General features: G+C 41.1%; 1 protein-coding gene and 1 pseudogene across 1 annotated transcript; both read left to right on the top strand.

The window, feature by feature from the left end:
- The first annotated feature begins 6,547 nt into the window (after positions 1 to 6,547).
- LOC118833223 lies at positions 6,548 to 24,032 on the top strand (annotated as a pseudogene).
- A 10,477-nt stretch (positions 24,033 to 34,509) lies between these two features.
- LOC118833224 (DEP domain-containing protein 7-like) lies at positions 34,510 to 51,856 on the top strand. Its single transcript, XM_036740591.1, is given in 10 exon segments — positions 34,510 to 34,519; positions 37,213 to 37,603; positions 38,346 to 38,476; positions 39,312 to 39,501; positions 44,148 to 44,359; positions 48,864 to 49,006; positions 49,145 to 49,270; positions 49,360 to 49,438; positions 51,641 to 51,714; positions 51,716 to 51,856. Coding segments are annotated over 10 exon segments (1,497 nt in total).
- The last annotated feature ends 20,233 nt before the right edge of the window (positions 51,857 to 72,089 follow it).

Below are 72,089 nucleotides of genomic sequence, written 5' to 3' on the forward strand. Positions count from 1 at the left end.
TGCTAATATTTTATTTAAATTTTTGCATAAATATTCATTAGGGAAATTGGTCTATAATTTACTTTCTCTGTTTTGACCCTTCCTGGTCAGGTATTAGTACCATATCTGTGTCATAAAAAGAATTTGGTAGGACTCCTGTTTCACCTATTTTTCCAAATAGTCTATAAAGTATGGAATTAATTGTTCTTTAAATGTTTGATAAAATTCACATGTAAAACCATCTGGTCCTGGAGATTTTTTTTCTAGGCAGTTCATTGATGGCTTGCTCAATTTCTTTTTCTGAGATGGGGTTATTTAGAAATTTTACTTCCTGTTCGGTTAACCTGGGCAATTTATGTTTTCGTAGTTATTCATCCACATCCCTAAGGTTGTCAAATTTATGGGCATACAGTTGGGCAAAATAATTCTTAATTATTGTTTTGATTTCCTCTTCATTAGAGGTGAATTCACACTTTTCATTTTGGATACTGGTAATTTGATTTTCTTCTTTCTTTTTTTGTAACCAAATTGACCAAAGGTTTATCAATTTTATTGGTTTTTTCATAAAACCAGCTCTTTCTTTTATTTATTAATTCAATAGTATTTTTGGTTTCAATTTTATTAATCTCTCCTTTGGTTTTCAGTATTTCTAATTTGGTATTTAATTGGGGATTTTCAATTTGTTCTTTTTCTAGGTTTTTCAGTTGCATGCCCAGTTCATTGATCTCTTTTTTCTCTGTTTTATTCATGTAAGCATTTAGAGATATAAAACTTCCCCTAAGAACTGCTTTTGCTGCATCCCATAAGTTTTGGTATGTTGTCCCATTATTGTCATTCTCTTGAATGAAGTTATTAATTGTTTCTCTGATTTGCTCTTTGACCCACTCATTCTTTAGAATTAGATTACTTAGTTACGAATTAATTTTTGGCTTATTTTTCCATGGTTCTTTATTACAAATAATTTTTATTGCATTGTGATCTGAAAAGTATGTTTTGACTACTTCTGCCTTTCTGCACTGGATTGTAAGGTTCTTGTGCACTAGTACATGGTCAGTTTTTGAGTATGTGCCATGTACTGATGAGAAGAATGTATATTCCTTTTTATTCCCATTCAGATTTCTCCAGAGGTCTATCATATCTGCCTTTTCTAAAATTCTGTTCACCTCCTTAACTTCTTTCTTATTTATTTTGAGGTTAGATTTATCACATTCAGAGACGGGAAGGGGGAGGTCTACCATTATTATAGTTTTGCTGTCTATTTCTTCCTGTAAATCCCTTAACCTCTCCTCTAAGAATATGCATGCCATACCACTTGGTACATATATGTTAAACAATGATATTGCTTCATTGTTTATGGTGCCTTTTAGCAGGATGTAGTGCCCTTCCTTATCTCTTTTAATTAAATCTATCTTTACTTTTGCCTTGTCTGAGATTAGGATTGCTACACCTGCTTTTTTTTTTACTTTAGCTGAAGCGCAATATATTTTACTCCAGCCTTTTACATTTACCCGGTGTGTATCCCCCTGTTTCAAATGTGTTTCTTGTAAATGGCACATTGTAGGATTATGGTTTGTAATCCATTCTGGTATCTGCTTCCGTTTTATGGGAGAGTTCATCCCATTCACAATCAGTTATGATTTCTATCTGTGTCTTTTTCTCCATCCTATTTCCTCCCTGTTTATGCTTTTATTTCTCCCTTTAACCTTCCACTCCTCAACAAAGTTTTGCTTTTGATCACTGCCCTCCTTAGTTTACCCTCCCTCTTGATTCCCCTCCCTTATCTTACCATTTTCCACTTGCTACTTCTTCACTCCTTTCTGACCACCCCCTCCCTTTTTTCCCCTTTCCCCTCCTACTGCCTGTAGGACAAGTTAGATTCATCAGGGTATGTTATTATCTTCTTGAACCAGATCCAATGACAGTAAAGCTCAAATACTACTCTTCTCCCTCCCTTCTTTCCCTCTACTATGATGTGTTTTTGTGCCTCTTCACTTGATGTAATTTACCCTTTTCTACTACCTCCTTACCTCTTCTCCCATAACCCTCCCTTTACATCTTCTTAATTACGTTTTAATTCTTATATCAGTTATTTTATACAGACATCCCCAGTCTATGTGTATCCCTTTCAATTTTCATAATAGCTATACTATTCTCAAGATTGACATATATATATATATATATATATATATCATACATAAGATGACATAATCCTATATAAAAATGTAAATAATTTGCCCTTATTGATTAATAAGGTTTGTGGAGGTTTTCCCCCTGTTTGCCTTTTTATATCTCTCTTGAGTTTTGTATTTGAAGATCAAATTTTCCATTGAGTTCTGGCCTTCTTATCAGGAAGGTCTGGAATTTACTTATTTTGTTGAATGTCCATCTCATTGCCTGAAAAATTATGCTTAATTTTGCGGGGTAGTTGATCCTTGGTTGTAGTCCCAGCTCCTTTCCCCTTCGGAATATCATATTCCAATTTCTCCTGTCATTTCATGTAGAAGCTGAAAGATCTTGCATGATCCTTACTATAGTTCCATGATATTTGAATTGTTTGTTTTTGGCTGCTTGCAATATTTTCATCTTGACTTTGTAATTCTGAAATTTGATATATTTCTTGGAGTTTCCAATTTGGGATCTCTTTAATAGGGTGATTGGTGGATTCACTCAATGACTATTTTACCCTTTGGTTCTAGGACCTCTGGGCAGTTCTCTTGGATAATTTCTTCGAAGATACCGTCAAGGCTCTTTTTTTCATTGTGTATTTCTGGTAGACCAATAATTCTTAAACTGTCTCTCCTGGATGTATTTTGCAAGTCAGTTATTTTTCCAATCAGATATTTCACATTTTTTTCTACTTTTCCATTCTTTACATTTTCTTGTACTACTTCTTGATGCCTCATAGAGTCATTAGCTTCCACTTGGTCAATTCTAATTTTTATTGACTTGCTGTCTTCATTTTGCTTTTGAGTCTCCTTTTCCAATTGGTTTATTTTACTTCTCAGGATATCATTTTCTCTATTTAGATTCTGAATCTCTGTAGCCATTTTGCGATCTTATTTTTTTTTAAATCAGGACTTAATTTATTGTCTTGTTGATTGTCTAGACTTTTATTAATTGCTTTATTTAATATTTTTAGTTTTCAGCATTGATTTTCACAAGAATTTAAATTGCAAATATTCTCCACTTTTCTAACCTCCCCCCCACTCCAAGATGGCATATATTCTGATTGCCCCGTTCCCCAGTCAGCCCTGCCTTCTGTCACCCCACTCCCCCCTCCCCATTCCCTTTTCCCTTACTTTCTTGTAGGGCAAGACTGATTTCTATGCCCCATTGCTTGTATATCTTATTTCCTGGTTGCATGCAAAAAGTTTTTTTGAATATCTGCTTTTAAAATTTAGAGTTCCAAATTCTCTCCCCTCTTCTCTTCCCACCCACGCTCCCTAAGAAGGCAAGCAATTCAACATAGATCACACATGTATCATTATGCAGAACACTTCCACAAAGCTCATGTTGTGAAAGACTAATTATATTTTGCTCCTTCATATCATATCCCTCTTTGTTCAATTTTCTCCCTTGACCCTGTTCCTTTTTGAAAGTGTTTGCTTTTGATTACCTCCTCCCCCTATCTGCCCTCCCTTCTGTCATCACCCCTTTTTGATCCCCTTCTTCCTTCTTTCCTGTTGGGTAAGATACCCAATTGAGGGCGGATGTTATTCCCTCCTCAGGTAAAATCTGATGAGAGAAAGATTCACTCATTCCCCCTCACCTGCACCCTCTTCCCTTTGTACAGAACTGCTTTTTCTTGCCACTTTTATGTGAGATAATTTACCCCATTCTATCTCTCCCTTTCTCCCTCTCTCAATATATTCCTCTCTCATCCCTTAGTTTGATTTTATTTTTTTAGATATAATCCCTTAATATTCAACTCAACCTGTGCCCTCTGTCTATAAATATGTGTGTGTGTGTATGTATATTTCCTTCAGCTACCCTAATATTGAGGTCTCATGAATCATACACATCATCTTTCCATGTAGGAATGTAAACAAAACAGTTCAACTTTAGTAAGTCCCTTGTAATTTCTCTTCTTTGTTTACCTTTTCATGCTTCTCTTGATTCTTGTGTTGGAAAGTCAAATTTTCTATTCAGCTCTGGTCTATTCAAGGAGAAAGCTTGAAAGTCCTCTATTTTATTGAGAATCCATATTTTTCCTTGGAGTATTATACTCAGTTTTGCTGGGTAGGTGATTCTTCATTTTAATCCTAGCTCCATTGACCTCTGGAATATCACATTCCAAGCCCTTCGATCGCTTAATGTCCTGATTGTGTTTCCACAGTACTCAGATTGTTTCTTTCTGGCTGCTTGCAGTATTTTCTCCTTGATATGGGAGCTCTGGAATTTGGCAACAATGTTCCTAGGAGTCTTCTTTTTGGGATCTTTTTCAGGAGGCAATTGGGGGATTCTTTCCTCTGGCTCTAGAATATCAGGGCAGTAGTCCTTGATAATTTCTTGAAAGATGATATCTAGGCTCTTTTTTTATCATCCCTTTCAGGTAGTCCAATATTTTTTAAAGTATCTCTCCTGGATCTATTTTCCAGGTCAGTGGTTTTTCCAATGAGCTATTTCACATTGTCTTCCATTTTTAGATTCCTTTGGTTCTGTTTTATAATATCTTGATATCTCATAAAGTCACTAGCTTCCACTTGCTTCAATATAATTTTGCGGCTCAAGGCTCTCTGTCCCAGGTTTCTTGTTCTGGGGATTGTGAGTCTAGTTATTGGCTTTGTGTATTGTAGCCTTCAGTTTCCTGAGGTGTGGGGAAGGGATCTGGCTGCCTGAAGCTTCCTCTTCCCCTGGGGCTGCTCTCCAGCACTGTTGCTCTTCAGCAATAGTCTCAGCTGATTGTTGTTTGTGCTGGTGTCTGCCACTTCCCCTGGGGGTGCAAGGGTATGTCTGGGCCCCTGGTGTTGACCCACGCTGGGACTCAGGAACTCCCACTGCTCAGCCACTGAAGCCCCACTTTTGTCTCCTCTATTCCAGCGTTTTTTCCTGAGGAATTCTCTGAGTTAAGGGGGTAGGGATTAGAGCCATTTACCTGGCCGTTATGTCACCCAGAAGTTCAAAAAGATGCGTTTCATACCTTTGGGCTACAAGCCTCAGGAGTTGATGTCTCATGACATTGTGCTGCTGCCTCTCATTGCTTCCACAGACTCCCCTCCTGTATTGAGAGGCCTGAGGATCTCTGCCACTTTCTGGTGCCCAGCTTTCTCCCAGCCTGTCTTGCTGGTTGGTTTCGGCAGCTGCTTCCACTTTGGTGCTGTCTGGAGGAGCTCTGCACGCCAAGCGCTCTTCCAGCCTACAGATCCTTCCTGTCCACCCTTTGGACTCTCCTGGCTTGGAAATTTGCCCCACTCAGACTGCTAGTGGTTTCTAGCTCTCCAAAATCTGCTCAGATTCGCTTTTTTATAGGTATCTGACAGAGCTTGTGAGAGAGCTCCGGTAAGACACTGTTTTCATGAGGCCATCTTTGCTCCCTAGTTCAACCTGTGTACATTCTAAGGTACTGAAAGTACTGGCGGGTAAGATTACTGAAACACTGTTATTATATTTGAAAGAAGGTGAAAATGGTAGAGATAGCCAATGACTAGAGAAGGGAATAGGTCTTGACTTTGAAAAGCAAGAGAGTATGGTCTTCAAATTATAGGCCAATGAGCTTGACTTTGATTCCTGATACAACTCTCTAACGTGTCATTAGAAGGAAGTTAGTGAGGATCTAGAAAAGGAAGTAGTGATCACAAGCATCCACTATGGCTTTATCAACAATAGGTCATGTCAAATCAACTTCATTTCCTTTTTGTTAGAATTACTATAGTGGAGCATCGGATATGTTTTACCCCCATCCTGGTGCTGTCATACTCGTTGAGGGGGTTCCTTTCACATGTAGATTGAACTAGATGGCTGTTGAGGTCCTTTCCAACAGTTATGTCATGGAATTTCCATAGGATGACAAATTTAGAGTTGGGAGGACCTATCAAGGTCATTTTACAAATGAGGAAACCAAGGACCAAGAAGTTGCCCTTCTTCACACTAGCAGTAAATGGCAAACCTGGGGCTTTCAATCCAATCCTGACAAAGTTCAATGTTAATCCTCATGTAATACAGTATTCAAAGGAAGAATGTAATTTTAGACTCTGTGGAGAGTATTAATTTCCAGGACTGTGATTTGTGGGAGAGGCAGTGTGATATTATGGAAAGAACCCTGGATTTAGGATCAGAGGAGCTGAGTTCAGATGTCAGCTATGCCACACTCACTACCTGTAGTATACCTTTGGGCAAGTCCCTTCATCTCTGTGTGCCTCAATTTCCTCATCTGTAAAATGAGCAAGCTGTCCTACATGGTCATAAGGTCCTTCCAGCTCTAAATTTATGAGCCTGTGAGGAAGGTGATAGTCTTGCTGTAGTTTGCTTTGTTTTGACTTCAGTTAGAAAGTATTGTCACCGGTTCTGGGTACCACATATTAGAAATGACGTTAATGAAACTAATGTGCATCCAGAGGGAGGCAGTAGGATGACGAATAGCCTGGAAGTTAGGCCATATAAGAACGAGTTTATGGAGTTAGGGATGTTTAGCCTGGAGAAAAGAAGGCTGTCTTCAGGTACTTTAGGTCTGTCATGTGGAAAAGTGATTAGGTTTATTCTACACCATCGGTGTAGAGGTGGAAGAATTGTCAAGAGTTCATCTAGTCTAACTACCTCATTTTAAAGATGAAGAAAGTGAGGCTTAAAGAGGCTAAATGATTTGCCTTGTGTTATGTAGGTAGTGATACATGGAAGAAATGAGATTTGTACCCTGGTTCCTTGATTCCAAAATTCCACTATCTGTAGTAGGGCCATGCTGGCTAATCAGAGTTATACAAATGAAGATTTAGGTTTGATATAATGAAAAAAATTTCTAATAATTTTTTTAATTGTTCAGGTATGTGTTGGATTAGAATGGTCTCTGTGGTCCCTTCTAACATTGAGATTTGTTGACTGAGTTAAACCTGTCCTTGGGTTTAATGGGCTCCGCCTAGAATCAGTGAGTTCTATTTTCATTAAGCATCTTTGAATAGAGGTCAAGTGAACACTTACCACACTCATGGCTGAGGGGATTCTTGTTCTAGCAGAGATTTCAGGGAAAATGTGCCTTGAGAATATGTAGACCTGGGGTAGCTAGGTGGCACAGTGAGTAGAGCACTGGCCCTGAAGTCAGAAGGACCTGAGTTCAAAGCCAGCCTCAGACACTTGACACATGTGTGTCTAGCTGTGTGACCTTGGGCAAGTCACTTAACCCCAATTGCCCCATCCAAAAAAAAATAAAAATACAGAGAATATGTAGATTATTAATAACATAAAAACCAGAGAACACAGAATTTCTTATAGGCAGCATTCGAAGGTTTGTTGCATATAACTTAAAAGCTTCCATATTTTTGGCAGTGATGAGGTGTAACAAGTTTAAAATTATATAGGTTTTTATATTTGTGTACATGTGTATATATGTATGTGAGTGTATATCTGATTTATATGAATATATACATACATATGTGTTTGATTCTAGCTTCTTTCCCCCTTTAGGAGGAACAGCAATTTTCTAAGTAGAAAAGACTTGATCTAATTTATTTTTTTTACTTGTTGGCTTTGTGAGTAGCATAGCAAAAGTTATAGAAGATTAATTTTTTTATGTTATACAAAATACTTCCCAAAATACAAAACAATCATTTTATTAAGCAAAGCCATCACAAGATGCTATTCTAAAAATGAGTTCATTTCAGATTTACGATTTGTGTTAGGTTTTTTCCCTCCTGTTTTATCTCATTTTTCTTAATATTTCTAAAATTATGGAGTATCTTTAAGGCTTTTTAAACCTGGCACCTAGATTATGAATGAGAAATTCTTAAAATAAAAATAACAGTGTAAATATTGTCAAGTGATGAATAAAAGAAATGTAGCCAAGTTCCTTGAATAAAATATCTGAACTACAATATCTCATCATCTCATTAAAGTAATACCGTAGAAAAGTGTTTTTCCTCTCCTAACAGATTTAAATTCAGGCTGTCAATCTGTAAAAATATTAGTTTGAAGCTTGTTATTCAGGCTTTAAGAAGAATTACACTTTGTTTTTGAGGGAAATAAGCTCTGCTTCAATTGGGTTTGGGTGTGTGTGTGTGTGTGTGTGTGTGTGTTTAAAAGGAACCGAAGACTTTTTCCACTTATTTCAAATGATAATTGATACTTTCTTTGTAAATATCTGTATTTTGAATTCAGGTTCTAGGCCTTTGAATCCCACAGTATAGGCAGAGTGAGATTTTTTTCACAGTTATCCTATCTACCAGTGCCCAATCAGAGTAATTTTAATAGATTTTTCGAAGCAGTAAACAGAATGGACATGTTTTCTACAATTCCTCATTGTAAAATAAAAGTGACTTTGGAGATGGAAAGAGGGAACAATACTTCACAATATCTTAGTGCCTCATTATGACCATGTATTATACAAATATCGACACTTTTCTTTTCACTAATATTTGCTGGAGCCCCCAGAAATTTATCTAGATTCATCTTTGAAATTCATTTGATTTAAAAAAGCCATGGTGCAGAAATAGGAAGAGGTGTATGGTACATAATTGCATAATATTGTTAATAACCATATAGGCCCTGAAGTGCCTTAGAAAGACATCTGCCCGAGAAACCTTGAAAGACAGCGCTCTGATAATATCCAAAATCAAAAAGAACACTTCAAAGTTTCCCAAACTCTTTCCTTGCTATAACCCTGTGAAAGAACTACATATATTGAGGTTTAAACCCAGGTCTTTCCTGGCTCTCCAAATGCTTAGTATTGTAGGGCAGAGGTAAGTACTATCTCCAGTTGAGCGTGTCAGAGGCTACGTTGGGGCCATGAACATCAAGCACAAACATTTACCACCTTTTCTATGCTGAGATGAACTAGTTGGCCTTTAAAACTCCCTTTACATACATCTGTACTAATTCATTTCGTGGGTGAGAGCTGAAGTATGGAACCAAGAAGGATTACCGATGGTATCATGAGACCCCAGCTCTTCCCTAATCTTCTCAGTTATCTTTAAAAGTCAGCTGTCCACACCATATAGCACATACCTGTGGAGAGCAATGTGGAGAGCCAGCTATATCCTGTTTAAGCCTCTTAGGCCTCTGCAAGGCAAGGCCAGTTGAGGATAGGTCTACGCAAGTCAAGGCCATCAAAGGATAAGAGGATGTGACAAGGAGCTGCCCTTGCAACTGCTACCTGCATGGGAAAGAACAGAAATGTTTCAATATGGTTAGCCTCGAGGTAACAATTATTCCATACCCAGGAACAAGGAGATAAAAAATAGTGCTATGTTGATGCATTACAGCATTGTAGTTTTATGAGAAGTCAGAACGACTCAGCAATTAACCTGTATGAAATGCTGTCAGTGTCCCCATTAAAGTCATTCTATAGCCAGACTATATGACTCACCTAGCCCCACATGTGTGTGTGTGTGTGTGTATGTGTTAATTACTTCATCCTACATCATGTACCACTGCTCGCACATACCTATTAGGTCACTGCTGCCATTATTTTTGGTAAAGTTGGCGACTGGTATTAAATCTGGCTGGGGGATTAAATTTGAGCAGAGAGGGCGGTGGTGAATGGCTATTGTAGGAATGGGGAAAGAACAAATCACAGATTTTAAAATCTCCTATTAAAGTCTACAGGTTTGCTGTATACCACTCCCCTTTTTTCTCACACCTCTCTGCATATCTATACAGCACATCTATCTAGGGAAAATGCAAAAGAATAGATAAAAATCTTCTGACATAGAGATCTCCTGTTGTAAGGATTCCCTCCACTATCACATATCTGTCTTGTTTTACTAGATAATCTCTGGGGAGTTGCCTATAGTGCTTAAAGTTTAAGGGAAGTGCCCAGGTGTTAAAAAAAGGATATGAACTCTAGTATTCTGACTCCAAAGCCCAGCATTCTCTTCACTATGCCACGTTGCTTTGGTTTTAGGGCATTCTGTTATTAATGACAATATATTGATATGGTAAGACAGAATCACATAAGTACAATTTTTAATTAATTTAGGTTTCCTATGTAGCCTGTTTATACAGCTATCTTAATAATTAAAAACTAATTGTTAGAGTATGTAGCCATAATGGCTTTTGTTTTCTTTGAATGGCTCAGCTTGCCTCATTGAGCCTCTGGACACTGTGGCTTGCTCTTCCGGGGCAGGAGGCCCGGGGAGCATGCCGGGAGGCAGACGGCTTCCTGTGTGGGGAGTCATGGGGCTGGCTGAGGGGAGGTGTTAGCTCCAGAACCTGGTCTACCCTAGGGGGAGGAGCCAACTCAGGAACCAATCGGCCCTGGTCATTTGGGCGGAGCTTGATGATGTCAGAAACCCTATAAGAGGGGAGAGGACAGCTTGAAGATTCTTCCTCTCTTTCCTTTTCCGGTTGGAGCCAGAGGCAGTTACAACGACCGTTACAGAGGCAGTTACGACCGTTACATCGTCAGTTTCAGTTGCAGCTTCAGTTTCAGAAACAGACACAGCTGAGGCAGGAGCTGCCAGCAGCAGAGCTGATCTACGGGAGGAAGCTGAACAAAGACTTCAGTCCAGTGGGTAATCTTATTACCATCAAGGGGGAAACATGATTTTGCTTTACGCAATCATGTTTCTCTGTAGCCTCCTGGTTACTCTTTCAAGGCGTACCTATTGGGCCTGGAAGATTATGACCAACATATCAAAATGGGGCTTCTGGTTCATGGGTTGGTTACTGTGGAGCCTAAATAAATGTTTTGATTCTTCTGCCTTCTACTTTGAGAGTTTCTTCTATCCGGCGATTCCGAACCTTTCAGACATGTTTATGATCCTCTTTGAGATTATAAACTCTGCCCTCTTATTACATTTGGCGTCACGAACAGGATCGCTAGGTATAAGATCTCTATTTAGAAGCAGAACAATTCCAGAGGAAGAGATAAATATCCCAGGATGGGAGGATCCATTTTATTCCTCCCTAGCAAAAGAATTGGCTAAAAAAGCTGGACCCTGTGAAAACTGGGAACCAAGGCTACGGAAAGGAGATCCTAGGGATTTAGAAAAGTGTTTACGAGAAGTTGGGATTCAGTCAGGGGCATCACTATCTAGGCAAAGCTGGATAGTGTTATCAGCCTACCGGCTAGTATACGAAAGATTGAGATTAAGTGAAAGACATGGGGGCACTCCTACCCCACAGGAAGAAGAGGAATCTCAGATAGCAGGAGACCAAACTGACTCAAATGAGAACTTTTCTATTAATGTGGCTAAGAGCAACAGGAGACCAAAAAAGCCCAGAGTGCATTTCAACCCAGCCCAGAAAGAGCCGGCTGAGGCACAAAACACTACTGGGGTTCAGGATGTGCCTCACACAGAGAATAGGAGATGGTTAAATGATCAGACAAGGGCTCGACCCATACAAAGGAGGAAGACAGAAACCCGAGGTGAAGATTCAGTTACAAGGGAAATTCAGGAAGATTTCTCACCGCAAGAGGTCACAGATATTTTGAGTAGATTCAGCCAAAGAATAGGAGAACCATTGATATCTTGGATGGTAAGACTCAGTGATCAAGGGGCCGGTGGAATATCAGTAGATGGGACAGACTGCATGAGATTCATAGGTATCAGCCATGATCCTCTAGTTCAACAAGCTTTTAGGGAACATCATCAGCAAGGAGATGGTGATAGCAAGACTACTCTGTTGGCATTAGCCGCTGTGGGATGCAATAAGAGATATGATACTGATTCTATGTGGCCCACTGAGCACAGACCCTGGTATTCACTTAGAGATTGTATCATGAGACTAAAGGAGGAGGTAATGAAGACTGCCATTATGATAGGAACTGCAGACAAATATTACAATGATCCAATGGGACTGCCTCATAGGAATTTAATAATTAGGACAGCTCCCCCTGCTTATAAACAACTAATTTTGAATTTATTACTTGGAGAAGTAGGGAGCCGTCTTACAACAGTGATAAATAAGATTTTACAGTTATATGACTTAGGTGACTGGGGAGGGGATAGATCTCCTCGAGAGAGAAGGGTGAATAACCAGCAAACTTGGCACCAAAGGAGAGTAACAAGGAAAGAAATGTTTACTGCTTTATTGAGAGCAGGGGTAGGTTTTGAAATGATAGATGGAATTCCAACCAATGAATTATACAGAATGTATAGAGGACTTGATAACACGAGAGATAGGGAAATCAGAACTGCTCCTGCAAGCCTACAAGCCACTCAGAGTGAAGGTGACCTTGTGTGATTAACGGATGAAAACTTGTACATTTGGGGAAAGGCTGGGAGGACAATCTTAGTCTATATCTAGGGTGGGATCCTCTTGGCTTCCTCATTATGTTCCTTTTGAAAAGAAACATTTCCCACCTGAGTTTGGCTCTGATGTTGGATCTTTGCATAACTAAAATCTCAACCAAACTTGAGATGATTTTATTTGAAGAATTATAGTCCATACTTGTCTATTCTTTTTGTCCTTTGTTTTGGCTAACCTTGTTGCTAGTTTTGTTTCCTTCAGGCTTAAGCACCCTGCACTTTCCGGTGACTGCCTAAGCATGTAGCATTCTTGGAATTCCTGCCAGCTTGTTAAAGAAATGACCTCTGGAATGGGACTTTTTGGGGGCAGGGCCATCTCTACATCCAATTTCAGCATGAAGAAGCTATGGAAAATGAGACCTTCACCCCTCACCCCAAGATTTTGAGCCCCAATCGTTCAAGGGGGGTGGAAATGATGATAGTGTTCTGTTTACTTATTTTGTGTTATCCTTGCTGTGTTGTTTTATTGTTATGATATTATTGATCCTATGTAATGGATACAAGGATTTAGGGGTGGACATTTGAATTATTAATAATTATTTTGGGGATGATTGATTGAAGAGATTATCTTGCTGGGACCTAGGGGTGGATCGCATTTGAATCGTTAAACCAATGTTTAGGAATGTCACCAAATGATATGTTTTGCTTTATAATGAATGATATGTTTTAGTTTCCTTTGTAATTGAATCACAATGTATGTTCTAGGATACATGGCTGATTAGATTATGTATCCTATAACAAGGGGTGGAATGTAGCCATAATGGCTTTTGTTTTCTTTGAATGGCTCAGCTTGCCTCATTGAGCCTCTGGACACTGTGGCTTGCTCTTCCGGGGCAGGAGGCCCGGGGAGCATGCCGGGAGGCAGACGGCTTCCTGTGTGGGGAGTCATGGGGCTGGCTGAGGGGAGGTGTTAGCTCCAGAACCTGGTCTACCCTAGGGGGAGGAGCCAACTCAGGAACCAATCGGCCCTGGTCATTTGGGCGGAGCTTGATGATGTCAGAAACCCTATAAGAGGGGAGAGGACAGCTTGAAGATTCTTCCTCTCTTTCCTTTTCCGGTTGGAGCCAGAGGCAGTTACAACGACCGTTACAGAGGCAGTTACGACCGTTACATCGTCAGTTTCAGTTGCAGCTTCAGTTTCAGAAACAGACACAGCTGAGGCAGGAGCTGCCAGCAGCAGAGCTGATCTACGGGAGGAAGCTGAACAAAGACTTCAGTCCAGTGGGTAATCTTATTACCATCAAGGGGGAAACATGATTTTGCTTTACGCAATCATGTTTCTCTGTAGCCTCCTGGTTACTCTTTCAAGGCGTACCTATTGGGCCTGGAAGATTATGACCAACATATCAAAATGGGGCTTCTGGTTCATGGGTTGGTTACTGTGGAGCCTAAATAAATGTTTTGATTCTTCTGCCTTCTACTTTGAGAGTTTCTTCTATCCGGCGATTCCGAACCTTTCAGACATGTTTATGATCCTCTTTGAGATTATAAACTCTGCCCTCCTGATACAGAGTACCTGCTCTTGCTAGTGCTGTGCTAGACATTTTCTCATCTTTGTAAGAAGGAAGCACTTTTTGACATTTAAGAGAGGAAGGGGAATTGAAATAGAAGTAGAATCTACATATCAGGACCAGGGAATATTTCCAAAGCATATGCTTTTAATATTTCCTCACATTTTTATAAGTCATGCATCTCTTGTAATATTTTTTGCTAAGTAATTTCAAATTTAAAATGTAAGAAAAACATGCATGTTTTGACAACAGAAAACTTTTAGTATTTTAAGCTTAATATTTGAAATGCATTTGTCACTTAGACTGTGGGCAGCTTAATGTTAATTTTTAAGTATTATAATTTTTGTGCTCATTTTAGTAAACTTTCTAACTTTTTTGGCTAGATTCTTTTTGAAGATGAAAATGTGTACCAATATAATGTGTGCTCGCCTTTATAATGTTTTAATTACCCTGTTGTAAAAATAGGTGAATTCCAATTAGATACACATTCATGTGAAATTTAAATTGCATATATGATTTTTGGATTTAATAAAACTTTGTTAAGTACTTTTGGATAGTGAATTTTAAAGTTCATCAATTGTCAAGAGTTATTCCTATCAGTATTTTTTTTCCTCATAGGCAAGGAGGTGAGGTATATGTGAGATTTTTTCATTTCTATCAAATCTGTAATACATATTTGTTTGTACTACCTCTTTATAAATACTGGTTGTGTTTTTTTTTCTCCTCATAGATACACATTCCTCAACAGCTGAGCTGTTCGTTACTGGACCTTTGCCAACCACTAGAACGTTTCCATCAACATCAGCTCTTTCCACTTACCAGCATCCCAACACCTTCAGCAATAGAAACTTTGCTACCACCCCACCTCTGACACTTCAAGATTAAACTTTCCATAATACTTCAAATGGTATTTGAAATCTCGTGACCCTTTGCTACAAATCAAGAATTCACAGGCTACTATTCCAAGCACTTTGGCATTTGAACACCTGGGCAGTTCTGTGTTAAGTACCAGTATATTGCCTCAGTCTTCTACATATTATTCAGCTCAAGAGTCTGCACCCCACCTCTTACAACCTCAGTTTAGCTTCTTGTCTTCACCCCTTGGAGGAGCCCAGCAAGCTTCTCAAGCCTATAGCTCATCAGTTTTTACTGGTCCTACTACATCCAATGAAAGAGCTCTTCAAAAATGTAGTATTATTAAACACCACCAGCGGCCTTCAAATAGTCTATTCAGACACAACTGACTGGTTCACAGCATTCCTTTCCTAGTTATTTTTCAAGTGCAAGTGTAGCTGATTTTCAGGATACAACCAGGCAGCCATCTTTATCTTGTAACTCAATTGGAGATTCCACTCAGGTGAGCAATGGAGGAGCACAACAGAAGACCTCCCACGTTTCAGTGGGACTGGCTCAGTCTTACCCATCGACAATTCCATCATCCAGCTGTCTTCCTACTTCAAAAGTAAAAAACTGTTCTACAAAGCAACCACCAAGGTCAACTGAGACCCCCAAACCCCAAAGTGTGATGCCTCCTCTGCTAAAACAAAGCTATTCCAAATCTTTACACAACCAGAGTTCTGTGATATCAGGCCAAGCAAAAATTTATTCCATAGCTCAACTATCCAGACTTTTATCAGTTAGTCAGTCCCAAAATTATGCTTCCACACAGTCACACAATGTGCCATCTATTATTCATTCACAGGTTTACACACACAATAAAGCTGAGAAGTTGCCTCCCTTCTATAAAACACTGACATTTTCTGGGCAATCTCAAACAGTAACTTCTGAAAGTCAGACAATTAGTTGCTCCCCTGATCAGCAACAGGTTTTATCTTCAATTACAAATAAGAACTACTCTACTCAAACGAGAGATATTTCTTCAGTTATGTAGTCTCAGAGCTATTCATCTGGTCACTCTCAGGGTTTATCTACTGTCAGTCAATCACAGGTTAGTTTCTCATCTCAATCTCAAGTTTTGTCAGCTGGTAGCTGTTCAGAAAACTATACTTCAGGTCAGTCTCTAACATTAACATCATCTGCTCTTCCATTTTCTTCTTCACCTTAAGTCCAGAATTTGACAGCTTCTAGTTCAACCCAGAATTATATTTCTATGCATTCTTATCAAAGTGCTCAGACCCAAGGATCATCATCACCACAGTTGCATGAATTTTTGCCACCTGCCCAGTCACCTTTTGCATCACCTGTTCATTCACAAACCTTAAAAAATAATAGACTTTCCTCTGATGCAAAATCTTACACTAAAAGGAAACCTGATTCTACTATGTATACATCCTCAAAACAAGGAGATGATTTTCCAGTGCAAGATTTACAAGTGTTACAGCAGCCAGAATCTCTCGAAGCACCAACCCAAAGGCTGCCTGATGGAGAATTTAATGCTCAAGATCCAGCTTACAGAATTTCAAAGGCAGATGATAGATATCCTCAGAGTGTAATTAGAAGTAATTCTTGCCTTGAAGATCAAGTTGTTGATGTTAGTCTAAAAGAGCAAGAGAAGGAGGAAAGAATGGTCAGCTCTATGAAACACCTTACCCAATTGATTGGGCCAATGCCTAATGTGTCAAGCAATGATATTAAGAAAGTATTGAGGGGGCGGAGCCAAGATGGTGGCTGGAGAGCAAGGACTAGTGTGAGCTCCCCGTGGAGTCCCTCCAAAAACCTATAAAAAATGGCTCTGAACCAATTCTAGAACTGCAGAACCCACAAAACAGCAGAGGGAAGCAGGGCTCCAGCCCAGGACAGCCTGGATGGTCTCTGGGTGAGGTCTATCCCGCATGGAGCTGGGAGCAGAGCAGAGCGGAGCAGAGCCCAGCGTGAGCGGCACAGACCAACCAGACCAGGAGCCAGGCAGAGCGTGCCCTAGCGCCCTGAATCAGTGAGCTGCGGCAGTTACCAGACTTCTCAACCCACAAACACCAAAGACAGCGGAGAAGGTTAGTGGGAAAAGCTGTGGGAGTGGAAGGAGTTCGCGGTTCAGCCACTACCCCGGGAGCAGAGGAGGTGGGGCAGCTACAGAAGTACAGCTGCAGTTGCTTCCGGCCCCAGGCCCACCTGGTGGGAGGAATTAAGTGGTGGATCAAAGCAGGAATGAAGAGCCTGCTGAAGATCTAAGTCCAGTCCGGGTTGGGGGTTCTTGGGGAAGGAGGAGTGCTGGTGTGGCAGAGCTGGCGCATCCCCCCAGGCGTGGAACATAGTTCTCTAAACTCTACAAGTAGTCATACCCCACTGAAAAACTCAAGGGTCAAGTTAGTTGGCTGGGAATATGGCCAGGCAGCAAAAACGCCCCCAGATTCAGTCTCAGACTTTGGATTCTTTCTTTGGTGACAAAGAAGACAAAAAGATACAGATAGAAGAAGTTAACAAAGTCAAAGAGCCTACAACAAAAGCCTCCAAGAAAAACATGAACTGGTCCCAGGCCATGGAAGAGCTAAAAAGGATTTGGAAAAGCAAGTTAGAGAAGTAGAGGAAAAATTGGGAAGAAAAATGAGAAGGATAAGAGAAAACCATGAAAAACAAGTCAATGACTTCCTAAAGGAGACCCAAAAAAATAGTGAAAAATACACTGAAGAAAACAACACCTTAAAAAATAGACTAACTCAAACGGCAAAAGAACTCCAAAAAGCCAATGAAGAGAAGAATGCCTTGAAAGGCAGAATTAGCCAAATGGAAAAGGAGGTCCAAAAGACCACTGAAGAAAATACTACCTTAAAAATTAGATTGGAGCAAAGGGAAGCTAGTGACTTGATGAGAAATCAAGATATTATAAAACAGAACCAAAGGAATGAAAAAATGGAAGACAATGTGAAACATCTCATTGGAAAAACAACTGACCTGGAAAATAGATCCAGGAGAGAGAATTTAAAAATTACTGGACTACCTGAAAGCCATGATCAAAAAAAGAGCCTAGATATCATCTCTCAAGAAATTATCAAGGAGAACTGCCCTGATATTCTAGAGCCACAGGGCAAAGTAGAAATTGAAAGAATCCATCGATCACGTCCTCAAATAGATCCCAAAAAGAAATCTCCTAGGAATATTGTCGCCAAATTCCAGAGCTCCCAGATCAAGGAGAAAATACTGCAAGCAGCCAGAAAGAAACAATTTGAGTATTGTGGAAACCCAATCAGAATAATCCCAGATCTGGCACCTTCTACATTAAGAGATCGAAGGGCTTGGAATACGATATTCCGGAGGTCAATGGAGCTCGGATTAAAACCAAGAATCACCTACCCAGAAAAACTGAGTATCATGCTCCAAGGCAAAATATGGATTTTCAATAAAATAGAGGACTTTCAAGCTTTCTCAGTGAAAAGACCAGAGCTGAATAGAAAATTTGACTTTCAAACACAAGAATCAAGAGAAGCATGAAAAGGTAATCAAGAAACAGAAATTGCAAGGGACTTACTAAAGTTGAACTGTTTTGTTTACATTCCTACATGGAAAGATGACGTGTATGATTCATGAGACCTCAGTATTAGGGTAGCTGAAGGGAATATGCATATATATATATATATACACATATACATATATATGTATATACACACATATAATATATATGTTTACGTATATATAAAAGTGAATGTGTATGCATGTATATATGTATGTGTGTATATATGATATATATGTTTACGTATACATATAAGTGAACGTGTATGTATGTATATGTGTGTGTGTGTGTGTGTGTATATATAAATATATATATATATATATATATATAGAGAGAGAGAGAGAGAGAGAGAGAGAGAGAGCGGGCACAGGGTGAGTTGAAGATGAAGGGAAGATATCTAAAAGAAAATCAAATTAAGGGATGAGAGAGGAATATATTGATAGAAGGAGATAGGGAGAGATAGAATGGGGTGGATTATCTCGCATAAAGGTGGCAAGAGGAAGCAGTCCTGTGGGAGGAGGGGAGAGGGCAGGTGAGGGGGGAATGAGTGAATCTTCCTCTCATCAGATTTGGCCTGTAGAGGGAATACCATACATACTCAATTGGGTATCTTACCCCACAGGAAAGAAGATGGAAGAAGATTAAAAAAAATGGGGGGGATGATGGAGGGGAGGGCAGATGGGGGTGCAGGTAATCAAAAACAAACACTTTTGAAAGGCTACAGGGTCAAGGGAGAAAATTCAATAAAGGGGGATGGGTTGGGAAGGAGCAAAATACAGTGAGTCTTTCACAGCATGAGTATTGTGGAAGGGTTATACATAATGACACACATGTGGCCTATGTGTAATTGCTTGACTTCTTAGGGAGGGTGGGTGGGAAGGGAAGAGGGGAATCAATTTGGAACTCAAAGTTTTAAAAACAGATGTTCAAAAATGAAAAAAAAAAGTTTTTGCATGCAACTAGAAAATAAGATACACAGGCAATGGGGTGTAGAAATTTATCTTGCCCTACAAGAAAGGAAGGGAAAAGGGGATGGGGGCGGACTGGGGTGACAGAAGGGAGGGCTGACTGTGGAATGGGGCAACCAGAATATACGCCATCTTGGAGTGGGGGGAGGGTAGAAATGGGGAGAAAATTTGTAATTCAAACTTTTGTGAAAATCAATGCTGAAAACTAAATATATTAAATAAATAAATAAAATTTAAAAAAAGGAAAAAAAAAGAAAGCATCGAATTTAATGCAGACTTCACAAGTAAACACAAATACAAAAGAATTAAACCAGCAACATCCTCTTCTGCCTAAGGTTCATGAAGTACAGGTCCAAGAACAACATAGTCAGGCAATCCACCCTTCACCACAGATTCAAATTCAGACTAATGCTTTAAGACAAGTCCATCAACTATCCTTGCCTAATTCACAGGTACTTCTAGATTCTGCTTTGGACTTGCAGATTTTTCAGCAATCAATTTTACAGGCAGGCTTAGGCCAAGCAAAGGTATCAACACAGATACAGCCTCTTCACAGTTCTCAGCAAATAGTACATCCATTCCTTCAAATGGATAGCCCTATTATTCAAAGCAACAGTGGACATTCTCAGAAGCAGCTTCATCCTCAAAATTCTGAAGTTATTACAATGGATCTCTCAGAATCTTCTAGACCACTATGACAACATCTGGCAACAAAAGGCATTTTTAATCAACCAAATCAATGTGATTCAAAGAATCAGTTTGTTTCCCTTGGTTCCTTGTGTTTTCCAGAGTCAATACTTCTCAGGGATGAGAGAAACATTTTATCAAAGATGATATTTTAGAAATTACTGCTGTTGCTTGTGGTGTTACACCATCTGATTTTGCCAGATCAACTGAAAGTGAAACACTTCTAACGGTGGAGAATGGTGATGATCCCAAATCCCATTTTCAGTAATAAGCAGATATTAGGCGTGTGACTCCAGATTTCAACTCCCTGACAGCCATGGTTGGAAAATCAGAACATCTCAATAATATTTCCTTAAATGGAGGCCAAATTACTATAAACGTTTCATCTATACCTATAAGTCATTCAAAGAATATGAACCTTGATCAAAAGCATCTTGAAACTCCTGATCAAAATATCACCCACTCAGCAATTGAGGAGCAGCAGCAATGCTCTGATATAGTGAATAAAGCCTCTCAATGAATCTGAAGAAGACAATGAAGTCCCCACTGATGGCCTGTTAAATAATAGAGACCAAGAGTTTGTTACTAGTAGCAAAAGTCTAAGTGGAAAAAGTGCTGTTTCAGAGAATGAATTTCATATGGCTAGTGACAGTAGTGCTACAGAGTTCCAGAATAAAGTCTCACTTCCTCTAATAGCTATGGCACAACCTGGGGATATGATCAGTGTCAAGACTGAAGAAAATGACCAAGATATAATACAATTCAACCTTCAGAAAAAAAGACTTACAAGAAAAGGGCTAAGGAAGGAGGATGATAATAATAGTAACCAGAAACAGGTAAAATGGCCCCCACAGAATAACTGTCAGAATTCCAGGGGCACAGATACATGCTTGCCATTTTCTTCTTCCAGTTCGGAATGTTGTCATGGTGGTTATTGGTATCAAGCAAAGATGAGACAGAAGATCAGAGAAGTTGAAGAGAAGCAGCCAGAAGTGAAAATAGGATTTATTGCCTCTTTTTTAGACTTTCTGAAATCTGGACCCAACCAGCAGTTTTCAGGCCCTGCTGTACAAATGCCAAATCAGACTCCATGGCCAGGGACCCAGGTTGTTCGTGCACCTTGCCACACCCAACTCCCAAAGACTTCATCTACTTCACCTGCGGTATCTGAAGCTGGGGGGCTTTAGTCCTTCTAAAAAAATTGATGAACTCAAGAAAATCTTTGAAGCTTAACCTTCATTTTCTTCTGATGATGAAGATTCTGGAGGATGCAGTAATGATCTTCAAAAGAGCATCTCCACTGTTTTATCTACTTTGGATGATACTTCTGACAAAAGAATAAATCAGGTAAAATTTTACATTGGTAGTCAGAATTGTAATTTAGCACTAGCATAACAATTTCTAGTAGGATTATAAGTTTTAAGCTTTTTAAAAAATTAAAGTAGGTACAGAGATGGGAATGGGATAGAAAATGCTGGTCTGTAGGTGACGTGTATCTTAATTTCAAATGTTTTTTTTTTCAGGAGGAAGTGGTTACTCTGCTGGAGTGGATGCTACATTGCTATTATCTTCCTTGAGATAATATTCACTTCCTTGAGTGAAAGCTCCAACTAAATCTTCTTATAAGAACATACAGCAGTTGCTGCCTCTTTTCTTAAAGCAGCTCAAGCATTTCCTTAGTCAGGCTTTGCCCCTAAAGTCCTTTAACTTTAAAGGATCCCAATCTTGTGGTAACGTTTCATAAAGCAAGCTCTCATTATCTACTTAGTCATCCTACCTATTCCATTCCTGTGATATGAGCAAATAAATAAATAAATAAAATCTAGAGCTGTTGTACTGACAGGGAAGGTTAAGGACACAAACTCAGAAGAGAATGCCTCCAACACATCTTAAAGCAAAGCCTCAGAGAAAAACACAACTTGTTTACAAACTAAACTGTAATTTCTAGAAGAAATTAAGCAAGAGTTTTTACCAACAAAGATAAATGTTTTTATAAATGAGATGAGGAGAGCAGCTGGTACCTCATCTTTCATCTGAACTGGTCAAAGGAAGGAATACAACTGAGATAATTTTCTAAAGTGCCTGCTGGCACTTGGTAGATGTTATATAAATGTTAGTAATTATCCTTTTTATTGCCCCACTTTGTGTCTTGTATAACTGTATATATGCACCTGTTGTTTCCCCCCTAGAACCGGAAGCTCCCTGAGGGGGAGCACTCCCAGAGCACAGCACAGTCCCTGGCACTCTGGAGGTGCTGTATCATCTCCCACCCCCTACACAGGCATTAGTCCTCATCCTCTGTGTTCTCTGTGACTTCCGTGTACATTAGAAATTAAGATGGGCTTTTAGCACTTATTCAATCAAGTGCCCTTGAAGAGTTTGGCCTTTGTTTCCTTGATTAAATTAGGAGTCCTGGATGACCTCCTTGCCTCAAGGGAAAGCCTAGTTTACACGCATTTGAGTGAGATGTTTGTGACATCAGAGACTTTTAGACCATGTGGAGTTAAGTTGAATTTTTGTAGGTCACATGGGTGAGTCCCATGTGTGACTCGCCTTTGACCCTGAACAAGATATATATACCCAGAGCTTGCTGTTCTCCCTGGGGGCTCTCATTCTTGGAGGTGTGTTGATATGTAGACTCTGAGCAGCTGGAGTTAAGTGCCCTCCAGCTTGTAAACCCAGATGTTTGGGCTTTGTTAAACTGTGGTAACTATGCATTGAGATTTGAAGCAAACAAGGTCTGTCTGTTGACATTTGTAATTTGTTTGTGTTTGCTCTGGAGTTCAGGGTGCTGGCTTTTTCCCCTGAACTAAGTGGATGATGTTTGTACGTTCGATTAAATTGAGATTGTTAACCCCTTAATGTAGTAAAGCAGATCAAATAACCTGTGTTGGCAGCTTTCTGTGTGCTGGTTATTGGTGGGTCTTACACCCCTACAGCAGCTGCTAGTAGATTGTTGCAACACTGTGTCATCTAGGGAGTGCCGGATGCTGTTAGCGCTTTCCCCAGACTCCTCTGCTTGAGCTGTCACAAGCCACAGACTAAAAATGAATGGTTTTAAATTAAAAAGATAGTAGAAAGATATCACCCTTCATTACTATTTTAGGCCCATTGCTATGCCTCGTATTTATTTAACAGCAGCATAACATTGCTCAATATAAAAGCAGTTTACATGTGGCTCATTACAGTCACCTTGGTGCTTTTGTGTTTTTTCTCTCCAAAGCTATCATAGAGGAGGATTTTCTTAAGCATAAAGTTCAATCCTTGTCGCTTCAAGCTCCATTGTTCCCTGATGCCTTCTTCAGTGACTTTAGATTCTAATCTTGGAGTCAGAAAATTTTACCTTTGAAGGAACCATAGAGAGAATCTCACCTGCTTTCTTCATTTTAGACAATAGCGCATTGAGATTCCCAGCAGTTCAGTGCCTTGGCCAGGATTCCAGACTATAAATCCAGCATTCTTGATGCTACCCTCTCAGATCCACCACATTAAGCTTGGCTACTACAGCATTGTCTTACCGACCAGACCTCTCCCTCCTATCCTACCACCTTTTTTCCAGGTCTGTGATAAGCTCCTGACCCCTCCATACCAGGGGTTTATCTCTGGGTTACTCATCTAGCTAGACCTGCATTTCTGTGAGTCTCTGTCAACAAGAATAACTCACTGTAAATGAAGAGCACTTGGCCTCGCACACGTAAGGGATTTGAGGCTGAGGACTGATTGTGTGTCTATACTTTGTTTAGTTCCAGAAGCTGTTAAGGCTACTACTGGTACAATACCAACTCCTCCTCCTGCTACTGCTGCTGCTGCTGCCACCACTCCCAATGCTGCTGTGAAACAAGAGTCTGTACACAAAGCTCTGTCCCCTGCAGTAAATGCTTCAGAAAACACAAGGGCTGCAGATCCCCCAAAGCTCTTAGTCCTTGATGTCAATGGTGTTTCTTCAGACCAGTTAGCAAAGGTCCAGGAAACTGGATGTGCAGAAGAGAACAGCAACAGTGGAGGAGAAGGCCAGTACAGAGAACAGGATGAATTTATTGTGAAGGTGGAAGACAGTGATAACCTGAAGATAATCACAGTCTAGGAGAACCTGGACGTGCACCCTTTAAACATCATTGTGATAACTTTAAACAAGATATTATAATAGACCCTCCAATTCGCCTCCCCACCTCCAGTTTCAATTCTCTTCAGCTCATCTCTCTGCCAAAATAACCTTCCTTCTACATAGATAAGTCTATGCTACTCCCCTGTTTACAAGCCTTTTATTTTATCTTTATTATTTTTTAATTTATTTTAGTTTTCAACATTCACTTCCAAAAGATTTTGAGTTCTAAATTTTCTCCCCTTCCCCAAGATGGTGTGCAATCTGATATAGGCTCTACATATACATTCTTATTAAACATATTTTCACATTAGTCACGTTGTAAAGAAGAATTAGAAGCAATGGGAGGAACCACAAGAAAGAAGAAACAAAACTAAAAAAGAGAGCAAGTAGTATGCTTCAATCTGCATTCAGACTCCATAGTTCTTTCTCTAGATGTGGACAGCATTTTCCACCATGAGTCTTTTGGAGTTGTCTTAGAGCCTTGCATTGCTGAGAAGAACTAAGTTTATCAAAGTTAGTAATTGCATAATATTGCTGTTACTGTGTACAATGTTCTCCTGGTTCTCTGCTCCCTGTCATTTTAGAATAAATTGAGACTTCTTAGACTGGCATTGAAGCCTTTCCATTCTGACTTGAGGTTACTTTTCTGACCTTATTTCACATTGCTGACCATCACACATTCTGTTCCAGCCAGTCTGGATTAGTAGTTAGGTCCCACAGTCTCTTCAGAATAGACATGTGGGATGAGTGCAAGTGAAAAGGTGAGGATGACACTGAGGCTGGGAGCCTGGATGACTAGGAGCACCTTCAATCTTGGACATGTTGAGATATGGGGCATCCATATCCAAGATGTCCAGAAGGCAGCTGGTGAAATAGGAATGGAGCTCAGGAGAGACGAGGGCTAGGTATGTGCATCTGGGAACCATCTGCATAGAGACTGAACCCATGGGAGCTGATGAGATCTCCATGAGAGAGAGGGAAGAGGTCCTTGGGAGATCCCCACAATGACACGGATGACTATCTGGCAAAAGAGACCAAGAAGAAGCATTCAGACAGGGAGGAGGAAATCCAGGAGAGGGGTGATCAGAGTCAAGGAAGATGAGGATGAAGAAAATTAAATTTGCCAATGAAGAGATCATCAGTCACTTGAGAGGGCCATGTGGTCTTATTCTGCATTCATGGTGAGATGACTTATTGATGACATATCCTTGGTGAGGCTGTAGACCAGGGCAAGAGGAGGTCCTAGATCCCCTGGGGGCACCATGATTATACCAGATATTAATTGGCAGTTTTTTCTGCCTACTACCCAGTTCCAGGTCATAGATCTGCCAGGGTCTTCTGAGAAAGGGATTTGTTTAGGTCCCTATTGACATGCCACAGTGGATAGAACACTGGGCTAAGAATCAGGAAAACTCATCTTTCTAGCTGTATGACCCTTGGCAAGTCACTTAACCCTGTTTGCCTCAGTTTCTTCATCTCCAAAATGAGCTGGAGAAGGAAATGGCAAACCACTCCAGTACCTTTGCCAAGAAAATTCCAAAGAGTTGGACATGACTGAACAACAAGAAGATTCTTCTCATCCTTTATAATTAAATGACGAGTACAAATGATACCAAAACTGAATTCTCTTCTAACTATATCCTATTAGATGGAATTATCCAAAATAGACATAATAACAGAGAAAGGAGGACTGGCTCAAGGCTTATTGGCACCATGGGCAAAGTGAACCTTGATGCCTTTAATATTTGCCATTTGGGGCACCCTTTATCATATACTACTGTAATATCAATTAAGTTGGGTGTCTTTGATTGAGTCCTATTAGGTGCTAAGCCCCAGGCCCACACCCCTATCTATTAGGTGCTAAGCCTATGTGGGTGTGAAGCCCTCAGGGTCCTAAGGGGAGTTGCTAAAACCAGAGCCAATAGTAAGAGCTTGAGTTCTGGTCACTCAGTTGACATTTGATGATGGCTAAAGAGTGCATAAAAAGAGAGAACAGAGCTATTTGCTTAGGGCTCTTACTCTTGGCAGTTTGCTGATGTGGAGACTCTGGGCAGCTGTAGTTAAGAGCCCTCCAGCTTGTAAACCCAGATGTTCAGACTTGGTTAAACTCTGGTAGCTATGAATTGAGATTTGAATCAAGATCTGTATGCTGATGTTTGTAATTTGTTTGTGTTTGCTCTGGAGTTCAGGGTGCGGGCTTTTTCCCCTGCACTAAGTGAATGATATTTGTATGCTGGATTAAAGTAAGATGGTTAACCCCTTAACGTTGCTTTCCTTAGTAAAGCAGATCCAAAGAACCTGTGCTTGCAGCCTTCCTGTTGTTGGGCTTGTGTTGGTTTTTCACCCCCACAGCACCTGCTAGCCAATTGTTGAATCAAATGGCATAGTCATGGCAGGATCTGCATTTTAAAAGGAAAGTATGGCATCTTGGGGTACTGGGGTGGTTGAATGTTTCCCAGTTTTTTGATTGTTCTTTGTACTTGGGGTGGCTATGGTTCTATGGAGCCCCAGGAGCAACCTAATCCCTCCTTCCCTCTCCCCGTACTCTGAAAGAGACAGGCCAGAGGAAAGGCTGTGGGAGAAAAAGCCCATGCATGGGGAAGGGCTGGATGGCCTGAGTAAGGGCTTGAGCTGATAAGCCTGGCTCTGGAGGACTGTGCTGAAAGGGTGAATATTTTGAGATCGAATTGTATGCGGAGTTTTGAAACAGTAGCAGATGTTCGGACTTTGTTAAACTATGGTAACTATGCATTGAGATTTGAATCAGACAAGGTCTGTCTGTTGATGTTTGTAATTTGTTTGTGTTGGCTCTGGAGTTCAGGGTGCTGGCTTTTCCCCCTGAACTAAGTGAATGATATTTGTATGCTGGATTAAAATAAGATGGTTAACCCCTTAACGTTGCTTTCCTTAGTAAAGCAGATCCAAAGAACCTGTGCTTGCAGCATTCTTGTTGTTGGGCTTGTGGTGGTTTTTCACCCCTACAGCAGCTGCTAGCCGAATTGTTGAAACAACTACTTAGGGACCTTATGACCTGGTACTGGAAGAAAACAAGGCATTTTAACTCTCTGCTGGATCCAGACTTAATAAAATAACCTGTCGCTAAACTAAAAACCCCAAACACCAATAAAGCAAAAAGCACTTGGTTCAAGAGAGAGGAAAAGAACACAACTTCATTAAGTTTCTCGCTAAGGGATAAGTCCTGCCAAGAGAACTGCTCTTAGGAGAATGAGCCCACAGCCTATACATGTTACATACATCCTGTTTAATTTTTAATTGATTGTGATATTATTTCATTACAACTGTGGACAACTGCAAAGACAGTGCTAAGAGAACTGCCTGAACTTACATCTCCAAATTGATCTCTTATCCTTATAATGTTCTGAGTTTGGTCAAGGCAGTGCCCCCCCAAAATGTAAAATTGTAGTCACACAGGTTCAAATACCAGGAAAAGGCTAAATCTGTGCTTTTCCAAATATAAACAGAAGTTTAAGAAATTTTACCACCAAAAAAATACCAGTGTGGCTCAAAATTTTATGCAACATTTGACCTCCTATTCCCCTAATCCCTGTGATTTAGATTCCCCATCTGTCAAAATGAAAACCCATACTCCCTCCTCTCTCTCCTCTCTTTCTTATCCTCATCTAGCTCAGCTCTAGCCCACTGAAGTCCCTTTCCTCCTCTGCCCTGCTCTTTATGGCCTCTGATCTCTCTACTCTGTTTTAATAAATTCCCCATTATGGTTGTTTTCCTCCTCTTACAGTTTTCACTTTCTGGCATTCACAGAAATGTGGCTCTCTCCAGATGTGGGCCTACAAAGGGCACAGAAGATTATATTTAACTTAAGTTTTGCAAGTTTAATCTAAAAGGCTATAAACTAAGAAGTAGATATGGAGGATGAAAAGTGCTGATGCATGTCTACCAACTAGGTATCAGAGGATAGTGACAATGAGGACAATGGACAAAATACATATATATGTATTCAAAAAATTATAGTAGTCTTTTTATGATAGTAAAAACAAACTGGAAACAAATCAACAAATCAGATGCCCATTAATTACAGAGGAGGGTTACAATAAATCATCACATTTGTAAGCAACTAGACATTACTGTAACACAAAAAATGATGTCCAGACACTTGGCTAAATGCTGGGGATACAAATACAAGCAAGCAAGCCAGTCCCTGCCTCTAACAAGGGAAAGCTAAGTGTAAAAGGGAGACAGAAAGGGGAGGGATATGAGAGCATGGCATGGAGATAGCCTTGAAGTGACTAGATTGAGATAAGGTGAAAGTTCAACAGAGCCCAGAGTGGTTTATTGAATTTAATTTATTTTAGAGGAAGCTGGATTCCATTAATTGCAAGAGATGAGTGTGAACAGAGAACATTATATTAATTCTGTAGACAGACTAGGCAAGATTATGTTTTAAATTGTCTTAATAAAGCAGTATGTCAAGCTGATGTCATTTTGTATTCCAGCGTTCATAATTACTTGAAAATAGACTGTGACCCATTTTTTGAAATATCTTGAATTCTTCAGAAGACATGCCATGTCCAGACAAAATAATGATAACATTAGCAAGTGACTTGTCTGAAACAATGCAGTGAACAAGCAGATACAATTAAAGACAGAACTTAACTGTGATTTATTCATGACTGTAAAGTAATTTGGGGAATTTTCTTTTAAATTTCCTCCACTGGAAGAAAATTCACTCCATTCCCCAGAAGTCAGTCATCTCTACATTTCCAGGAAGCGGCAGGTATTAAAACCGATATTCGCTCTGTAGCCCATCTGCTTTGGTATTTTTAACTAATGCTTGTTTGACAACAGAAGCTTCAGGTAATTCTGCAATAGTTAATTTGACTGTTTTTCCAAGCTAGAGAGCTAGACCACTGAAATTTTACAGATTGAAGACTAATTGGTCAGTTTTTTAAAAAATTAATTAATTTATTTTTACTTTACAACATTCAGTTCCACAAGCTTTTGAGTTCCAAATTCTCTCCCCCTCTCTCCCTAAGCAGGCATGCAATCTGATATAGGCTCTACATATATATTCACATTAAACATATTCTCATATTAGCTATGTTGCAAAGAAAAATTATAACCAATGGAATGAACCATGAGAAAGAAGAAACAAAACGAGAGAGAGAGAGAGAGAGCGCGCAAATAGTATGCTTCAATCTGCATTCAGACTTCATAATTCTTTCTCTGGATGTGGATAGCATTTTGGGGTTCTGTTAGAACCTTGCATTGCTGAGAAGAGCTAAGTCTGTCAAAGTTAGTCATCACACAATGTGGCTGTAACTCTGCAATGTTCTCCTAGTTCTGCTCCCCTCACTCAGCATCAGTTCATACAGGTCTCTCCAGATTTTTCAGAAGTCTGCCTGCTCATCATTTCTTATATCACAATAGTATTCCATTATATTTATATACCACAACTTGTTCAGCCATCAATTTCCTGTTCTTGGCCACCACGAAAAGAGCTGCTATAAATATTTTTGTACATGCCGGTTCTTTTCCCATTTGTATGATCTCTTTGGGATACAGCCCTAGAAGTGGTATACACTAAATGGTCTGTTTTTAAAAGAGGAAATAGCTGCCTAATCAATTTAGACCAAAATTCCTGGGATCTAAATTAAATTAGGGTAACAACCATCCTGTTTATTACTTTAAACTTTAACCTCTCCATTGGAGGAGGTTCTATTCTACAGGCCAACATTGGGGGCGGGGGCGGGACAGCCACACCGATAACCTGCAAGACAAGTCAAGAAGGAGGAGAAAGGGCTACCTAGCAAGTGGGGAAGGTTTCATACAGGGGGAAGCCCGAGACTGAGAGCTGGTCGAGGAGGAGCCATTCTAGACACGACTTTTTGAAAGCATACAAGACACAGACAGCAGTTCCAAAGCTCTCCCCTTCTCTGGTATTTGCGCATTTCCTCCTACGTGCCCAGCCCCAGGACAGGTGCGCCAATGAACACTGTAAGCATGCAGGCTTACAATGGAAAAGTTGAGAAATACACGCGGGGCGAGCGCCCAACGTCTTGCCCAGATCAGTGCCCGGAGTTAAGGGCAGATGATCCGTGCGGGCTGGAGTGGCCTGAGCTGTCACTGAGGGGGCAGAGGGCGCAGGACTGGGGGCTTTCGGGCAGGCAGCCGCCCGGGGGAAAGGTGCTGTCTTCCCCGCACCCCCGCAGACCTATACTAGCGCATCCGCGCTCCGGGCGGGGGCAGTGATGGATGGCTGGGCCGCTGGGCTCAGGCTGGGGAGGGCGGAGGCCCTGCCCAGTGCCGCACCTCCTCCCGGCGCACGTGGGCAGCACGAGGGGCCTGAGGGGGCGGTGCCTGATGGAGACCCACCCACCCCCGCGGCCCCAAGGAAACTGGCTAGGGGGACCGGCCGGCTCAGCACTCATTCCCATTAGGGGAGCCGCGGCGGCCGGGAGCGGGAAAAGACGGCAGCGCTGAGCATCAACGCCCTCTACACCCCGAGCACAAGCCCCGGGGTGAGTGCACAGGGGCGGAGGGCTGGCCGCCAGAGTGACCTACCGAGCGAGCGGGCCAGGGCGGGCTGCCGCCGGGGATCACTCACCTGCCTCCGCTGGTGGTGAAGCTCGCTACTCCCGGCCGTTAGGCGCTGATCCGGGCGCCCACTGGACCCGCTCCGGCCGCCGCGCCGCGGGAGGGGGGGGGTCCTCGCCTGCCCGAGGCTTGCGCAGCCGCCGCTGCCTGGGGTTCGAGCTGTCCCCCCCCCCCCCCCAGCCACGATTCACGCTCCTTCCCTGGTTCTACTTCTCCAGGCTCGCGCGGCCGCCTCCGCCCCCTCCCCGCCTCTGGGATCGCGCTCTTTGCCCCCCCACCCCACCCCGCCACCCGCGCCTCGAGCTGGCGGTCCCTCGCTTGGATTCCCTGGCCCGGGCTTGTCTGGCAGTCGAGGGGAGTGAGACATTCGGCGTGGCGTCCGCGAGAAGGACTCCGAGCAAGGGAAAGGAGGCACTGATCCCTGCCCCTCTCTGGCTGAGCCTGCTCACCCGCTTCACCTGAGCGGGCCCCCGCCCCGGGTGGCGGGGAATTGGCCAAAAGGCTTCTACATCTATGATCTGGTGACCTGGTAGGACCTCTGAAAGGTGTCCTCTCTGACCCAGAGGGTTAAAACCAGGCAGAGCTCCACATGGAGAGTAGAGGGAGCTGGAAGCCCAATTTCTGACCTCTCTAAAGGAAGGCTTTGGGAAGAGTTTAGTACTTCCCCCTCTAGCTTCTAGTCAGAGGGGAGAGTAGCTGAGGGAGGTGGTATGCAGGCTGGAGAGATTAGGAGTTTTGAGCTTATCCTAAGAGGGCATCTTGTTCCCTGGAGTCAAAACCCAGGAGAGCAGCAGCTGGAAAGGGGAGAATAAAGAATACAAAATTATATAGAACCCTGTCTTCTGACATGGTTAAATTTGGCCTGTTTCCCATCTTGTGCTGTAGACATGCCTTAAATTTCTTGGCAGTGAAATCCTCAAGCCGTATAGAAAGTACATGTCATGGGAGTGATGATGAATTGTAAAACCTTTGGCTGGTGTGTATTTAATAAGACAATGAAAGACTGGGATTGGAATTTTGATAGTAAATGTTCTTCTCCTTTATGCCTTGTTTCTGGCCTCCTTTCAGTCCTGTTCGATGTGGGATATATCACACTAAGGTGCATTTTAGCCGAATGTGGGTTAATTTTTATTTGGTATTAGATGAAAAACAAGAGGAAAGCTAAGTGACTTTGTGGAAGGGGTGTCTGTGCTCACCTGTTGATGTCAGTGTTGAGAAAACAGGTTATCCTGGTGTGGGTTTGGGCATCTCCGTTGGCCAGATCCATTGTGCATTAGGTATTAAAGTATCTGCAGGAATACATGACCTGGTTTGGCTCTGTAGGTGGTAGTGCTTGAGGTGAAACATCCCAGAATGCATTTGTTAGGAATTGTGGTCTAAGTGGGGAGAAGATCTGAAGGGACTAGACTGTTTTATTCCTGGGGGACTAAGGAAAAGCTTTTCTTCACAAGTGCCTGTTTTACCCTAACCTCTTCCTTAATCTTATGTCCATCTAGCTACCTAGCTATCTCATAGAAAATCTTGCTTTCTCACCTTTAAGGAACAGGTTGTGAATAAATACGGTTTATTCTTTGCCTGTTCCATTGTACAGATTGGGCCTTAAAATAGACCCTGCCCTTTCCCCTCTCTATTTTCTCACTGACCTCAGATTGGTAACTGTGTGCACTCCATTCCCTAGCCCAGCCCAAAATCCTAAGAGAAGTGTCGCCCAGGGGTTACCATCCCTGTGGAGAGTGCTAACTCTAGAGTCTATTTCAGTGGAAGCCAAAAATAAAGTGGTTTAAAAGCCTGGATTTGGGGAAGATTGAAGGAAGTGAAGTGGCTTGCCTGATGGTTTAGAACCCAGGTTCTTTTTCCAGTCTTCCTCCACCTCACAGTGCCTTCACACTTGTGTCATATGTGTCAGGTTGGGGAGCTGTTCTCCTAAAGTAAGTTAAATTCTCTTAAAGGCTGCTGTATGGCCTGTCCCCAAAGTGATACAGTTTCCATTTCCATTGTTTCAAAAGAGATGTAACAGATGAATGACTTGTGCTACATTGATAGCCTTGACCCTACTGCTTTCTTCATCCTGTTTATGGAGGGTTTATAGGAGGACATGAGTAACAAATTACAAAAATACATAAGATAAGAAGCCATGAGTGGGTTGCAATCTACACTATTGGACATCTTGTCCTCATTGCCAATGAGGCAGTTTCTCAAGTACTACCTTTTGAATCCAAACTTCACAGGACAAATCCTCTTAAAAAAGGATTTGTTCTGTAAAACTCATATTCGGTCAAAAGGCCACACCCGAGAACCTGGCAGGCCACAGGGCCCCCACCCCTGGATTAGAATCATTGAAGCATTCTCCAGAATTCATACTGGAAACTGCTAGAGGTAGGGTTTTTTTGTTTGTTTGTTTGTTTTGCTTTTTTGCTAGACATGGTCATGCAGGTATTCATGGCAAGTATTTATTTGGTATGGCTTTGTAAAGTGTTTTCTGTGTTGTTAATGTGGTTTTGATTCTTGAAAACCATCTTCCTAACATTTCAGGATGTAAGGTTAGCCTTTGGTTGGGGTGAGGATTCTTAACAAAACAAGGAGATCACAAAAGAAAATAATAATTCCAATTAAAAAGTTTTTGCATTAGTAAAATCGGGACCATCAGTTGGAGGAAAAAAAACTTGGCAACTTATGTCTTTGATAAAGGCCTGATATGTAAGGGAATGCTTTGCAATGTTTGATATATGGGGAATTGATACAAATGTAGAAGACCAAGTGACATTCGTCAATGGATAAGTGTTCAAAAGATACTGAACAAGCATTTCTAAAAAGAAATTACAAGCTATAACAAGTATAGAAAACATTCCTATAAATCATTAATAAGAGAAATATAAATCAAAATAGCTCTTATTTAGTAAAGTCTCATTAGTAAGTTAGAAAAGCTGACAAAAGATGAGAATAGTAAGTATTGGGAATTTTGGAAAATCAACCACATTAATACTCTGGTGGAACCACAGGCCAGTCTGGAAAGTAATTTGGAATTATGCTTAAAAGGGACTAAAATGTTTGACTCAGAGATCTCCCTAGAAGGCACCTGCCCTGAGGAGTCAAAAGACAGAAAGGTCTCACATCCAGCAGAAGATTCATTGGAGATAAGGGCTAGAGCTGCTTTCATGGATGTGGGAGAGTGGGCTTACCAATGCATTTTCTCTGCAGGATAGTCATAGTCATGCTTTTCTGTGGTAGCAAACAACTAGAAACAAAGTAGGTGCCCATTGATTGGAGGAAGGCTGCCCAAGTTGTGGTATGCAGATGTGCTGTGAATAGGGAGGAAATTCAGAGAGGCATGGGAAAACTTCAACTGAAGCAAAGGGGAATCAGCAGAACCTAGAAAACAATATGTGCCATAGCTCCAGCAGTGGGAACAACCAACCAACACAGACACGGTGACATGTCATCCATCCTAATGACCAATCTGGAGGGAGTCCCCTTTGCTCTCTTTTTTTTTGGGTGAGTGAGAGGTCAGCAGCTATGGACATGAAATAGTGAAGTGAATATGCTGTCAGACACAAGCGATGGTTTCACTGAATTTTTTTCTTCTCATTCTTTGTTTTGAAGGGATAGCCCCTGGGGTAGGGAGAGGAGGGTGTGATAGGAAAACAAAGGCATCAAAAAGAGTAAGATTTTTTTAACATAAATAGCTACAAAAAGTTAGTATATTTTGCTTGAAGTGTTCAAAATAATGTTAGCTTTGGGTATGTGAAAAGTTTATAGGTAAGGGTGTGTGTGTATGGCCAGTAATTGTCCCTAGGTCTGGCTGCCCTTTCTTTCTTGAACTCCAGAGCAAAATGCTAAACTTCTTCAGAACTGAGCTCCAGACAGACAATTCAAACACAGTATGTCCAAAGGTGAGCTTCTACTACATCTCCCAACCATCTCTTCCTTCTGATTTCCTTCTGTCTATCAAGACAAGAGTGCCTGTTCTCCAATCTTTACAGGCTTGGTGTTGGTTCTAATTCTCATTTACCTCAGAATTAGAGTGACAGACATTTCTTAAGCACTTCCTCTGTGCCACTCATAGATAATGAGGACAGAGTCCTGGTCTACCACTACATTCCATATCTGCCCTATCTCTTAGACTCCGGCAGCTTCTCTCTGCTCCCTCTAGCCTCCTCTTTGTGCAGCCACAGGACCAACCTCGAATCACTGAGGCAGTCTTGTTCTTGTGGTCAGAGATATTCAGTAACTCCCTATTACCAAGTCAAATCTAAGCCCCTTTGCCTGGCATCGAAGATCTTCCATTGCCTGGCATCCTTGAACTCCTCTTCCTTTACTCTCTACTGTAACCAAACTGGATAATGCTAATGCTCTGTGTGTGCACACCCTACACTTTCCAGCCTCGGTCCTGTGGTAACCCTCTTCCATGCCTGGAGTGCCTTCCCTTTCACCCAGTTTACCTGTTTAATTCCTCCATTTTTTTTAATTTATAAGGTTTCTTTTTATTTTAATTTTTTTATTTTTAGTTTACAACATTGATTTCCACAAGCATTTAAATTTTAAATTTTCTCCCTTTCCCTCCCCTTCCCCTCTCCCCAAGATAGTGTGCAATCTGATATAGGCTATATATATACATTCATATTAAACATATTTTCACATTAGTCATGTTGTAAAGAGGAGTCATAACCAATGTAATAAACCGTGAAAAAGAATACACAAAACAAAAGAGACAGCAAATAGTACGCTTTGATCTGCATGCAGACTCAGTAATTCTTTCTCTGGATGTGGATAGCACTTTCCATCATGAGCCTTTTGGAGTTGTCTTAGAACCTTGCATTACTGAGAAGGGCTAAGTCTATCAAAGTCATTCATCACACAACGTGGCTGTAACTATGTACAATGTTCTCCTGGTTCTGCTCCCCTCACTTAGCATCAGTTCATATATGTCTTTCCAGGTTTTTTCTGAAGTCTGTCTGCTCCCCATTTCTTATAGCACAATAGTATTCCATTACATTCATGTACCCCAACTTGTTCAGCCATTCGCCAATTGATGGGCATCCCCTTGATTTCCAATTCTTGGCCACCATGAAGAGCTGCTATAAATATTTTTGTACATGTGGGTCCTTTTCCCAGTTGTATGATCTCTTTGGGATACAGCCGTAGAAGTCCTCCATGTTTATTAAAGGCTAACTCACATGCTACTGCTGTATGGCTTTCCTTATTTCTTCCCACTGCCAACCTTCTCTTTCCAACCTCCATAGAGTGTTCTCCATAGTGGACTTAAATGCTGGACTTAAAGTTAAGATGATCTGAGTTCAAATGCTACTTCAGACACTTACTAGCTTTGTGGCTCAGAACAAGTCTCTGAGACTCAGTTTCCTCATATGTTAAACAAGGATGATAATAGCACCTACTCATGAGGCTGCTGTGAGGATAAACCAAGATTCAGTGTTATAGAAATGTTAGTTATTATTATTGTTAGTACTCTTATCCTATCTCATATAATTAGGACAGCTAGGTGGCACAGTGGATAGAACACTGGGCCTGGATTCAGGAAGACTCATCTTCCTGAGTTCATATCTGGCCTTAGACATTTACTAGCTGTGTGACCCTGGGCAAGTCACTTCATCTGTTTTCCTCATTTGCTGATCTGTAAAATGAGCTGGAGAAAGAAATGGCAAACCACTCCAGAATCTCTATCAAGAACACCCCAAATGTGGTCATGAAGGGTCAAGATCAGATTGAAATGACTGAACAACACTAATATAATTGTCATGTATTATAGTTATCTTCAGTTGTGTCTTATCCTACTAAGCTCCATAAGGGCAGGGACTATTATCTAAACTATTTATTTAGAACATTGCTCTGCATGTTGTAGGTGCTTAAATATTTGGATGATTATTCCTAGCATAGAATTATAATCTCAGAACTACAAGTCAGTGTTAGCAGAGATCACCTAGTCCATCATCAAGTTCTGCAGCCTTGAGGCCCCATGTGGCCTTTTAGGTCCTTGGGTGCGGCTTTTTAACTGAGTCCGAGTTTTACAGAACAAATCCTTTTATTAAGGGGATTTGTTCTGTGAAGTTTGGATTCAGTCAAAGGGCTGCACTTGGGGCAACTAGGTGGCACAGTAAGTAGAGCACCAGCCCTGGAGTCAGGAGGACCTGAGTTCAAACCCGGCCTCAGACACTTGACACATGTACTAGCTGTGTGACCTTGGGCAAGTGACAACCCCAATTGCTTTGCCAAAAAGCAAAAAAAAAAAAGAAAAGAAAATTAAAAAAAAACAAAGGGCTGCACTTGAGGACCTAGAAGGCCACATGGGGCCTTGAGGCCACAGGTTCCCCAACCCTGAGTAGTCTAATACTCATTTTTATAGATAAATAATTTAAGATGCAGTGACGTGCCTTAGCCAGGGTCTCCCAGCCTTTGTCAGGTCTCACGACTGTTCAGTATTCTTCCCACGATACCAGGTCTTCATCTTCCTTGTTGATGACCAAGCTAAAAACTAATCTGTCCTCGCAGTTGGTCCTGGAAAATGACTTTGCAGTTTTCATTGGTTGCCTGCCCTGAATCTTAGTTGCTGTGTTCTTTTCACTGCCAGGTTTCAGCATGGCACAGAAGCCTTTTGGGGCCATGTATATTTTTAGCAGCATTATAAACACCCTTCAAACAAAAGTGAAAGTCAAGAAACGAAGACACCACTTAAAATGGCATGATGACTGTTTTGTTGGTTCAGATGCTGTGGACGTTGTCTTCTCTCATCTAATTCAGAATAAGTTTTTTGGAAATGTAGATACTCGTGCCAAAGTTGTGAGAATATGTCAAGCATTAATGGACTACAAAGTGTTTGTAGCAGTCCCGAAAAAAGTCTTTGGAAGAGACAATCAGCCAGTGTTTGAAGACAGCAGCCATAGCTTTTACAGGTTCACGTCTATGCCTGACCAAGAGGATGTTCAGTCAGGAAAAGAGCATAGAGTGTGTTCACCTTCCAGGTTTGTGGCAAGTTCCTCAGTCAATTAGGGGAGTGGGGAGGGGGAGATAGACTTTATCTCTCTTTTTTAAGAAAAGGGGGATAGTTGTCTTTTTGCTCCTTTTCATTAAAATCTTGGGCCTGTGAGTAGTTCCTTAATACAATGAACTCATTGAACTCTGTATTTAATAAACATAACGTGTAAGGGAAAAAGTTTATGAAAAGTATTTAAAAAGTGAAATTATATTTCATAAAATGTGTTTGGCTTTGGAAGGAGTTTAAATTTTACTGGGTAAGTAAAGCCTAAATTTGAATCTTCAGTAGGATCAGTAAAGTAGGGAGTCTTAGGTATTTTCAGCTGGTAAAATATATGACAGTGACAAATGTATTAGAAACTTTTTTCATTAGATCACATCGTTTATCTCCGTAGCTTCCAAAGCCGCCAGCTTGAGAACTAAGGTGCCAAAGAAATAACTTGGGAGGTGGGTTGGGGAGAAGCACACTTTCTCTGGGGTACTTAGAAAATGCTCAGCCCTTCCTCAATCAAGGCAGCTCAGAAATTGGGCTAATGAGGTGATTGCTTTAATCTTGGGGCCACTGCCCTTGCCTCCATTCTTGTACTAGAAGCTGACAGTTCAGTTCTCAAATGAATAAAAACCCAAAAGACCAGTGAGCAGAGCAGGATGCAGTCAGTGCAGCTTGATGAAGGTGGTTTGATTCAGTCTGTAAGTACTGATTTCTGAAATTAGATCTCTTGCTTTAAGATGTGGGAAGACACCATTATTTAATTCATCTGCTTTGAAATCAACAAGGTTAGAGCGTCTGTGGGAAAATCTGAGTTTAAAGCCTGCTAACTCCACCCGTGTAAATATCTCCACAAATTTGTCTCCTCAAGGTAAGCTAAGATGATACATGCTGAGAAATTGAAAATGCCTTTAAATAGGATTCGAGTTGTTTTTTCATTTTTAATGTCTTCTGCTTGATATTTTCCTAGTCTTTTATGGGAAATAGCTCAGAGAGAACATTGTGTTGAAGTTGTTTGTATTTTTCAGTTCTAATAGAAGTCTGTTATCTCTTTAAAGCATAAATCAGTGAAGCCATTCTTGAAGAGTACTGGCTGCTGTTATATTGGCTGGCAGAGAATCAAAACTAAAGTCTATTTTGCATGCATCTTTGTTAAGTATAACTTAATGACACCAATTAATTATAACTTAAGTGCTTTCTCAAATGTATACATTTTCTTTGCAAATTCTAATAGATGTAAGATCAACTAAAAATGCATATCACAATCCTATCCCAGTATTTAGATTCTTCTTCTCTGGCTTCCTAGTTTACTCCTCTGTCAGTAGAATGCAACATAATGACTTTTCCTCCCTCTAGCAGAGTTGTAGAAACCCTGAGTGGAATAATCTGCAGCCAGTAGTTCAGAGCTATTTTTTAGTTTTAATGAATCATTCTTTCTTCCAAAGTCCTTATTAGCATGAGTTATGTGACTTGATCTCTTATTTGACAGATTGGACAATGGGAATTCTTTACATTCTTTGTACAGTAGAAGGCAAAGTCTATTCTCCTACGTGTTAAATCATTGTTGCTCTTCTTAGAAGAGAGCATTTGGTAAAGTTTATATATCTTTTAATGGCCACTAACTTATTGGCCTAAGTCTGCCAAGGAGATATTGGGGTGACCATTTGAATTAGTAATCATTGGTTGTTGCTGTTTTCCCTGTGTAGTTATTAATGATGTGTGGCGAGAAGAAACCATTCGGTGCCTGCTACAGCTTATAGACCTCCCCCTCCTTGAGTCCTTGCTTCAGCATCAAGAGATGGTATCTAAGGTTCCTCATCCTGAGGCACAAACAGACGAGATCAACACCAGTAGCTGTTTGGACCGATGGATTCTCAAGGCCTATAGTGACTCACAGTATGTAGAAATGTTGATAATTTCAAGAGTATTTGTAAGTCATATGTAGAACTCCAAATAGTTACAGCAGCTTACCCACTCCTTAGCATAGGGATAGGTCATTGGGCATATATCAGTAATTTGATTTCCTCTCATTGTCACCAACTTGCTTCGTGACTTTAGGTAACTAATACTCAGAGTTCTAAGTTTCCCAGAGTTCTCACTTTCTGATTTCTGTTCCACATGTAGATAATTCCCTAGTCAAGCAAAGAAAGTTGTTGTCCTTGGCCGTCCAACTTCATCTCTTACCATAGAGGTCAACCTGGCCTGTTCTTAGGCTGTGAGCAGCTTCCAACAACAGTGATGCTCTGAAGGCAATGAACTAACTACATTGGCTGAATTTTTAAAAAAATTATTTCTACAATCACAGTTCAGTTTTACCAAGATTCTTAAAGTAAGACTTGACCTAAGAGAATTTCATAAATTCCTAACAAGTTTGACATTTTATTGCAGGATTCAGTTGAAAGTAAGTTCTTAGGTTATAGCATTCAACAAACTTATTAAAGCGCTTGATACCTTCAAGGCACATTGCTAGGTGAATCAGCATGAAAGTAGCCCTTACCCTCAAACAGCCTACTGTATTTTACTGGAATATCAGTCAATTCTCAACTTTTTTATCCCAGTTAGGAAGGAGGAATTCGACAGTTTGTAATCAACCCTTTGAATGCCATGTATCAATGAATTTATTGACAGTTGAATAGCAAGAGGTAGTTGACCTTGGTCAATTAGGTTAACTCTTACTTTACACATCCTTTTAATTAACAGTATAGGGATTGTTAATAATAAAAATGTGTAATTGAAGTCTTAATCAGAGTAACTTTCTGTATTTGTCTTATTTGGATTTAGAATCTTAGTATATAATTTTGGAGTGATCTAGGCCAGTGGTGTCAAATTCAAAGAAAGCCACAGACTGACATTATCTATAGTGTATTGTATTTTTATTTATTTCATTAAACATTTCCCAGTTACATTTTAATCTGGTTCAATCCCACTTAGAAAGTTGTACCTTCCCCTCGAATTTGACAGATACCTCCAAATATTAATCCTTTCATTTCATAGATATTACTATCAAGGCCCTAATGTTAAGTGACTTTTCTAGGAGTTAACAGATTTACACTGAAATCAAGAAACATTTGTTGAATGCTTACTATATTCATGGCCCTATTCTAGGCTTTAGGGATATAGAGACAAAAATGAAAATTGGTCCGTGCCTTTTAGGACCTTGAATTCTACAAAGGTTACAAACCAAATTAATGTCAGAACCCAGATTTCTTCACTCATGGTCCTTTTTCTCCTACTGAATTTAACAACTAAGAAATTTGAATGTACAGGAATCATATTTTACTTTTCCTGCTGGTGCTTTTAAAAAAATTACTTTCTATTTCTGTCTGAAGTTAACATTTTGAAAAATAATTTGACAATTAGCTTTAAAGAAAACTTTACCTCTCCTCCTAGCAAAAATAAGAGACCATAAATTGTACCAGAAGCTCTAGAAAGAAGCAGCGTGACACCATGGAAAGAATACTGGACTTGGACTCAGTGTCAGAAAAATCTAGTCATAGCTCTAGACTTTGGGCTTCAGTTTCTTCATCTGTAAAATGAGAAAGTTGGCTTGTGACTTGTAAGGTCCTTTCCAGCTGCAGAATGTTGGGGATTTTCTTTGTGTTGCCATCTCTTAGCATAGGTGGGAGTATCTTGATCTAGTCTAAAGGCCTTGTCTGTTCCAGGAGGCGCACAAGTTTTCCAACAGAAGTGTATAGTGGAAGCTTGTAGAATATAGGAGCTTTTTCCCTATCTCAGTGGGCCCATGATGTCACCAACAGAGCCACCCTCAGCCTGGCCATTTTACTCTGTCCATGCCATTTGTGCCCACATGCTATAGACACTTGAGGAGCATGGGGCTGTCATTGGTCACATTACTGGTCATTATTGCAATGTGGCCTCATCTGTTTTTCTGAAGTCCTCCAGCCCTCTGTGGACAAGAAGCACTGTAAACAGTAACCTGTTGCTGCACGTATTTTGCTGCCCGTTTATGTTGGCCATCCATCACTCCATTGCTCCTCGGGTCACCTGCAGTTTTGATTCTTTGGAGGCTGTGACACAGCATCACTAGAAAAATATTGATATTTTTTAAAAACTGGTTTGTTCTTTCGGGAGTAAGTCGGCATTGCTAAATCATTGCACAATTTCCCAAATTCATTCTAGCCTACTCTTTTGCTCCTTTTGATTTTGGTTAAAATTTGTTATCCAACTGTGGTGTCTGTCTGAGATGGTTGTTCTGGTAGACCAGTTCAGCCAGCTTTCCATAGAACTGCATCTCACAGGCTTGACCTTAAGGGTTCTTCATCCACTTATTTTTTTCTTTGTCGATTGTTTCAAGCAATGGTTCTTAAAAACCTAATTTCAGAGGCTTTGTAGGGTTCCAGGGACTTATGAAATCAGCATGATGTCATTCACTGGACCCTTAGGAGAACACTTTCTCTTGCAGAGAATCCTTTTTCCATTTGTATTCAGACATTTTCTGTGACATTGGCCCATGTCTTTGTTAAGCATCTGAGTCTTGTTTTGCTTTGTATTGGCATTGCTTTGCTTGGTATTAATATTCAGGGGATCATTCAGCATAGTAGTTACTTAACAATGCTTGTGTTATTTTTTTAATAGCCAGAAAACACAGTGGGATCTCAAGTCTTTTGTCCCTTTTAATCACTTGTATGCCCAATATGATCTCAGGTTTAGAGCTGGAAAGGACCGTTGAGATAATCTTGGTACTGTCACCTAATCCCCTCTCGTGGTAGACTAGGAAGTGGAGTGACTTGTCCCTGTGGTCTTCTGTAGAGTGTTGAGAGGACCTCCCTGTTCCTCTCTTCTTCATCAGGATATGCCCGAGTTCCTGATGTCTGGAGTATTCTTTAAGTTCTTAGAGAGTTGTTAATGTAGGCATCATGTGGTCATTAGCTATTAGCATCTTCTTGATTTCATGTTTGGATGAATACTGGCCATGATTTTCTCCTGGCAGCCTCCTGGTGCCCCCAGAGCATGGATTTGCTCTCCCTCTAGTCAGGGAGATCCTATGCCCTTTCTTTCTCTTTCTTGATATTTCTGCTTCCTCAGGCTTCTCATAAAGTACCTCCAGCTATGGTAGGCCCATTGTCATGAATCAACAGATGTCTGTTATACTATAAAGATGTTGTCAGAGCTTCCTTATTTTTATCAGTGTTTTGCTCTCTCATTATATTTTTAAATGCTTATGGTCTCATCTGGTTTAACCAGACCTCTGGCCAACTTCCCTGCAAACTTGCTTCATCCCGCCATGGCTTCCTTTTCTCATCTCCCACCATTCTCTTCTGTAAATTCTTCTAGTGGGTTTAGTTGCTGACCTCGTGCTGCACACTGCTGCCCCATTTGCTTAGCTCAGGCAGTCCTTGGGCTTGGTCCTCATCCTCATGGCAAACTTTATTTGAACTTGCATAGAGGGATTCAGTGATGGTCTTTCTCAGAATTTTTTAATAAAAATTTGTTTCCCCATTTGAAGGGAAAGGAGCATGATTAGCTTGTTTAAGCCAGATTACAACTGTTTACACTGCATGCTATGCTTTTTCATCTTACCCTTTTAATTTGGCAAGTTTTAATCTTTGCTCTAGCCAGTTGAAGAAGTTTGACTGTCCATCAGCAATGAGGTCAGAAATGACTCCCACACTGCTAAGCCGTTGTTTTCTGTCAAGGCGTAGGCAATTTCCATTCTCCCTGATGTTCAGTGCCTTCTGACTCTCTTCGAATAAAATATTCATAACATAAAACCAACATTTTTGATCATCTCCCCTTATATTTACTTTTTGCCTTGATGTCACCATCTAAAATATATCAATTTAATTTTGGAGGTCTTATAGAGTTCTTCATAGGTTCATTCTTCATACTTCATTCACTTTTCTCCTTTTTATGACAGATGAAGTTAGTATTTAAGCTACATTTATCTTTATGGTAGATATTTTTTGCTTATTGTCATAAGTACTTCAAAGCAAAATGGCCAAGTGTCCTATAAAATGCCTGTTGCTATTTGAAAGGTGATTAAAGCTGTCTAATTCTGTGCCTTTCCAAGAACCTGTGAACTTCCTTCCAATGTGCTCTGTCTTCTTTATTTTCTGACTTCAGTCATAGTAAGACTATCAGTATTAATAGGATCCCACTCCTTCTGTAGGATGTTGACTTAGAGACCTCACACTTGGAGGACCAACAGTGAAAATGTTTCTTGAGAAGGTCAGAATGGTGTGGTTCTTGGCATCCACTGTGGGCTTTTTAGCCTCTCTGCTGCCATCCTTGCAGAAGCAGAAGAGGGCGGCAGCCTAGGACCTTTGCACTTTTCTTTGGCTATCCGGCAATGCACCAACCAAAGATTTAGCACTTATTGGCTTGGCTGTTGGTGGTGAACGTCTCTGAACATGGCCAGGCTGGTTCCCAGACAGTACGCAGTCTGCATCAGGAGCAGATGGCCATCCTTCCAACAAGAGCCTGAGCTCCACTGGCATAGCAGCCCTCCGTGAGGTGGTGTCAGGAGGAGAAAATTCTCATGTGCTTAGTCTTGTAGTTTTTAACAATACCTGCTTTTCTAGGGATGATGAATGGCTCTCCGCAGCAACTGACTGCTTAGACTACCTTCCAGACCAGATTGTGGTGGAGCTAAGCAGAAATTTTCCTGAGAAACCAGAGAATGGAGATGTGTGGAAAGCACTCTTATTTGATACCATTACTAAATACTACAACAATAGGGAACCTCTGTTAAACCACTTATTTGCAATCCGCACGAGGATTACAGCACTCCTAGGTAAGCAAAAACTTGATAGTCCTTGTATTTTCGTCTTTTACAGGAGAAAAAAATTGATTTCTGGATGAATGGTTTTTACTTAAAAGAATCTCTAAAGCTGACGTCGTAGATAGACGTAAATCCACTTGGAAAACTGCCCATTAAAATTCCTACATTTTAATAACAACTCATACATTTTGATGACTGAATTAGGGGAGATTCAAAATAATCTAGATATTGAACAGCCCCTAATGAAGTAGAAAGCACATTTGATATGGCAAAGCTAGCTCATTGTACAGTTGTAACTTCCAACCATCGTTAGTGGTGGCTGGATACCATTCATTCTGTGTTTATGAACATACAACATAAGCTGGTATTGCTTTCTTATGGATAATGGATTTATACAGTGTATTTAAGTACGGAACGACGGTCAGAGGGAGACCCAAGTTGGAATTTTAGCTGTTACCGTGTGGCATGGGATAAGTCGTTTGGTGTTTGTAAACCTCAGATTCCTCATCTGTAAAAGGGAAATAATATTTCGACAGGGTTGTTATAGTACTTTCATAAAAAACTTTTATAGTACTTTGGTAAAACTGTAAAAATAGTACTGTAGGAATGTGAGGAGTTATTTGCATAATGAATGATGTCTGAAACTATTTTATTCTAAAGGTAGTAACCCCCCAAAAAGACCCAACCCAAGCATTTCAATAAAAACATAAAAATGATAAGCTCCAAATTATTCATACCTCATTTTTAAAGGTATATATTTAATAACCAAAAAATCCTGTGTGCTTTTATGTTTTGCAGCCAATCCTTTTCTTTTATAATGTTGTTGCCAGTGTTTTTATATCATTGGTACAGGGTATTTAAACGTTGTTGCTCACATTCGCCTAACCTTGGGTGACGTAGCACTCATCGTCTGGCTTTCCATCCTTGAGTGCTGCAGGATGGGATAATCTCAACTAAACTTTCTCTTCAGTTACTCCTCCCAATTAGAATTAATATTCTATGTCATTTCCTACCTTCTCTCCTCAAGCCTTCCACCACCACCCTTCCCTCCACCCTGCCCTGGAGAAAACAAAAAGCCATTCACTTTGAGTCCCCTCCTTTCCCCTTTGCTGTCTTAGCCCTAATTTCCCTTTCCTTTAGTCCAGGCTTCTTCACACCAAAGCTAGCAACCCCGGATCCCATTGCCTCCTGCCTCCTCCAGGCCCCAACCTTCAGTCTCTCCCTTTTAACTAATTACTTCTCTAAAACATACCCAACCTCCCTCACCCTTAAAAGACCCTCATATGATTCTGCCATTTCCCTCAAGCTGGCATTCTAGAGCTGTACTCCCTTTCACAGTAGAACTCAGGGGAAAATGGCCCAATTTTGTGTTCTCTTGCTATTCTGCCCTTCTGTCCTTACCACTTTCCCCAGTGGGCTCCTGGCCCCCTTGACCTCTCTGTCTGTCACTACCTTTAGGCTTCTCCCAAGCTTCACTCTGACATCACCCACTCCCTCCTGAACTTAAAAACATAGATTTGTTTTTATGTAAACATGAACCCTGCAGCAGAACACAAAAATAGTTCCATATGAAACCTACATCTTAATTTCATATAGCTCCTTCAAAGTGTACAAGGAATTCTACATGTTCCCTTCAAACTTGTCTTGCTTGTACGTGCTCTCTTCTAGACTCTTCTGTGCATTTTTAAAAATGGTACAGTGGCCTTCATTTTGTGCCATCATTACTACTAACCCTGGGTCCCTTGGCCAATCCCCTCAGTTAAAAATGTAGGAGAGAAAGGGGAAAACAAAACAAAACCCTGTGACAAAAAGCGAAGTGAATCCATACTGTAGCAGCCGTGGCCAGAAGTGTGCCCCTGGACCTCTCTGCTCCTGGACATTTTTGCCTGGACATCCTGGAGGCATCTCAAACCCTACATGCCCCCACAGAAGAGAACTCATTCTCATTCCCCCACCCCCCTTTCCCTGCCAAGTTCTTTATTTCGATGGCGCCGTCCTCCAGTTGCCCTGGGACTCATCCTCTCCTCATCTCTTGTCTGTCAGTTGTCACATCTGGCTGCTTCTACCTCAAGACCATCCTCACCCAGGGCTCTTCCTTCCTCCAGGACACCTTAGACACAGCTGCCAGCATAGGCCCGGCCATCTCATTCCCTACTCTGGCCTATCTTTGGAGCCTTATTATACATTAGTCCCCTTCCTACTTGCCATGGCCCAGCCAAACTGGCCCTTGGCTAACCTTCCCTGTACAACTCTCTGTCTCCCATCTCTGTACCTTAGCAGCAGATCACCTCCCCATTCGGATGGCACACATGATGGCACACTTCCCTCTCCCTCCTAGAACCCCTAGCTTCCTTCCAAATTCAGTTCAAGCACCACCTTCAAAAAGCTTCTCCTAATTCCACCCTTGGCACCCTAAAGTTGCTAGTGCTTTTCTCTAAATAAGTATTTTAGGTTTATTTCATTTATGTTTTAATATGTAAATGTTGTATCTCTTGAGAGAATATAGGGTCTGTATAAGAGCAGGGAGTTATTTCACTTTCGTCTTTGTATTTCCAGTGCCTAGCAGAACTTGGCACATAGTAGGTGCTTAATAAATGCTTATTAATTGATTAAATGATTACAGTTTCAGTGACTTAAAGGTTTTCTTTTTTCTCTTAAGGGAGAAATATCTAGCATGATGAAATTCCCAATCACAAAAAATGCTTTTAAAAACCTGATATAAGCTTAATAAGTGTAACTTTAGTAGTGGTAAGATTTTCCCTGGGACAAATCATCATTCTTCAAGCTCTACCTTAACTATACATATGCATGCTTTCCTTTTGCATCGCTTGCTTTCCAAATATAGATGTGGTTTTCTGCAACGATTATTTTCCAAAAGAATACATAACAAAATGATTGTATTTATGCTGGGCATAGCTCAGGGTGGACTAATCGTTGTATTGTTGAAGCCAAAATTATGAGATCAGCCCCCACTTGGCTGCATGAGCACAGATGCTACCTCTAAGTATGAATTGTAAATTGCAACCATGGGATCATTGGAAGGAGGGACTATTACAAATCTATCATTTCTTGGAAAAATAAAATAGGCCCTTTACTGATAGTAAAATTAATAGCCTCCTCTTCATATATTAAGTATCCTCTGGTAGACTGGGAAAAGTATGTCGATTTGGATTTTAAGTTTAGAGTACGGTAAAGTACTTTTAAATTTCATTTGGATTAACTGGGAAAAACTGATTAATCAAGCTCTCTAAAGGGGGGTTAGTACCATTGCCAGAGGCACGGAATCAAACTACTTTAAGTCTATTTTTTCATGGGGGTTTATTAAGGAGCCACAATTCTGTTGTCCTCAGCCCCGTGGATACTCTCTTAAGGTGACTCACTGGACTTAGCCTTTTATCCCAGAGTTCCTTGATGTGATTGGGAAGAAGCTGTAGAGACAAGATGGATGTGAAACCTGTGGGTTCACAGGTCACCGTAGCTTGGTGCCCACAGAAGGCTCACTGGGAACTCAGGCTCAGAGTAGGCTACATCTGCCATCGTGCACACCAAAAGAGCCCAGGTCCTCAGCATGACCAGCCAAGAGCACATAGAGGACTTCCCCAGCCCATCCGCCTTGGAGGAGGAGGAGGCAGAGAACACTAGGGCTTGGGCATTGGGAGATTCTGTGAATATTTGCTGAGTCAAGACAGACAAGGTTGTGAGATCGAAAGTGCCTTGGTCCTTTCTGCCATTTCATCTCAGTGATCTTTTTTACTTCTCTCCCTCTCCCTCTGTCAGAATTTAGGTAAGCAATATCACAGTGTCAGGTATAACATGTAAAACCTTAGTTTCACTTCACTCCTTCAGAGATTTAGAACTGCTTTTCTTTGATAGAGTAGCAGCCTGAGGGGACCGAGCCTCTTGAGTGTCAGTCCCAGTGAGACTGGGAAGTCTGTTAATGTTGTGACATGGGATAAATCATTTGGCCTGTCCAAGCCAGTTTGTCGTGTATGGTGGAAAGAGCCCTGGTTCTGGCGTCTAATGATGATAATAACAATAAACAATAACAACCCCCATTTACATAGCACTTACTGTGTGCCAGGTGCTGTGCTCAGCTCCTCATGACAACTCTGGGTGGCAGGTGCTTTTATCATCCCATTGTACAGATGGGACCTAGGTTCCAAGCCTGATTCTGGTGTTTACTACTCACGTGACCTTGAACAAGCCCCTTAACTTCTCAGAGCCTCAGTTTCCTCATCTGTACAGTGAGGGTATTGGGCGAGATGGCCTCAGAGGTCCCTTGGGCCAATCTTCGTTTCATTCTGCTCCTGGATAGTGGTGTGAGTGGGGATACCAATGATCATGACTCCTGTAGAGAGCGATTGTGAACAATGACCTTTGTACTCCAAAAAGGAACTTCTTGTTGTTGAAGGCATTGCTTTTTTTGGGTAAAAGTAGTAGTTTCATTTAGGAGATGACTTGACTTTCCTCTCACCTTCCTGTAGTTTGTAAAACTAATTTTCTACCTTGGTTAAAGTGAATGGGAAGACAGACAAAGCATTAGAAGACACTCAGCTCTTACTGAAGCTGTTGGATTCCAGCAGGAGAGAGGAGTTTAGAAGACTGTTGTACTTCATGGCTGTGGCAGCTCGTCCTTCTGAATTTAAGTTACAGAAAGAGGTAAGTCAGGGCCTGTGGGAACATCTGGGTCTCCACCTTCTTCACCAAGTGAGAGGAAGGCAGCTACTTCAATGATCATGAATGCAGAACCAGGAGGCACTAATCCTCTTTCTCTCTGTGTGCTTGGGTTTTTTGTAGAGTGAGAATCGGATGGTTGTGAAAAGGATGTTTTCTAAAGCGATTGTAGACAACAAAAATTTATCTAAAGGCAAAACAGACCTTTTGGTGCTGTTTTTAGTGGATCATCAAAAAGATGTTTTTAAGGTAAGTTCTGAAAGTGGCTGGGCTGAGCTGAACCCTGCAAGAGAGAGTTGAGATGAAAGGCTTGAATGCTATCCATTCTGTCTCTTAAGGTCCCAGGACTGCTACACAGAATCGTCAGTGACAAACTCATGGCCATACAGAGCGCAAGAAATCCAGATAGGGACATAGGTAATTTGGAGGTGACTTTCTTTGTGGGGCATTAGAAGCTGAGACACTGCACCAGATGAAAGTGACTGGCTGTAGGGAGGTTTGCATTTACTGAATTGTAAGTTTCAGATATTTCCTCAGTCAACATTTATTAAGTACCTTTCGTGTGCCAGGCACTGTGCTAAACACTGTAGGTATAAAGAGAGTTCCTGCCTTCAAGGAACTCACAATCAAATCAGGGAGATGGTGTGCAAAATAAATATGTACAAACAAGCCACATGCAAGAATAAATAGGAAATAATTAACAAAGGGAAGGACCTGGAATTAGGAGGGGTTGGGGAAGGTTTTATGATGAAGGAGAGATTTTAGTTGGGCCTTAAAGGAAGCCAGGGAGGTAAGTCAGTACTCAGAGCAGAGGAGGGAGAGCCTTCCAGGGAAGGGAGGACAGCCAGAGAATAACCAGAACCAAGAGATAGCCTTGTTTGTGGAACAGCCAGGAGGCCAATGGCACTGGATTGAAGAGTATGTGTTGGGGAGCAAGGTGCAAGGTGTAAGAAGACTGGAAAGGTGGTAGGAGGGGGCTAGGTATGAAGGGCTTTGAATGACAACTAGAGCATTTTATGTTTGATCCTGGAGGTAATAGGGAGCCACTGGAGTTTATTAAGTAAGGGGAGGACCTGGTCAGACTTGCTTTAGGAAAATCACTTTGGTGGCTGAATAGGGATGGATTAGAGTGGGGAGAGATGAGGGAGGGAGACAGACCCACCAGCAGTGATTTCAGTAGTCCAGGTATGAGGTGATGAGGGTCTGCACCAGGGTGGGGGCAGTGTCAGAGGAGAGAAGGGGGCATCTTCAAGAGAGGTGGAATCAACAGGCCTTGGCAACAGCTTGGCTATTTCGAGGGAGTGTGGGGTGAGATAGTGAGCAGTCCAGGATGTTTGTGAGCCTGAGGGACCTGGGGGATGGGTTTTCCCTCTACAGGAATAGGAGAGGTGGGGGATTGGGGGTGGGCACTTAAGGTGAAAGGTAATGAGTTCTGCTTCAGTCATACTGAGTTCAAGATGTCTACTGAAAATCCATTTTTGAAATGTCTGAAAGGCAATTGGAGATATGAGATTGGAGGTCAGCAGAGAAATTGGGGCAGGATAGATAGAGTTGAGAGTCAGCTGTATAGATAGTAATGAAATACACAAGAGCTGATGAGATCACCGTGGTAAGTGTAGTGCAGAGAGAGAAGAGAAGAGGGCCCAGGACAGAAGGGTTCTGTGAGAGTGGTCTAGATGAGGATCCAGCCAAGGAGAGGGAAGAGAACCAAGAGGAGGGTCCCAAAACCCTAGAGAGAAAGAGTATCAAGAAGGAGAGGGTGATTCAGGGAGAGTTCAAGGAGAATGAGGATTGAGAAAAGCCCATTGGATTTGGCTCTTAGAGATCATTGGTGACTTGGCAGTTGGGGTGGGATAATAAGATCGGAAGCCAGATTGTTAAGGGGTTAAAAAATTCAAGAGGACAGAAAGTGGGGCACCTATTGTAGGTGGCCTTTTTGAGGAGTTTAGCCACAAAAGGCCTAAGAGATGAGAGTGGGGAGGGAAGGATCGAGTGAAGGTGTTTTTTAGGATGAGGGAGACATGGGCATGTTTGTAGGGAATCAGCCAGTAGACAGGGAGAGACTGAAAATAAGTGAGAGTTGGGAGGATGGGAGCAGTCTGTTGGAGGAGATGGGGTGGGATGGGATGGCTTGAGCAGGTAGATGGAGCCTTGGCGAGGAGTAAGGCCACCTCACCGTGTGGGACAAGGGTAAAGGAGGAGATGGTGGCAAAAGGCACTCGACTGATCACAGATGAGGAAAAGGGGAGAAGGGGGAGCCCGTGGGGACTGATTTCAGTTTTGTCTGTCAAACATGAGAGGAGGTTCTCAGCTGGGGAGAGGGGGAGCTGGAGCCATGGGTGGTTTGAGTAGGGACGAAAAGGTTTAGAAGAGCCGCTGTGGAGAGCTTGTCGAGTTGGGAGGGCACAGCCCCAACCCCAGCCCCACCCCCAGGAGAAATGACTCAACCAGAGCTAGTAAATCAAGGCACAAGTTTAGGATTTGATGGCTGAAGGCTTAACTTGTTGCTAATGAGATGAGAGAGGTTTACACATAGTTTTATGAAATATTGCCTGAATGGCATATTTCTATAGGTAAAAAAATCTGAACTTCCCTGACAATTTCTCCCTTTTGTTTAAGGTTATGTTTTCTACCGGACACATGGCCAAAGTGCGTATTACAGCAGTGCCCAGAAAACCACTAAGTAAGAGCTTTTTATCTTTGCTAAAAACAATTGATGAGGACTCCGAATTATCTGCCAAAGAAAAGAAGAAATTACTGGGTCAGTTTTATGAGGGTCACCTAGACATCTTTGTTGAATATTTGGGAGATAGAGTCTCAAATATTTTTATATAATTTGTGTATACGAGAGTGATCGTGTATATCTGAAAATAAAATGTATGATCTATATTGTAAGTTTTGCTTTTTAAAATATGAAACTGTGATGAATACAATATTTGCCTCTATATATACACCTTTCGTGTGTCTGAAACTTAACATGAAGTCTGGAAGTGATAAGCAGGATGTTTTTGGCCATGACTTTTTAAGGTGAATTGATTTAGAACTACAGCTCCCCAAACAGAAGGTAAAATAGCCAAGACATCCCCTAGCTGATCAGTGGTAAGGAAGCTCATGGGAATGTCCTCCTAAGAGCTCAGGCCAAGACCCATGTTGACAAGGTGCACAGACTCGAGAATGGAAAAGAACTAGATCCAAGTTACCATCTTCAAGACATCTTGGAGGGTGCAAAGTGCTTGTGAGCGTCACAGTCAGAAGTACCAAAGTGCCCTGTTCCCCAATATCAAGGAACCTGCATTCTGTGGGGGTGGGGAGAGCCACGTGGTCACAGACAAGTAAATACAAGATATCAAATGTGTGTACATATACACACAAAATAAATACAATTTGGAGGAAATGAGAAAAGGCCTCTTAAAGAGGTGGCATTTAAGGCAAGGCTTGAAAGATTCTAGGAGAGGGAGGGCACCAGTGTGGGAGGGAGAATGTCATCTTCCAGCTGAAGGAGGCCAGTCTGGCTGGAACATAACATCCAATTAGCCTGGAAGGACAAGCCGGAGCCAGATTGTGAGGAGCTCTCAAGGCCAGATGAAGGCATTTCATTTTCTCTCAGAGGCAATGGACAGTAACCTAGTCAGATAGGATCTGTTTGGGTGGTTTGTCAGAGGTGGACAATGGATGGTTTGAAGAGGGCAGGACTGGAGGCAGAGAGATGAAGTTAGGGGGCTATGGCAGCATCCAGGTAAGTGACAAGAGCCTGCACCAGGGTGGTTTGGTTGTAAGATGGCCAAGGCTTGGCCACTTACTGCTCATGGGGAGTGAGAGTGACTGGTGTGCAGAACCAGGGAATTTAGGAGGGGAAAAGATGGATTCTCTTTGGGACATCCAGGCAAAGAGGGCTAGCAGACATACAGCGGCAGAGCTGGAAGGAGCTTCTGACACCAGCCAGTATAATCTGCTTCTTTGACAAATGAAGATGACCTTGGGAAAATTATTCCTGAGTTGGGACTCAAAGCCAAGTTTCTTTATTCCTCGTCCAGTACTTTACCTCTCTTACTAGTACTCTCACTTATGCCTACAGTAAGAGTATTACCCATTTTTAACATGTTGTGGGCCTGGGCCTAGAACTCAGGTGTTCTGACTGAAAGTACAATTCTTGTCCATACCCCAGGCTGTAGAGTTCTTTCTAAGAAACCTAAACTAGAGGCAAGTATGAGAATGAAACATGCTAACAGGACTTTTTAAAAATTCCCTTTTTTTTCAAAGAAGCTGTTACAAAAATACTCGTATGTCAGCATTATGAAGACGGAGTACTCACTTGCTGGTCTTGTTGCATTCTGAAGATTCCAATTTAATTATAAAAATAACTAGAAATCTGGTAAGATTCCAGAAAGCAGATGTAAAATAGGTGACAAATTGCTTTAAAATATCAACCTTAAATTTTTTAAAAAAAGATAAATCAAGACTTCTCTCTACGAAATAAAAAAGAAAAAAGGAACTGTTGATTTGTATTATTTGTTATTTATATAATTTCTGCTTGTAATTTTTGTTTGTGTTTTCTCTGAAGTTCAGGGTGCAGACTTGATATATGTGTGTATGTTTAAAGTGAGATTGTAAACCCATTTAAGTTGCTTTCCTTAGAAAAGCAGATCAAAGAAGCTGTGCTAGCAGCCCTCTTGTGTGCTTGTGTTAGTGGCCTTACACAGCCACAGTAGCAGCAAGTAGCATTGTTGTTACACCATGTGTCCTCTTTTTTTCCTGGAATAGAGGCCTTGTTCCTACGTCTAAAGGTACACAGGTATTTCAATCCTCGATGGCTTGCTGCTTTGAGCTCTCCCCCAGCTCGCAGCTGTGATACATGCTAAGTCACATAGAGTCCATTGGGGGAGGAAATTGCCTAAGGGAAAACTTGCTTAGGGGAAGATTGCTTGCAGGAAGGCCTTCACACATTTTTGTAACTAGGCACTGAGTCACAAAGGTTGTGATGCCTTTAGGCTCTGAAAAGTGTATATATATTCTGAGATGAAATTTTGTTTTGGGGCTCACTCATGGGAAGAATGCTCATGTGATTTGACCATATGAGACTCTGGGGAGCCATTATTAAGGAGCCCCCCAGCTTTGTGAACCGAGAGGTTGGTGCTCCCTGTCTGGTGACTATGTATCTATTATTTTGTTCAGACAATTGGAGCCATGTCTGTTGGATCTCTGTGCTAATTCTCTGCTTGCATTTTCTATCTTTTTCTGCTTTTATTTTCTCCATGTTCAGGGTGCTGATGTTTCCCCTGAACTAGTGATATATTTGATTAAAGTAAGATTGTGGAACCCCTTGAAGTTGCCTGTCCTTTAGAAAAGCAGATTAAAGAACTTGTGCTAGCAGGCTATCCTGGGTGTGCTAGGGTGCTTGCTGTTACACCAACCTCTGCACTTTCGAAGTCAATCAGATGTTTCTGAAGGCACTCTTGGGACTCCCTTTTTTCTCCTCAAAATGATTACCAATTTATAGAGATCAAATATTTTGTGTAAAATTATTATGCCAGAGGTACGTAGGTGTGTGTGCGACTGTTTGTAAGTGTGGTAGAGTATGTGTATCAATATTAATGTGTGAGTTACTAAACAAGCATGTTCAAGGAACACCTTTTCCCTCCTTAACCAGGAGTCCTCTGCAGGCAGGAAATAGTCACCTTATGTAGACTAACACCTCCCAGCCTCAGAAAACATTCAATTAAGGCTGAATGAAGCAGCTAAGGGTCATCTGCCTTATTTCACATGTAGAAGAAACCCATTCAGGGAAGGCATGGAATTTGCTCAGTCTCAGCCTGCTTAAGATGTATCTCATGCTTGCCCAAAGTTGGGGGGCGGCTTGGTTTGCCCTTCCCTTAACCACACAGTCATAACTAAAGACTCCCAAAACTCCTAACTCTATGAGAAACCTGTCCCCTGGCTTCTGGAGAGTGTCTTCCCAGGAATAATCAACCCATGAACCTTGGCTGTCAGAGGAAAAAATGTACAAGATGGAAGCCAGCTACCCTGCCAGGCAAGGTCTGGGTTTGCCCCTCTCTGACTTTGGCCATGTCCCCTGCTTCTGCTTGAGCTCAGTTACTCTTTTCTCAAAAGAGGAGGTTGAACATGATGACCTCTGAGGTCTCTTTTAACCCTCTATCCTATTCAAACCTATAAGTCCATTCACACTCCCCCACCGTGACATATCCTGCCAACAGCACCCTTCCCCCACTGGTAAACTTTCCTCAGCCGTCACTGAGAAAACCCTGCGAATCTCATCTTTTCTCTTGGGGCAGCCCCCAGTCAGCAAGCTCTGCACTCATTCTAACCATAAAGATTCGAATAAAACCCTTGGTTTTTCCTGGGCCTGCCTCCTTAAGCAGAGGTGGCCCCACCCCATCCCACAAGGACTGTCAGTCCTCAGAGCCCAGGGGGGAGTGGAAGGGCAATGTCCAATAGGGACCAGTTGGGGACTGTTTCCCTACCATGGCCAGGAGTCCTACGGTCTGGGGCTTATGTTTCCTGGCTACTTGTCTCCCATCCCCTGACACCTTTGGTCTCATAGATATCCACTTCCAGCCTTCGAGGTCCTCAGGGAACCACCAGGCAACAGGAGCTGGATTTGGCACAAGTGGATCCTCCGCTGAGCTGCGAGGGCTGGTGACATCAGGGACCACCTTGGTGATGTAGAAGTCATCTTCCTGCCACAGTCACCCATCCCTCTACTGGCCCCCAACAGGTTCCCCACAGTTGGATTTGATTCCTCCTTCTGGCCTCTTAAGGCTGATTGCAGCAGGGAAACAGTAATGATAGATGATAGATATCCATGCAGCTCATCTGTGCAGGGTGGGGGAGGAGTCCTCTTTCTAGGATGGGCAGAATCCCGCTGATCTGCCAAAGATGGGAAAGGAAAGGATACAGGAGCTCGGGGCTCGATTGCCCTTCCCTTAACTCCACAGTCATAATTGAAGACTCCTAGAACCCCTAGCTCTATGGGGAACCTGTGCAACTGCTTCGAGGGTGTGCCTTCCCAGGGTCCTTCAGCCCATGAAGCTTGGCTGTCAGAGGAGGGAGAGGCAAAGATGGAAGCCAGCCAGCCTGGCAGGCAATGGAGGCCCGGGCACAATGCCTGGGTGTGTCCCCTTACTGGCCGTGTGACCTAGTCCATGTCCCTGCCCTCCTCTTGGCCTCAGTTACTCTTTTTCTCAAATGAGTAGGTTGGACCAGATAAGTTCTGAGGTCTCTTGTAACCCTCTAAGCTAAATAAATCTTCAAGGGTATTCAGATCCTATCCCATATCTGTGGGGCTTATATTTCCTGAACATGTCTCCCATACTCAAGTGGCTAAGTTTCAGGTGGACTTTGGACTGTTCCCTGACCTCTGTCCCCTCTCAGATATTCACTCCCAAAGTTCCAGGTCCTCAGGGAGCCACCGGGGAGCTGAGCCTGGGCAACGTGAACACCGCCCCCCCACCCCCGCCGCCGCTAAACTCCAGTGGTCGGTGACGTCAGCTCCCACCTTCTTGAGGCAGGAGTAGCTCTACCTCCAATACTGCCCCTCCCTCCCCTGGTCTCCATCAGCCATCTCACTCACCCACCTCCCTACAGTCACGATCTCTCTCCCACAGACCCTCTAAGGCTCATTTCCCCTTCCCCCAAAGATCTTCTCTGGTCCATTTTCCGCTTTTCCATCACACAGCCCTCCGGGGCCTTAGGGAGCCACCACCCTAATGCAGCTGACTCTTGCCAAAGTGGACCCCAAAATGAGTTCCGAGCACTACTGCTTCACATCTTGGTGAGCCAGAGACCCCTCTCGCCTAACCCACCCCTCCCTCCACTGCCTACCACCAGACGTCCCACTCACCTTTCTTTCTGCAGTCAGCATCCCTCCCCGAGAAGTCCTCATGGGGCTAAGTTTTTCCTCCCCCACAAACCTTCTAGCTTTCATTTTCCCCTCTACGCCCATTCATTGTCCTCTCCCCCGAAGATCCTTTCGGACTAATTTTCTGCACCCCCACACCCGCTACGAGTGCCTCGAGCTGTTGACATTCGAGGATCCAGGAACGGAGCGAGAAGACCTCAGGAACCATGACTGATGTTCAGCGACTCCGCTTCTGTCTGTCCAGAAGGTCCTCTGTCCCAGTTTTCAAAACCATTGGGCTTTCTATATTCTTATTCATAAGTGGTCAGATTTTTCCTCTGTATGTGCATTTCTTGGGTGTCCATTTTCTCTCTCTATTTCTCTTCACTAGTACTGCATGACTCTCATAATGCTCTCTCTATAAAATTTTGCATATGTATTATATCATTCTATACAAAGAAAAGAACTTGCATATTTCACTAATAGATATTTTCTATCTTCATCTATGCCTATATAAGGATACATCACATATATACATATACACATACATATATGACACATAAAAGACTAGAGTTTCTCCTATAGAATGTAACTTTATACTTACATAAATATATAGAAAATATATGACAACTCATATATATCAAAACAAATATGTGTATATATATATGAAGGTATGTATGGATGTACGTACTCAGGTTCTTTCTTTTCAATTCCAATGTAAAAGTCATTTGTTCTTTCTATAAATTCATTTATATGATTTATTCATTCTATTTCCTCAAACATTAGTAGTCATTTTCTCAGTTACTACATGAATGAATGTTAACATATTTGCTCTATTCATATCTATGAGTACTCATATTTTCTCTATTATATATTTCTATGCATGCATTCTCTCTATTCACAAATAAGAGTACTCCTATATTATCCCTATGTTCCTACAGATATCCCAGTGCTTCTTTCCCTGTGAGATAATACATGAAGACTACTGTTTATATGAACACAAAGTATATCAGGACTCATATATAGGAATATAGACAGAGAATAAGGGTAGCTATAGATCAGGAGTAGGGAGCAAATGAGTACTGATAAATGAAGTACTCGCAGAATAATATAGAAAGGTTCCATAGGCCAAGATATAGAGAGAATATCTGAATAATTGTACGTATGAGTCACAAGAGACAATATAGTGTATTTATAGCCACTGATTACATGATTGCTCATATATATGTGAATATATAGAGAATATGTTGAATATATATAAATATTGATTAATATAATGACATGTTATGTGAGTACTGAAATATGAATAAGGAAGTACAGGAGAGTATTTATACATTGAACCCATAAGGACAGCATATTAACACACAGAGTCATGGATATATATATAGAGAAAGGGTGAGTACCCATACGCTTCAAGATACAAATGGAAGATATAAATCCTCATCTTTAGGGAATATGTCTAAATCTTCCAATCTCCTTTTCCATGAGATTGTCCTTAGGAGGTAAAATTCTTAGCATGTTTTGTCATTGGCTGTCCTATTGTAATATTAATTAAGGTGGAACTTCTTTACAATTTTAGAATGCTAAATTAATTAAGTGTCTTTGATTGAGCCTTACTAGGTGCAAAGCCCCAGGCCCAAACCCCTAATTACTAGGTGCTTATCCTATGTGGGTGTGAAGCCCCCATGGCCCTAAGGGGAGTTGCTAAGACCAGAGCCAATGGTAGGTGACTAAGTTCTGGTCGCTCACATGACATTTGATGACATCTAAAGACTGTGTAAAAAGAGAGAACGGAGTTGTTTGCTTGGGGCTCTGAGCCACAGGAGGAGTGGTGAGTGACTCTGGACCAGCTGTTATTAAGAGCTCCATGGCTCATGGACCCAGATGTTGATGCTTTTTGGTAACTATGAATTGTGATTTGGTCTGTTTCTAATGTATGTTTGTAATTTGCTTGTATTTTCTCTGAAGTTCAGGATGCTGGCTTTTCCTCCTGAACTAAGTGAATTATATTTGTACGTTGGATTAAAATAAGATTGTTAACCCCTTAACATTACAGTCCTTAGTAAAGCAGATCAAATGAACCTATGCTGGCAGCCTTCTTGTTGTTGGGCTTGTGTTGGTCTTTCAACCCCCACAACAGCTGCTAGCCAAATTGTTGCAACACCTATCTCTCCATGTCCAAAGTCAATTAGATAAGTCAAAATCCCAAAATTGAAGTAATGCAGGCATGCTGAGTCTGTTAAAGGAAAAGGCATATAAGCTTTCTCATTCTTTTTTTCAGGCAGTCAGACTTTGTCTGGCCCCATACATGTATGTAACCACTGGCTTAAGGGAATAAATGAATAAGTAATATAAATTTTTCTATCACCTAGCTTGTTCGCATTCTTTAACCAAACTCTCAGGTTGACACTGTGCATCAGCCCTGTGTAGCCATAATGGCTTTTGTTTTCTTTGAATGGCTCAGCTTGCCTCATTGAGCCTCTGGACACTGTGGCTTGCTCTTCCGGGGAGCATGCCGGGAAGCAGACAGCTTCCTGTGTGAGGAGTCATGGGGCTGGCTGAGGGGAGGTGTTAGCTCCAGAACCTGGTCTACCCTAGGGGGAGGGGCCAACTCAAGAACCAATCGGCCCTGGTCATTTGGGCGGAGCTTAATGATGTCAGAGACCCTATAAGAGGGGAGAGGACAGCTCGGAGAGTTCTCTCTTCCTCTCTTTCCTTTTCCGGTTGGAGCCAGAGGCAGTTACAACGACCGTTACAGAGGCAGTTACGACCGTTACATCGTCAGTTTCAGTTGCAGCTTCAGTTTCAGAAACAGACACAGCTGAGGCAGGAGCTGCCAGCAGCAGAGCTGATCTACGGGAGGAAGCTGAACAAAGACTTCAGTCCAGTGGGTAATCTTATTACCATCAAGGGGGAAACATGATTTTGCTTTACGCAATCATGTTTCTCTGTAGCCTCCTGGTTACTCTTTCAAGGCGTACCTATTGGGCCTGGAAGATTATGACCAACATATCAAAATGGGGCTTCTGGTTCATGGGTTGGTTACTGTGGAGCCTAAATAAATGTTTTGATTCTTCTGCCTTCTACTTTGAGAGTTTCTTCTATCCGGCGATTCCGAACCTTTCAGACATGTTTATGATCTTCTTTGAGATTATAAACTCGGCCCTCCTGATACACCCTGGTACTTGGGGTCCCCTCCCTCCGTAACTGGCTCCCAGAATGGCCGCAGTCGGGAAACCCCACTGTGAACTAGAGGCACTTGAAGCAGGGGTTGGGGAGGGAAAAATGAGCCCTTTGTCTTTGGAAGAAGACCAGATGAGCAGGAGAGGATGGAGGGGGTAGGGGAAAATGAGCCTGAGAAGGCACATGGGGCAAGAAAATAAAGAGCTCAAGAGAGTGCGTGAGGAATGGACGCTTCCTGCAGCGAGACTGGTGAGTGGGATGTCTAGTGGGAATCAGTGGAGGGAGAGTGGGGTTGGTGGGAGGGGAACTCCTGCCCCTTAAGGAAAACGCTGATGTCACAAGTCATTGACACTTAGTCCTCCTTACCCTAAGGACCTCTAGGGTTTGGAGCGGATACACTAGGGACAAGAAATACCAAGAAATACCCAAAGCCCACCAGAGTCCCAGGCTTCTGAGCATGAGATAAAAGGGGTCAGGAAACATAAGCCCCAGACCTCAGGACTCCTACCCATGCATGGTAGGGAAACATTCCCCTACTGCTCACTGTGGGACCTTGGTCCTCCAGCCCTGTGGGCTGTGAAGCCTTACAATCCATGTGACATGGGGGTGTAGGTGTGGGAAGCACCTCTGTTTCAGGAAGCAGGTCCAAGGAGAATCATGGGTTTTATTCCAATCTCTAGAGTCAGAATAAGGACAGAAATTCCTAATTGGGGGCTGACCTAAGGGAGAGCATTTGACTAGCAGGGTTTTGACTTATCTATTTGATGGTCTACATCTGATGTTGTCCTTTGAAACCGGAGGGCGAGGTCTCCTATGGGCTCAGATGTCCACTCGGGATCAAGGGCAATCTTTAGATGTGACTGAGGGATCAAGGAGTCCATATCCACAAGTTGGCAGCTATGGGAGTAGTCAGACCTGACAGGAGCTCCCAGAACACATATGATTTGATAATTGAGAGAAAAACAGCCTTGACCAAAGGCACATAGGAATGCTTCAGTTTCCCAGCCACGCAGGGCTAAGTTCAAACAGTGCAATAAATGGTTCAGTATCCCAGCCACACAGGACTAAGTTTAAACATATACAATAAAGTTTTTCTCACAATTCACAAAATTGCACAATTATATTGTCAGATACAGACCAAACCACTTAGATGGTTCACAATAGACTGGTATTGAGAAGGGGAAATTTATGTCACATGTTTTACACATTAGATAACCAAGAAAACTTATCTAGAAATTCCCAGATAATTCTTACTTAACATAACTTAGTACAATCACTTAAATTTGGTTCTCCATATATATATATATCATTTGGTGTTTCGGTCCTTACCTAAATCTTGTACCTGGTATAAAAATCCTTTAAAATGGCGGAGCCAAGATGGCGGCTGGTAAGCACGGACTAGAGTGAGCTCTGTACCCGAGTCCCTCCAAAAACCTATAAAAATGGCTCTGAACCAATTCTAGAACGGCAGAACCCACAGAACAGCAGAGGGAAGCAGGGCTCCAGCCCAGGACAGCCTGGATGGTCTCTGGGTGAGGTCTATTCCACACGGAGCTGGGAGCTGGGAGCTGGGAACGGAGTGGAGCAGAGCCCAGCCTGAGCAGCGTGGAACATCCAGACCAGAAGCCGGGCGGAGGGGGCCCTAGCGCCCTGAATATGTGAGCTGCGGCAGTTACCAGACCCCTCGACCCACAAACACCAAAGACTGCAGAGAAGGTTAGTGGGAAAAGCTGCGGGAGTGGAAGGAGTTCGCGGTTCGGCTTCCAGCCCCGGGGGCAGCGGAGGTGGGGCAGCTACAGCTGTTGTTACTTCAGGCTCCAGGCCCACCTGGTGGGAGGAATTAAGTGGCGGATCAGAGCAGGAGTGCAACAGCCTGCTGAAGGTCTAAGCCCAGTCTGGACTGGGGGTCCTTGGGGAAGGAGGAGTGCGGCTCTGACAGAGCTGGCACCTCCCCACCAAACGTAGAACATAGAACTCGTTAGTCTATAAGCAGTCATACCCCACTGAAAAACTCAAGGGTCAAGTTAGTTGGCTGGGAATATGGCCAGGCAGCGAAAACGCGCCCAGATTCAGTCTCAGACTTTGGATTCTTTCTTTGGTGACAAAGAAGACCAAAACATACAGCCTAAAGAAGACAACAAAGTCATAGAGCCTACAACCAAAGCCTCCAAGAAAAACATGAACTGGCCCCAGGCCATAGAAGAACTCAAAAAGGATTTGGAAAAGCAAGTTAGAGAAGTAGAGGAAAAATTGGGAAGAGAAATGAGAGGGATGCGAGAAAACCATGAAAAACAAGTCAATGACTTGCTAAAGGAGACCCAAAAAAATACTGAAAAATACACTGAAGAAAACAACACCTTAAAAAACAGACTAACTGAAATGGCAAAAGAGCTCCAAAAAGCCAGTGAGGAGAAGAATGCCTTGAAAGGCAGAATTAGCCAAATGGAAAAGGAGGTCCAAAAGACCACTGAAGAAAATACTACTTTAAAAATTAGATTGGAGCAAGTGGAAGCTAGTGACTTTATGAGAAATCAGGATATTATAAAACAGAACCAGAGGAATGAAAAAATGGAAGACAATGTGAAATATCTCCTTGGAAAAACCACTGACCTGGAAAATAGATCCAGGAGAGATAATTTAAAAATTATTGGACTACCTGAAAGCCATGATCAAAAAAAGAGCCTAGATACCATCTTTCAGGAAATTATCAAGGAGAACTGCCCTGATATTCTAGAGCCACAGGGCAAAATAGAAATTGAAAGAATCCATCGATCGCCTCCTCAAATAGATCCCAAAAAAAAATCTCCTAGGAATATTGTTGCCAAATTCCAGAGCTCCCAGATCAAGGAGAAAATACTGCAAGCAGCCAGGAAGAAACAATTTGAGTATTGTGGAAACCCAATCAGAATAACCCAAGATCTGGCAGCTTCTACATTAAGAGATCGAAGGGCTTGGAATGCGATATTCCAGAGGTCAATGGAGCTAGGATTAAAACCTAGAATCACCTACCCAGCAAAACTGAGTATCATGTTCCAAGGCAAAATATGGAGTTTCAATAAAATAGAGGACTTTCAAGCTTTCTCAGTGAAAAGACCAGAACTGAATAGAAAATTTGACTTTCAAACACAAGAATCAAGAGAAGCATGAAAAGGTAATCAAGAAACGGAAATTGCAAGGGACTTACTAAAGTTGACCTGTTTTGTTTCCATTCCTACATGGAAAGATGATGAGTATGATTCATGAGACCTCAGTATTAGGGTAGTTGAAGGGAATATGCATATATATATATATATATATATATATATATATATATACACATATATATATATATACACACATATATATGTGTGTGTATATATATATGTTTATGTATATATATAAGTGAGTGTGTATGTATGTATATATCTATGTGTATATGTATGTATGTGTATATATATATGTGTGTTTATATATATATATATATATATGTAAAAGAGAGAGAGCAGACACAGGGTGAGTTGAAGATGAAGGGAAGATATCTAAAAGAAATAAAATGAAATTAAGGGATGAGAGAGTAACATACTGAGAGAGGGAGATAGGGAGAGATAGAATGGGGTGGATTATCTCACATAAAGGTGGCAAGAGGAAGCAGTTCTATGGGAGGAGGGGAGAGGGCAGATGAGGGGGGAATGAGTGAACCTTGCTCTCATCAGATTTGGCCTGAGGGGGAATACCATACATACTCAGTTGGGTATCTTACCCCACAGGAAAGAAGAGGGAGGAAGATAAAAAAAAAATAAAAGGGGGGGGGATGATGGAGGGGAGGGCAGATGGGGGTGGAGGTAATCAAAACAAACACTTTGGAAAGGGGACAGGGTCAAGGGAGAAAATTCAATAAAGCAGGATGGGTTGGGAAGGAGCAAAATGTAGTTAGCCTTTCACAACATGAGTATTGTGGAAGGGTTATACATAATAATACATGTGTGGCCTAGTTTGAATTGCTCAACTTCTTAGGGAGGGTGGGTGGGAAGGGAAGAGGGAAGAGAATTTGGAACTCAAAGTTTCAAAATCAGATGTTGAAAAACAAAAAAAGTTTTTGCATGCAACTAAAAAATAAGATACACAGGCAATGGGGCATAGAAATTTATCTTGCCCTACAAGAAAGGAAGGGAAAAGGGGATGAGAGGGGAGGGGGGGTTATAGAGGGGAGGGCTGACTGGGGAACAGGGCAACCAGAATATAAGCCATCTTGGAGTGGGGGGGAGGGTAGAAATGGGGAGAAAATTTGTAATTCAAAATGTTGTGAAAATCAATGCTGAAAACCAAATATGTTAAATAAATAAATTGCATTAAAAAATACAAAAAAAAATCCTTTAAAATGTGAAGGTCCAACCATAAAATGAACTCATCTTCCTTTTAAAATTATCATACAGATACTTTAATAAAGGAAATATGATTTCACTATCTTATATAATTTTGTGCAAAAATCCAAATTTAAGATCTTATTACCAAAACACACTTATAGCTTGAATTCCCATGATAAATAATTTTGTAAGTCAATCATATACATCTGTATATGATTCTTAGAGAAATCAATCTGATCGTGTTGCTTTTCTCAAAATTTGCTATCCCTTTCTTTATTAGACATCTATCACATTACATCTTTGTCTTATTACTTGGTCTAATCATTTCCTCCTTTTGGAGGATGTTATCTCTACGTTATTTTAATTTTTATTTGGCCATGAACATAGGTTAAAATTGTAAGCTATTAATTTCTGTACCCTATTATACTAACTCAGAGATATTCCAATATCTATCTATTACCTAATAGATTTAGCATTGTGCTTACAAATTTCTTGATAATATAAATTTGCTATGAAAGAAAAGAGGGACAACGTCATATATCCTAACAGAAGGAAAGAACTTCCTTAGCTGTGTTCGATTCCAGGCATAAGTCATATCTGACAGCCAATCATTTAGTCACTAGATGCTGAAAACAAGGCTTAAGAGTAATAAGTGGGGATTTTTCCTTTTCAGAAAGGAAGTAGCAGAATTGGGAAATAGTCAAGAAGATCCTACCTAGGCCATGTCCAAGGTCATTTTCAAAACTTTTTACCAGGCACGGACATCCCTTTAGAAGTTCTCAGCCTGTAATGCATATAATTCTACTATTGGCTTTAATCAGAACTTAAAACATTATTAAATTATAGTCCCATAAAGTCTTAAATAGCAAATAAATATCCTTCAGATAGGACTGTCCCAAATTTCATTGAGCATAAGTTTTCAAATCAAGCTACATAACCTTTCTGTCTTCTAAAATACTTTCTCACACTCTCTCAACTTACTTAATCCATCTGCAAGTGGATCCAGAACAACTTTCTAGAGATAGGAGGGGCTAATCTTCATTTGTCCCTAAACCTTCTTATCTGCCTTTCATATTTCCAATCAAACCTTTATTTATCTTTCCAAATCTTTCACACCCATTATTCAGCCTTCTTTACGTTTCAACCATAAAACAGGGTAGCTCATAAGTTAGTAATTTTTACTGACATAACTATCTGTACTGGAATCCCATTCCAGCTTAAACAAAGCAAAGAGGTTAATGACTAACTCCACAGGATGATGGATTTATGTCCATGTTTCCTCATTCTGGAGGAAAGGGACACTTCAGGAATTAAATCGTATACACATATGATAAGCTCTAACTTTTGCTTAAAATCACAAAAATATTTTTTAAAACATTTCTTCTAAAAGTGTTTTCCCTTTTAAGACAGTTTTAAAATTTATCCTGATGCAAAAAGGAATAGTTACTAAACTTTTTCTGAAGAAAATTAGTTAGAAAGTTTTAAAATGATAGAAATCTCTTTCTTTCTCCTTAAAGCAAAATAAACCTTTAAACACTGGAATTCATTAACTAAGTTGATGCAAAATGTCCTCATTCTCAAAGTATTATACAGAATTCCTAGATACTATAAAGTTCCTTAGTCAAAAAGGTGTTGTAATGGAGAGGACACTTAGTGTCTATAAGTTAAAAAGAACATACCCAATTAAATTAACCTTATCACAATAACAAAGTTTACCAAGCCTTTCTTAGACAAAACAGGCTTGAAAATCACACCCCTATTTTTTGCACAATTCTTAATCTAACATCTTAATATAACACAAGAGGAGTTGCTTTTTTTCAACAATATTGCTGATACATCTGTTTGTCAAATTACAAAATTTGGAAATGTAACAATGCCCTAAACATAATTATGTATTTTAAAACTTGAAAGAACCCATTATCAAATTAGGGGAATGAATTTTTTAAATCTCCTTGCACAGAGAATCTTTCCTCTCATCATTAATATATTGAAACTATAACTTTAAACCACCACATATATTCCCATAATAGACAAGATGTCACATGGAAAGTCTGTTCTCATAGTAAATATCAGTATTATTAATTATTACTTGTTATAACCAAATATAACAGTTCCAAATCATCAAATTTTTATCACATCCCTTTTAAAAAAACCCAATTTGTACATATCAAAATCAGATTATACTTGCTTCTCAAATTTCACAATCTAAGAGAATTTTAGAAATAAAATATAATTTTGGAAATACAGAAACAATAAACTTAAGATGACATAAATTGCATTTCCAGATTATCACACGTAGAAATTATTCAACTTATTACTTTTGGTATTTAAAAACCACTTTAAAGTTAACAATTACATTTTAAAAAATAATGTTTTTAACATACGCTAGTCATGATGTTAAGCATTTTACAATCATTATATCATTTTGATCCCATAATCTTTATTATTTTTCCCTTTACAAATCAGGAAACAGGTCAAACAGAGATAAAAACACAGTTTTGTAATTGGAACAGAGAAGTGTGGAGTTTACCAAGAGCAGAGGCTGGTTTCTCAGTGATGACAATTCTTGGAGGCAGAGTTTAGAGAATGCTAACCCCAGTCCAAGTCCATCTGCCTCACCCTTCCCCCCCAACTGCAGAACTTACTGAGCCTAGGGCAGTCTGCAGCCACTGGGACAGGATGGGCAGAATGCATAGGTCTTGGGTGACATTTCCAAGCTTTGCCAAATAGATGGACTACAAGGTGCCCAGGGGCACAGGACTGTCAGGGTACTGCCAGTCTGTGGATAGCTGAGCCTCCCCTCCTTTTGCCAGGTGGGGAAGAGTGATTTAAGTTTTCCCTAAGGATCTCCTGCATTCTCTTCTCGTAATCTCATCTGGGATGAGAGAAGTAAGCAAGAATCCTTGTGGCTGTTTAAATTTCCCATATTGAGATACTCTCTTAACTCTGGGGAGGGAGTGGGGAATGATAAGTGATCAGCATTGGGATGGTGTTTCAGCAAGCGTGAGCTCCTGGAGTGATTTACAGTCTCAGGAGTTCTCTCCCAAAATCCAACTAATCGGTTTCCAAACTTTTTAATGATTACTCCCAGAATCTGCTAAAAGGTTTTAGCTCTATTTCCACTGTGATTGTCATTCTTGGGGAAGACCCTCAGATTTGCTCTTCCAAAGAGAAACAGTTACCATTGGCATTCACTCTAAGCCAGGAGGGCCCAAAATACAGCCATTAAGAGGAGCTTGGGCAGGGACCTATTGTGGTCCAATCTATGAGCTTCAGAGTGAACTGGGTTTAAGGTTTTAGGAAGGAAGGAAGGAAGGAAGGACTAGCCAGTAAATCCCAAGTTAAGTGGGCAGCTTCTAGCCATCAAAATTTACCTTCCTTTGAAGAGGAGAGGGAGATGGAGAGGGAGAGAGAGACAACAAGGTGAGTTACCCAAGTAGCTGGGTGCCCATTCAGGGAACTCTGTCTACAAACAGGTTGTGTTTTTCCTTTGTTTTCAAAGAGGACCATGGCATCAGGGAAATGATGACATGACTTGCAGATGACTTTGATTTGAATGAGGGAAAGCTGACTCAGGGCTTTCTGAAATTCTTTGAACCTTAGAAGTCTTTGCTAAATTGTTGCAACAGTTTCCGTAAACAAAGTTATTGAATATTTCCTCTTCTGTCCCCTGCCAGATCTTGGAATGCAAAATAGAACAAAATATTCTGTGGAAATTCACATCAGCTCTTTCTTAAGCATAATAGATTCACTGTCAATGGCTCTGTGGTGTTTTAAGACTGGTAGCAAAGGGCAACTGGGCTCATGTGTTCCAACATTCTTCTTCCTTATCACAGTAGCTGTCCCACAGGTTCAAATCCAATAAAGGAAGACTCTGGAATTTGTCTGAATGGAATATTAGAAGTTGGAGACAGGATAGAAAGTAACCATAAAATGATGTTTATTTGATGTCATTAAATGATGACCTTTGAAGTATTTGTTTCCTTTTCCTAAACTTTTCAGTAAACTGCACGATCCTGTTTGAACAGAAGTCATTGAAAGACTGTGATATATTCTTCAATGCCAGTTAATTGGTCAACAAGCATTTATTACGCACCTATATTCAATTCAATCCAATAAATATTTATTGATGGCCTACTATGTGCCAGACACTGTGCAGTCATAGGGGACTTTTTGAAAGTAAATGTTGTGTGTGAGGAGCAATAAGCAGGTTATTACAGTAAAGTACACAAAGGAGAATAGTACATAAAAAGACTAACCCTGAAGGATACAATTAAAACGTTAAGGGCTTTGAGCTGGCCTGCTGGCATCTTACCTGTCAGATATCCACTCCCAAGCCTGGAGCTCCTCAGGGAGCCACCAGCAAAGTGGATGTAAGTCTGCACAAGGTGTACCCAGGCTGAGCTCCAGTGGCTGATGACGTCAGTGCTGACTTTTGTGAGGCAGGAGCCCTCCTCCTGCCCACCTCGATACCCCCACTGCCTCTGCAAATGGCTGAAGCTGCCAGCACGGTTACCTGACTGTTGCCATTCCGGGAGCTGGATACTGATGAAAAGGAGCCCAGAGCCTGGGACTGATGCCAGCGACACCCTGCTGTCTCTCCAGACGGCCTTCCTCTGTCCATCCCTTCGAAACCGCTGGGCTTTATGTCCATAAGTGCTCGAATATTTCTCTGCATATTTATTGCCTCTGTAACTTCCATTTTCTCTTTCTATTCCACTTTATGAGTATTGAATGACTCTCCTCATGTCAGCGTGTATGTATGTTTGTGTATATATATATATATGTGTGTGTGTGTGTGTGTGTATGTTTATGTGTGTGCATATACATATATCTATGATTATATCATGGCACACATGGGAAAGAACTCATAGTTCATTTATATATATTCTCTCTCTTCATCTATGCATACTCCTGTGTAAGACTGCAGAATCTCCTACACAATACATAGAAAGATAGGATATATGAGTACTGACATGAATAACTAGGCAGTATGGGAGAGGATTCATACATTTACTCCATAAAGAGAACACAGTAATGCTCAGATGCATGGATATATAAAGAGAAGAGCTGGGTACTTGGACATGTTAGGGGTAAATAAAATATAGTAATCCTCATTGTTGAGGGATATTTTCAAATCTTCCATCAGCCTTTTCCAGAAGATTTTCCTTAGGGGATAATGTTCTGAGCCTGTTTGCCTGTGGCTGCCCTATGTCTCCATGTCCTAAGTCACTCAGATATTTCTGAAGGCACTTTTGACACCTTCTTTTGTGTCTTCACCTGGATTACTTATTGAAATTGAGTAAAATTCATTATCGAATAATTCATTGGGGGTTCACAAGTGTGGGTGTTTAAGATTGGGGCAAGTCTTTCTGTGCATGAGTGTATGTGCCTGTCCAAAATTTATCCCATTGAATGCTCCACCATTGGTGCATCAGTATGTATGAAAACGGGGGAGTGTGTGTGTGTGTTTGTGTGTGTTTGTGTGTGTATGTGTTTATGTCTTAACTTCCATCCCATGCCCTAGGCAATCATTGCTAGCACTTTGGAATAGGTCAGATTGGAGTGTATTTTAATGTAGGCCACATCTTTCTCTGCTGTGTTTTCCTTGGGATGTTTATCTGAATAAAAAATGTTTGATGTTTATGTCCACATAGTTCCTATACCTGTTTTGGCATGCGTACACTCGGATATCTAATACTATCTAGGTATTGTAAATGGTCATAAACAATACTGAATAATATTGCTGATAGTGTAGTTTCTCTATTTTTCACTTTTAATTTTAATTTTTTCACTTTTAATTAAATCTATTTTAACCTTAACTTTTTCTGAGTTTATGATTACTATCTCTGCTTTTTTTTTTACACACTGAATTCCACTCCTGCCTTTTATTTTTTCTGCGTGTGTCTCTTGTAAGGAAGGATTAAAACTTTTGTTTCCACAGAAATTATGTGATATATGACTTATGAAATCTAGGGGATCCATGCATACCAGAAAGTCCTTTGACTTGCAGCAAATGCAGGGAAATAAATTGAAGACACTATCCACATAAATTCGAACTAGATTATCTTGTAGCAGAAGAAAGGAAATTGAGACATGTAATGGAGAAATGTTTCCATAAATTCAGAATAACAATCAGCAGAATGGGAGACGTAATGAAGGAGTTATGTCTCACACAGAACATAACAGGCAAAGCAAGGATCCAAATGGTTTTTATTTTGCTTTGAGGCTAGAAGTCAGCTAAGTAGAGTAAAGGATAAGTCTTGCTTGGAATGCTCATGCATAAAAAACTCTTAAATATTAACTTCTCCTCCCCTGGGAGCACTAAAGTTTCATTTTAATGGTCATATGATGTATTTACTGTGAGGGAGGAAACATGTCAAGCAGAAATATGTAGTAGGTATATTGGAAGGTTGTACCCCCTGTTTTACCCAGCCAATAGGGTGGCAGTGAAGGGACTTGGTAGTAGGGTATAGGTATTTGGACTTACTTTTGTTTTTTTTGTTTCTGGAGGGCATGACTATTTTATGAGGCACCCGCCACTGCAGTCACATTAATAATTTAATCAGCTATCCATTTCCATTTTATGGGTAAATTCATGCTTTTCACAGTGTAATCTATCATTACTTATAGTGTATTTTCCTCCCTCCTAATTTTCCTTTTTATCCTTCTTACCCTATGTATCCTAACCCTCCTCACTCCTCTATTTCAGCAGTTCCTGCTATGTTGCCCTCCAATTCCTTAATATATCCACTCATCCAAGAATACCTCCCTTATCTTCTCCCCCACCCTATCCCGTTGCCCTCTTATTTCTTTCTGAATTCAGAAGGCATATATATATATATATATATATATATACATATATATATATATATCTAATATACATTATTTTCCCACAATTACCTACTTATTAAGCCCCCCATGACTGGTGCAAAGTGCCTGGAACATAGTAGGTGATCAATAAATATTGAATTGAACTGAAAGTGGGTGCATAATTAATGTTTGTTGACCAATTAATTGCCATTGAGGAAAATAAGACAGTCTTTCATTGACATCTCCCATTCCAACAGGATACTACAGTTTACTTAAAAGTTTAGGACAATAAAAAACACTTCAAATGTCATCATTTGGTGAAATCAAACTATGTTATCATTCCATGGTTACTTTAAGACTGCTATCTTTTGTACAAATCCTAATATTGCAGTCAGATGAATTCCAGAGTCTAGTTTTATTGGATTCGAACCTGTGGGACAGCATACTTCTGGCTAAGGGAAAAAAGAATGGAGCTAAATGAAGTCCTTAATTTATGACAGGAAGTGGGTAAGGAATGCCTTCAGTGCAAACAGGAATTCAGGTCAAATCATCAGTATCAAAACTACCTATGAAACTCTTCATGATAGGAAACGTCATCTGATATAGGACAAGAATTCTTAGCAGTGGAGATACAACTGAGCTGGTTTTACCCTCCAATGTCCCAGTTAATTGAGTAAAACAGGAGCAACATTCAGAGAAAATAAATACAAAAATGTGATCTTTGGCAAATTAGCTCTGTAAAATGAGGAGATTGGACTCCCATCTTTAGATCTAGGAACCTGGACACATAAAGGACTAAGGTCACAGATATATACCATACATTTGGGAATGTTGGTTGTGCCTAAAAGGAGAAAGACGGCTTTGCTCAGAATGG

The sequence above is a fragment of the Trichosurus vulpecula genome (genome assembly GCF_011100635.1).
Source record: "Trichosurus vulpecula isolate mTriVul1 chromosome X unlocalized genomic scaffold, mTriVul1.pri SUPER_X_unloc_4, whole genome shotgun sequence".
NCBI classification, from domain to species: domain Eukaryota; kingdom Metazoa; phylum Chordata; class Mammalia; order Diprotodontia; family Phalangeridae; genus Trichosurus; species Trichosurus vulpecula.